Below are 72,089 nucleotides of genomic sequence, written 5' to 3' on the forward strand. Positions count from 1 at the left end.
ACACTTCAATTGGACACACAGCTTGGGGTAATTTAAAATATTGATTGGGGAACTGTTATCTGAGGAATGTGGCTGTTTTTCAGAATTGTTTGTTGTACTGTATTTTAGTTCGTTTTGATTTGTCTATGAATTGTATGTGCTGGGCTCCCTTGTGAAAGAGACCCTGGTCTCAATGGTGACTCCCTGTTTAAATACAAAAATAAATACAATTAAAATGAGAAAAAATGACATGGATGAAGAAAAAAAAATGTGGCATTCAAAACCTCTGACAAGATTGTTTTCATGCAACAAAATCTGCTTGTTTTGTAGCTACTAATACTATAACAAGTCTTCATGGACCCCGTAGAGAAACCTGACCTTGATCCTTGATATAGGCTTTATTGCATATTTGTTGAATATGACATTTTTTTAAGAATGATTTAACATATAAGAACACAAAACATTTAAAAAATAAAATAAAAAAGACAACCTTTACAAAAAAAAAAAAAGATTGTAGTCAGAGTGTAGTTATAACTGCAATATTTTTTTCGTAAGGGGAATTTATTAACAAACTATAGCCTCTTTACTCATTTAACAATTAATTTGTAAAATATTAAGGCATTTTTGTCTTTGGTTGCTTATAATAGTGTCACTTACAACATAATCAACATAAACAGGTCAGTGTGTAGTGGGCTAGGCGTTAGTCAAAGCTGCCCTTCATTAACACAGTGTTGAGAGAGAGAGAGAGATTTAAAATATGAAATGGACATACTGTACGAGTATGATTACTAGCAGAAGTCATGTTTCCCTGCTTTCCTCCATGCTGTTAGATCTTCTCTTCAAATCAACCACCCGCCCACACTACAACACTAGATCTATACTGAAATCCATAGACCATACATAGACGGACCTAAAGACATACTGAATGTAGTATCTTCTTGTATTTGATGATGATGGTCTTCCCTGTGGCTCAGTTGGTAGAGCATGGTGTTTGCAACGCCAGCATGGTGTGTGCAACGCCAGGGTTGTGGGTTCGATTCCCACGGGGGACCAGTACAAAAAATATATAAAAAAAATATAAAAATGCAATGTATGAAATGTATGTATTCACTACTGTAAGTCGCTCTGGATAAGAGCGTCTGCTAAATGACGTAAAATGTATGATGTATTGTATTAGGTACTCTATTTCTGTGAGGATTGCTCACCACTCCACCTGCAGACTGAGCCCTTTGTGTTACAGGTCGCCCACCTCTCAGGGTAGTTTTACGAGAATCTCCTTAAGACCAGCCCAGGCCCCAGCCCAACCTGAACCAGGGTCCTGTTCATCAGGCACCAAATGGAAACAAAACAGATTCAAACAGGGAGTAACTAACTATTTGTCCAATTAAAAAAAAACAAAAAAAAAACAAGCTAATTTAAATTTCCTGTTGAAAAACATTTTAAAACGTTTTCTGTTGTGTGACCTAATGAACACGACCCAAAATCAAATGAGTGGGCGGAGGGCGAGGACGGGCGCTAGAGACACTCGGACAGCACTACGTGCCGGGATATGTCGGGGTAGATCATAGGGGTGCAGCAGCAGTCATCGTTCCTCTGGCTTAGCTGGATCTTCAGCTTCTCCACCTGAGGTTAAACAAACAAAGACCCAGAAAAACACAGGGGATGAATATATCTGTTTGTTTTGAATGTGTGTGTGTGTGTGTGTGTGTGTTTTGTTTCAGTGTATAACCATTCCTCTACTACTTCCTGTGTTCTACAGGTACCGTGACTACCATTACCCAGAGTGTGTGTGTGTGTGTGTGTGTGTGTTGTATCAGCTTACCTGGCTAAATAAAGGCAAATAAATAAATGTGTTATTGTGTGCATGTTGAATGTTTTCTGCGGGGAAAATACCTCGTAGTTATGCAGGTACTCCTGGATGAGGTAGCGTTCTCGTTTAATCCTGGCCTTCACCTCGGAGGGAACGTCAGGAATCATCCACGCCACGAAGAACTTCACCATGAACGCCACATGCTGAAATAGGCGAGAGGAGGAAACCAACCAATCAGGAAAGGGAATGAGGTGAAACAGGAACGTAAAGGTCATCACAGGAAATACAGCACCGACAATGTCTTGTAGGATTAGATACAAAACCAGAAATAATCAGATCTATATAGATTCCCTGCTACAACACTGAAATCCAACTATTCCTATTTAATAAACAGACTACTAAAGTAAAAGGCCAGATCTGTTTTCTATCCACACTGGAAATACAGCAGCACAACTGTAATGCACAGTAGATTAAAGCTGGTCCTGATCGAGGATAGATGTCAACGCTGAAGGAATTGAAGTATTCCCAATGAAGTGACTAACTACCTAAAAAAAATAAAAAAGAACGAGACAAATCTGGTTGAAATGACTGGTGGTTCTATAGAAATAGAAGGTATAGATCGGACCTCCCCATATTCAAGAGTTCACCAGCCAAATTGCCAGGGTTTAGAGGTTCCAAGTTCTTTTCTATAGGTTCTATTTCTACGGCTGGTTGCAGTAGGGAAGCTAGAGGTGTCCGTTCCTACCTCCATGATAATGATGAAAGCCAGCTTGGCAGCCAGGATGTGCCAGAACTGCATGGTGTGAGAGTACTCCTTCTCATGGCCCGATGGGTAGCGGTAGTCACGGTACCTGTAGAACACAGGAAGTAGTAGAGGAATGGTTATACACTGAAACACACACACACACACACACACACACACACACACACACACACACACACACACACACACACACACACACACACACACACACACACACACACACACACACACACTGGGTAGCGGTAGTCACGGTACCTGTAGAACACAGGAAGTAGTAGAGGAATGGTTATACACTGAAACAAACACACACACACACACACACACACACACACACACACACTCTGGGTAGCAGTAGTCACGTGACGGTAACTATACATACATTTATTTTATTTATTTATTTAACCTTTATTTAACCAGGAAGGGCTCATTGAGATTTAAAATCTATTTTTTCAAGAGCGTCCTGGCCAAGATAGACAGACAACATGAAAAACTACAAGTCATCTAGTAAAAACCATAGAATTCACAAGAGTATAACAAAATCATAAAACAGCAAATTAAAAACATTGACAGGTCAGGGAATCGGCCTCCTCAGTCTCAGTCACATTAAATGTATTCAGACAGACAGACAGACAGACAGACAGACAGACAGACAGACAGACAGACAGACAGACAGACAGACAGACAGACAGACAGACAGACAGACAGACAGACAGACAGACAGACAGACAGAGACCCCCTACCTGCAGGTGGTGATGACAGAGCTGTTGAACCATTCAGGGCTCTCTCCGTCTTCAGGCCGGTTGTCCTTAGAGAACCCAGAGATGTTGAACACTGACAGGCTATTGTTGATGTAGCCCTTCATAGAGAGATCGTTGCTGTAGGCATACATGTACACCAGCCGGGGAATCATGTCTGATGTGAAGGCTACGATGAACGCCTGGGGGGGGAGAGAAAACAGGGAAATGATTTGTTTATAGATGGACATAGGAGTTGTGACCATGGGAGTTGGTAAAACAGCACCAACAGATCTGGGACCAAGCTAGCACTCCTTGATTATAGGAGTTGTGACCATTGGAGTTGGTAAAACAGCATAGTACTCCTTGATTAAGTTCAAACTTCCAGTAACTACCAGGATTCCCAGGTTTTCCAGAAATCCTGGTTGTACAATTCCAGGAATAAGGAGAGAATAAGAAGGAAATCCCTAACACTCCTCTCCTCGTCTCTCCTCGTCTCTCCTCGTCCCTCCTCGTCTCCCCTCGTCTCCCCTCGTCTCCCCTCGTCCCTCCTCGTCTCCCCTCGTCTCCCCTCGTCTCTCCTCGTCTCCCCTCGTCTGTCTCCCCTCGTCTCCCCTCGTCTCTCCTCGTCTCCCCTCGTCTGTCTCCCCTCGTCTGTCTCCCCTCATCTCTCCTCGTCTCCCCTCATCTCTCCTCGTCTCCCCTCGTCTCCCCCCGTCTCTCCTCGTCTCTCCTCGTCTCCCCTCGTCTCCCCCCGTCTCCCCTCGTCTGTCTCCCCTCGTCTCCCCTCGTCTCTCCTCGTCTCTCCTCTTCTCCCCTCGTCTCTCCTCGTCTCTCCTCGTCTCCCCTCGTCTCCCCTCGTCTCCCCTCGTCTCTCCTCGTCTGTCTCCCCTCGTCTGTCTCCCCTCGTCTCCCCCGTCTCCCCCCGTCTCTCCTCGTCTCCCCCGTCTCCCCCCGTCTCTCCTCGTCTCCCCTCGTCTCCCCCCGTCTCTCCTCGTCTCTCCTCGTCTCCCCTCGTCTCCCCCCGTCTCTCCTCGTCTCCCCTCGTCTGTCTCCCCTCGTCTCCCCTCGTCTCCCCCCGTCTCCCCTCTTCTCCCCTCGTCTCTCCTCGTCTCCCCTCGTCTCCCCTCGTCTGTCTCCCCTCGTCTGTCTCCCCTCGTCTCCCCCCGTCTCTCCTCGTCTCCCCCGTCTCCCCCGTCTCCCCCGTCTCCCCCCGTCTCTCCTCGTCTCTCCTCGTCTCCCCTCGTCTCCCCTCGTCTCCCCTCGTCTCTCCTCGTCTCTCCTCGTCTCTCCTCGTCTCCCCTCGTCTCTCCTCGTCTCCCCCGTCTCCCCCCGTCTCTCCTCGTCTCTCCTCGTCTCCCCTCGTCTCTCCTCGTCTCCCCTCTCCAACAGCCATACTCACGTTGGTGACGACCGACAGGACGGCCACCCCGTTGAGTATTTCCTGCCAGGCACCGATGCTGTGGGCCTTAGATGCTACGGGCCGACGGAACTGGGTGGTGAACTTCCAGGCGTCCACTCTAACTTCTATAATGTTGTTCAACAGCGCCAGCAGAGGGGCCAGAGGGAAGGAGGCCACGAACAGAGTGATGAAACCAAACTGGATCACTGTAGGAGGAGAGGAGAGGGGACGGGAAAGTGGAGAGGGATGGAGAGGGGTGGTGAGGGATGGAGAGGGATGGAGAGGGATGGAGAGGGATGGAGAGGGGAGTTGAGGGGTGGTGAGGGATGGAGAGGGGTGGAGAGGGGTGGAGAGGGATGGAGAGGGATGGTGAGGGATGGAGAGGGGAGGTGAGGGATGGAGAGGGGTGGAGAGGGGTGGAGAGGGGTGGAGAGGGATGGAGAGGGATGGAGAGGGATGGAGAGGGATGGAGAGGGGAGTTGAGGGGTGGTGAGGGGTGGTGAGGGATGGAGAGGGGTGGAGAGGGGTGGAGAGGGGTGGAGAGGGATGGAGAGGGATGGAGAAGGATGGAGAGGGGTGGTGAGGGATGGAGAGGGATGGAGAGGGATGGAGAGGGATGGAGAGGGATGGAGAGGGATGGAGAGGGGTGGTGAGGGATGGAGAGGGGTGGAGAGGGGTGGAGAGGGGTGGAGAGGGATGGAGAAGGATGGAGAGGGGTGGTGAGGGATGGAGAGGGGTGGTGAGGGATGGAGAGGGGTGGAGAGGGATGGAGAGGGGTGGAGAGGGGTGGAGAGGGGTGGAGAGGGATGGTGAGGGATGGAGAGGGGTGGAGAGGGATGGAGAGGGGTGGTGAGGGATGGAGAGGGGTGGTGAGGGATGGAGAGGGGTGGTGAGAGATGGAGAGGGGTGGTGAGAGATGGAGAGGGGTGGAGAGGGATGGAGAAGGATGGAGAGGGGTGGTGAGGGATGGAGAGGGATGGAGAGGGATGGAGAGGGATGGAGAGGGATGGAGAGGGATGGAGAGGGGAGTTGAGGGGTGGTGAGGGATGGAGAGGGGTGGAGAGGGGTGGAGAGGGATGGAGAAGGATGGAGAGGGGTGGTGAGGGATGGAGAGGGGTGGTGAGGGATGGAGAGGGATGGAGAGGGATGGAGAGGGGTGGAGAGGGGTGGAGAGGGGTGGAGAGGGATGGTGAAGGATGGAGAGGGGTGGAGAGGGATGGAGAGGGGTGGTGAGGGATGGAGAGGGGTGGTGAGGGATGGAGAGGGGTGGTGAGAGATGGAGAGGGGTGGTGAGAGATGGAGAGGGGTGGTGAGGGATTGAGAGGGGTGGAGAGGGGTGGTGAGGGATGGAGAGGAGAGGGATGGAGTGGGGTGGTGAGGGATGGTGAGGGATGGAGAAGGGATAGGAAAGTGGAGGGGGGTGGTGAGGGATGGAGAGGAGAGGGATGGAGTGGGGTGGTGAGGGATGGTGAGGGATGGAGAGGGGTGGTGAGGGATGGAGAGTGATGGAGAAGGGATAGGAAAGTGGAGGGGGTGGTGAGGGATGGAGAGGGGATAGGAAAGTGGAGGGGGGTGGTGAGGGATGGAGAAGGGATAGGAAAGTGGAGAGAGGAGGTGAGGGGAAAGTGCAGAGGAGAAGAGAGAGATTATGATGGTAAATTAGATGGAAACAGCACCCTCTGCAGGAGAGAGCAAGAAGTAACGCAATGTGTATTTATATGAACATCTTGTGGACAGACTACGTAACATAAATGGTATCGAGCATCTAACCAAATTAGGATTTTATTTCTGGGTTAACAGAGATTACATTACTATAGAGAGTTTGATTCTTTCTCAATTTGTCATCGCATCCTCTGTCCTCACCTCTTTCTTAAAACACATTGAAAGAATAGATCTGTGGTTCCTCCCTTCAGACTTCTTCAAATATGTTTTTTAGTGAGAGAGAGAGATTCATTGAGAAAGTGCCTATATGTAATTGGTCTGCGTGTCCCTGTCTGAAAAACTCACCCATCTCCAGGTACTCATAGAAGAGTCCCAGATGTCCAAAGTTCTGCAGGTCGTGGTCCTGTTCCCAGCGACTGTAGCGGCTCTCTGGGTGACTGCGGGCTTTACGGCTCCCCCACCGGTTCATTACCCACCTGGGGATACAGTTACAACACCGAGGGGGTCAGAGGTTTCTGCACTTCACATTTGGGACTAAATTGTCACTAAGAGAAAGTTGTAAAGGCATTCGGCGGGAATCCTAAGTTAAAATCATACGAAATTCAAGTTTTAACACAAATCTTTCATTGACATCAATGCATGATTTAAGCTAAAAGTCAGAGGGAAGTTATTTTCATTCATTTTAAAGTCAGTGCACACGCATCTTAAATTAGGCCCCGAGAAAACACCTTAGGTAATAGTGACAGAATGAACAACTTACGGAACCAGGGCCTCCTGGACGTTACCCCAGACCTGTTTCCCAGACATCACTATGACCAGCTGAGTGGTCAGCTCAATCAGACAACCACCTGGGTCACACTGGTCGGAGAAACAGAAGGCGAGGTTTTACATTTTAGTCATTTAGCAGACGCCCTTATCCAGAGCGACTTACAGTAGTGAATGCATACATTTCATTTCATGCATTTATTTTTTATTTTTTTTGTACTGGCCCCTCGTGGGAATCGAACCCACAACCCTGGCGTTGGCACACACCATGCTCTACCATCTTATTAACGTCGTTTTAGTAATGAGACATTTTTTTTTCTCCTTCTGGTTATAACCAGGACATCTGACCAGATAACATCCAAAATAGGAAGTATGTTTTTTTTATTTTTATTTTATGCCGTTTTTAAATCTGGTCATGACTGGTTGGAAGCGAGAACAGTTTGTTGTAGTCTGGTTACAGGACATCAGCCCTCTGGACTGTAATGAAACTGTAATGTCAGTAGGAAGTAGCTGAGGTAGGGGTTATACCTCCTCGTTCCTCAGCTTGCTCCAGCCGAACATGTAGATGTAGTCTCCGGGATGACCGACGAACTTCCCCTTGAAGAAGGCCACGTAGAAACAGGAAGAATAGTAATTGACGAACTGGAACAGGAACATCTTCACCGTCAGCTTGTTCTCGTACTCCAGGTGAGTCTTGGGAATCTCTGAGGAACAAAAAAAAAATCAACATTCACGACATGGAGAGTGGTGATGACAGAGATGTTGAACCATTCAGGGCTCTCGGTTGTTCTTAGAGAACCCAGAGATGCTGAACCATTCAGGGCTCTCGGTTGTTCTTAGAGAACCCAGAGATGTTGAACCATTCAGGGCTCTCGGTTGTTCTTAGAGAACCCAGAGATGTTGAACCATTCAGGGCTCTCGGTTGTTCTTAGAGAACCCAGAGATGCTGAACCATTCAGGGCTCTCGGTTGTTCTTAGAGAACCCAGAGATGCTGAACCATTCAGGGCTCTCGGTTGTTCTTAGAGAACCCAGAGATGCTGAACCATTCAGGGCTCTCGGTTGTTCTTAGAGAACCCAGAGATGTTGAACCATTCAGGGCTCTCGGTTGTTCTTAGAGAACCCAGAGATGTTGAACCATTCAGGGCTCTCGGTTGTTCTTAGAGAACCCAGAGATGCTGAACCATTCAGGGCTCTCGGTTGTTCTTAGAGAACCCAGAGATGTTGAACCATTCAGGGCTCTCGGTTGTTCTTAGAGAACCCAGAGATGTTGAACCATTCAGGGCTCTCTCCATCTTCAGGCCGGTTGTTCTTAGAGATTCCCAGAGATGTTGAACACTGACAACATAAGCAATTGATTACCTAGCTATGTTCGTAGTAGATCTGCATTGATTCACTTAAAGCAAATGCTGCAAAGACTTTTTTTAACGACGTAACTCACGGTCAGGTTACAAACTGGATGTAAAAAAATTACATTTTGTTATTGTCTCTTTAGCAACCCGGAAATAAGTCTTGATCTAGTTATAATCTGACCAAAACAATCCTCCCTGTTATCTGTCTCTCTATCTTGTCAGTGATCAGGCTGGCCACTCTATTCTTACCCATGTCAGTGATCCAGCTGGCCACTCTCTATCTTACCCATGTCAGTGATCCAGCTGGCCAGTCTCTATCTTACCCATGTCAGTGATCCAGCTGGCCACTCTCTATTCTTACCCATGTCAGTGATCCAGATGGCCACTCTCTATTCTTACCCATGTCAGTGATCCAGCTGGCCACTCTCTATCTTACCCATGTCAGTGATCCAGCTGGCCACTCTATTCTTACCCATGTCAGTGATCCAGCTGGCCACTCTCTATCTTACCCATGTCAGTGATCCAGCTGGCCAGTCTCTATCTTACCCATGTCAGTGATCCAGCTGGCCACTCTCTATTCTTACCCATGTCAGTGATCCAGCTGGCCACTCTCTATCTTACCCATGTCAGTGATCAGGCTGGCCACTCTCTATTCTTACCCATGTCAGTGATCAGGCTGGCCACTCTCTATCTTACCCATGTCAGTGATCCAGCTGGCCACTCTCTATCTTACCCATGTCAGTGATCCAGCTGGCCACTCTCTATCTTACCCATGTCAGTGATCCAGCTGGCCACTCTCTATCTTACCCATGTCAGTGATCCAGCTGGCCACTCTCTATCTTACCCATGTCAGTGATCAGGCTGGCCACTCTCTATCTTACCCATGTCAGTGATCCAGATGGCCACTCTCTCATACATCAGATTGAGGATCATGATGATGACGAAGTTGATGCAGGAAGCGGTGACAGAGGTGGCGAGCTGAGGGGTGATGAGGGAGCCCACCATGTGGATGTTGTTGGTGGGGCTGTCCTTCATGATGCTGGCAAACGCCGCGTACACCGCCAGACGGTACGCTATCACCCCGATGATACACGCTATGATCAGGGAGATCTGAGGGAGAGGAAGGGTGGAGAGAGGACAGGAATCTGTCAAGGTTGTGGGTCACTTCCGTTTCAATGCAGTCAATTCAGGACGTCAGCTGATATTTATTGACCGAATTGAATTGGAACTGACCCCAAGCTTGACTTTATATACAAATACAACAAAAAATACTAATAAATTACAAATACATATTGTTCACACTGACAAATCACCACCAACAACACACTTCAAAACACAAAAGTATGGTGCACACTCATTAAAAATCCAGACTACGATATTTTTTGCAACACAGTTTTGGATCCATATGTATTGGAAAAGTACCCTCTCAATACTATTTCCAAACATTTTCTATAATGTTCTGACGATAAAATTACAATGGGAAGGAATTGGGAAGATTTTGTTGATGATGCTGAGGAGGATAAAGAGAGATGATAGATTATATAGAAATTATAATAGTGAAGATGAGGAGAGGAAGAGATGAAGACAGGAGAGGAAGGAAAGAGGAGACAGGAGACAGGAGAATGGAGGAGAGAGGGAGGAGAAGTGAAAGGGAGGAGAAGTGAGAGGGAGGAGACAGGAGAAGTGAGAGGGAGGAGGGAGGAGAAGGGAGGAGAGGAAGAGAAGGGAGGAGAGGAAGGGAGGAGAGAGGAGACAGGAGAAGGGAGGAGACAGGAGAGGGAGGAGAGGAAGAGGATGATAAGAGGGAGGAGACAGGAGACAGGAGACAGGAGAAGGGAGGAGACAGGAGAATGGAGGAGAGAGGAGACAGGAGAAGTGAGAGGGAGGAGACAGGAGAAGGGAGAGGGAGGAGAAAGGAGAAGGGAGAGGGAGGAGACAGTAGAAGGGAGAGGGAGGAGACAGGAGAAGGGAGAGGGAGGAGACAGGAGAAGGGAGAGGGAGGAGAGAGGAGACAGGAGAAGGGAGAGGGAGGAGGGAGGAGACAGGAGAAGGGAGAGGGAGGAGGGAGGAGACAGGAGAAGGGAGAGGGAGGAGGGAGGAGACAGGAGAAGGGAGAGGGAGGAGGGAGGAGACAGGAGAAGGGAGAGGGAGGAGAGAGGAGACAGGAGAAGGGAGAGGGAGGAGAGAGGAGACAGGAGAAGGGAGAGGGAGGAGACAGTAGAAGGGAGAGGGAGGAAGGCGGAAGGGAGAGGGAGGAGAGGAGAAGGAGAGGGAGGAGAAGGAGGAGGAGGGAGACAGGAGAAGGGAGAGGGAGGAGGGAGGAGACAGGAGAAGGGAGAGGGAGGAGACAGGAGAAGGGAGAGGGAGGAGACAGGAGAAGGGAGAGGGAGGAGGGAGGAGACAGGAGAAGGGAGAGGGAGGAGGGAGGAGACAGGAGAAGGGAGAGGGAGGAGAAAGGAGACAGGAGAAGGGAGAGGGAGGAGGGAGGAGACAGGAGAAGGGAGAGGGAGGAGGGAGGAGACAGGAGAAGGGAGAGGGAGGAGGGAGGAGACAGGAGAAGGGAGAGGGAGGAGAAAGGAGACAGGAGAAGGGAGAGGGAGGAGACAGTAGAAGGGAGAGGGAGGAGACAGGAGAAGGGAGAGGGAGGAGACAGGAGAAGTGAGAGGGAGGAGACAGGAGAAGGAGTGAGAAGGAGGAGGGAGGTGGAAGGAGTTAAGATACAGAGTAGACTATCATGAATAAATGCTCACCCAGAATATGACGGTGGCTCCAGACAGGAATGTACGAGCACACTGGGATGTTACGGGTAAGTATGGCTCCATCTCCTACAACACCGTAACCAAGCAAAACAAGGACAACAACATGCACAGTCAGTCACCATGGTTACAGCTGCTAGTCTCCAGACCATCAGGGGGCAGTACCAACCAACACATTAGCAGCTTGTTGTCATCATCTCATACTACTGACCTGGGCCCAGACCAGTTTCCTGGTGAATCCAGGCTTTTATTAGCCTGGGCCCAGATCAGTTTCCTGGTGAATCCAGGCTTTTATTAGCCTGGGCCCAGATCAGTTTGTGCTCATAGTCAACATCTATGCTTCTGGATATTGTTGGTACCATGACTATAGCAATTGGCTATACAGCAGAAAAACTGATCTGGGACCAGACTATAAAACACAACCACTAAGGTTGTGTTTCTGTGTTAGCATTGTTAATTCATTACAGCAAGGTTCCATGATGCACCAGGTAAAATGCTGCAGTCAGCATCAGATAGCTTCCATCTTCCATCCAGACATGAGCAATCAACACAAGCCAGGCCTGCCAAATCCCCCACATCACTTCAAACTGGCATTCCTCTTCCCTCTGTGCCAGTCTTACCCACAGCACCACGGTGGCCCAACACAGGAGCATTTTGCCCACTTCTTCAGCTGCTGTCCTGTCAAGGACCCATTCCATCTCCTACAGTACAGTTACAGACAGGTGGTGTGAGGCGATGGAGGGGTGAGGAGGTGGAGGGGTGAGGAGGTGGAGGGTGAGGAGGTGGAGGGTGAGGAGGAGGAAGGTGAGGAGGGTGAGGAGGAGGAGGGTCAGGGCCCAGGAACAGACCCCTCTCATTAGGAGGTGGAGGGTCAGGGCCCAGGAACCGACCCCTCTCATTAGAAGGTGGAGGGTCAGGGCCCAGGAACAGACCCCTCTCATTAGGAGGTGGAGGGTCAGGGCCCAGGAACCGACCCCTCTCATTAGAAGGTGGAGGGTCAGGGCCCAGGAACAGACCCCTCTCATTAGGAGGTGGAGGTGGAGGGTCAGGGCCCAGGAACAGACCCCTCTCATTAGGAGAAGGAGGGTCAGGGCCCAGGAACAGACCCCTCTCATTAGGAGGTGGAGGGTCAGGGCCCAGGAACAGACCCCTCTTATTAGGAGGTGGAGGTGGAGGGTCAGGGCCCAGGAACAGACCCCTCTCATTAGGAGGTGGAGGGTCAGGGCCCAGGAACCGACCCCTCTCATTAGAAGGTGGAGGGTCAGGGCCCAGGAACAGACCCCTCTCATTAGGAGGTGGAGGGTCAGGGCCCAGGAACCGACCCCTCTCATTAGAAGGTGGAGGTGGAGGGTCAGGGCCCAGGAACAGACCCCTCTCATTAGGAGGTGGAGGATCAGGGCCCAGGAACAGACCCCTCTCATTAGGAGGTGGAGGGTCAGGGCCCAGGAACAGACCCCTCTCATTAGGAGGTGGAGGGTCAGGGCCCAGGAACAGACCCCTCTCATTAGGAGGTGGAGGGTCAGGGCCCAGGAACAGACCCCTCTCATTAGGAGGTGGAGGGTCAGGGCCCAGTAACAGACCCCTCTCATTAGGAGGTGGAGGGTCAGGGCCCAGGAACAGACCCCTCTCATTAGGAGGTGGAGGATCAGGGCCCAGGAACAGACCCCTCTCATTAGGAGGTGGAGGAGGGTCAGGGCCCAGTAACAGACCCCTCTCATTAGGAGGTGGAGGGTCAGGGCCCAGGAACAGACCCCTCTAATTAGGAGGTGGAGGAGGGTCAGGGCCCAGTAACAGACCCCTCTCATTAGGAGGTGGAGGGTCAGGGCCCAGTAACAGACCCCTCTCATTAGGAGGTGGAGGGACAGGGCCCAGGAACAGACCCCTCTCATTAGGAGGAGGGTCAGGGCCCAGTAACAGACCCCTCTCAATAGGAGGTGGAGGGAGGGTCAGGGCCCAGGAACAGACCCCTCTCATTAGGAGGTGGAGGGAGGGTCAGGGCCCAGGAACAGACCCCTCTCATTAGGAGGTGGAGGAGGGTCAGGGCCCAGTAACAAACCCCTCTCATTAGGAGGTGGAGGGTCAGGGCCCAGGAACAGACCCCTCTCATTAGGAGGTGGAGGGTCAGGGCCCAGGAACAGACCCCTCTCATTAGAAGGTGGAGGGTCAGGGCCCAGGAACAGACCCCTCTCATTAGGAGGTGGAGGTGGAGGGTCAGGGCTCAGGAACAGACCCCTCTCATTAGAAGGTGGAGGGTCAGGGCCCAGGAACAGACCCCTCTCATTAGGAGGTGGAGGTGGAGGGTCAGGGCCCAGGAACAGACCCCTCTCATTAGGAGGTGGAGGGTCAGGGCCCAGGAACAGACCCCTCTCATTAGGAGGAGGGGGGTCAGGGCCCAGTAACAGACCACTCTCATTAGGAGGTGGAGGGTCAGGGCCCAGGAACAGACCCCTCTCATTAGGAGGTGGAGGATCAGGGCCCAGGAACAGACCCCTCTCATTAGGAGGTGGAGGTGGAGGGTCAGGGCCCAGGAACAGACCCCTCTTGTTAGGAGGTGGAGGGTCAGGGCCCAGGAACAGACCCCTCTCATTAGGAGGAGTGGGGTCAGGGCCCAGTAACAGACCACTCTCATTAGGAGGTGGAGGATCAGGGCCCAGGAACAGACCCCTCTCATTAGGAGGTGGAGGGTCAGGGCCCATGAACCGACCCCTCTCATTAGGAGGTGGAGGATCAGGGCCCAGGAACAGACCCCTCTCATTAGGAGAAGGAGGGTCAGGGCCCAGGAACAGACCCCTCTCATTAGGAGGTGGAGGGTCAGGGCCCAGGAACAGACCCCTCTCATTAGGAGGTGGAGGGTCAGGGCCCAGGAACAGACCCCTCTCATTAGGAGGTGGAGGGAGGGTCAGGGCCCAGGAACAGACCCCTCTCATTAGGAGGTGGAGGATCAGGGCCGAGGAACAGACCCCTCTCATTAGGAGGTGGAGGGTCAGGGCCCAGGAACAGACCCCTCTCATTAGGAAGTGGAGGGTCAGGGCCCAGGAACAGACCCCTCTCATTAGGAAGTGGAGGGTCAGGGCCCAGGAACAGACCCCTCTCATTAGGAGGTGGAGGGTCAGGGCCCAGGAACAGACCCCTCTCATTAGGAGGAGGTGGAGGGTCAGGGCCCAGGAACAGACCCCTCTCATTAGGAGGTGGAGGGTCAGGGCCCAGAAACAGACCCCTCTCGTTAGGAGGGAGGGGGGTCAGGGCCCAGGAACAGACCCCTCTCATTAGGAGGTGGAGGGTCAGGGCCCAGGAACAGACCCCTCTCATTAGGAGGTGGAGGGTCAGGGCCCAGGAACAGACCCCTCTCATTAGGAGGTGGAGGATCAGGGCCCAGGAACAGACCCCTCTCATTAGGAGGTGGAGGGTCAGGGCCCAGGAACAGACCCCTCTCATTAGGAGGTGGAGGGTCAGGGCCCAGGAACAGACCCCTCTCATTAGGAGGTGAAGGGTAAGGGCCCAGTAACAGATCCATCTCATTAGGAGGTGGAGGGTCAGGGCCCAGGAACAGACCCCTCTCATTAGGAGGTGGAGGGTCAGGGCCCAGGAACAGACCCCTCTCATTAGGAGGTGGAGGGTCAGGGCCCAGGAACAGACCCCTCTCATTAGGAGGTGGAGGGTCAGGGCCCAGGAACAGACCACTCTCATTAGGAGGTGGAGGGTCAGGGCCCAGAAACAGACCCCTCTCATTAGGAGGTGGAGGATCAGGGCCCAGGAACAGACCCCTCTCATTAGGAGGTGGAGGGTCAGGGCCCAGGAACAGACCCCTCTCATTAGGAGGTGGAGGTGGAGGGTCAGGGCCCAGGAACAGACCCCTCTCATTAGGAGGTGGAGGGTCAGGGCCCAGGAACAGACCCCTCTCATTAGGAGGTGGAGGGTCAGGGCCCAGGAACAGACCCCTCTCATTAGGAGGTGAAGGGTCAGGGCCCAGTAACAGATCCCTCTCATTAGGAGGTGGAGGTGGAGGGTCAGGGCCCAGGAACAGACCCCTCTCATTAGGAGGTGGAGGGTCAGGGCCCAGGAACAGACCCCTCTCATTAGGAGGTGGAGGGTCAGGGCCCAGGAACAGACCCCTCTCATTAGGAGGTGGAGGGTCAGGGCCCAGTAACAGACCCCTCTCATTAGGAGGTGGAGGGTCAGGGCCCAGTAACAGGTTACTAGATCCAGATGTAAAGGATCAGCTGTGGAATACTTCGAATATAGGCTGGGCACCGGTAGGTGGATGATCAATATCATACAGTACGACACGATGGCACATGAACGTTACGTTGTTTAAACTATGTAAACTGGGCTACAATTTACTATGAAAATGTATAACTGAACATTATCATTATGGAACATCATGTTGCTGGCCACAACCTCGCAAAACAAATCTACAAAGACACACTTTCATTTTCTAAGCAGTGTTATGTATATATAAACCTAGAAGGCAACACAAGCACATATGTGATGCGGCTGAGTCGTTGACTGGTACACTTGTACTCCTAACCCCTAAACCCTAACCCCTAACCCTAACCCTTAACCCCTAACTCTAACCCTAACCCCTAACCCCCAACCCCCAACCCTAACCCCTAACCCTTAACCCTAACCCCTAACCCTTAACCCTAACCCCTAACTCTAACCCTTAACCCGCCAGCAGCATACCACCCTGCATCCAACTGCTGGCTTGCTTCTGAAGCTAAGCAGGGTTGGTCCTGGTCAGTCCCTGGATGGGGGACCAGATGCTGCTGGAAGTGGTATTGGAGGGCCAGTAGGAGGCACTCTTTCCTCTGGTCTAAAAAATATCCCAATGCCCCAGGGCAGTGATTGGGGACACTGCCCTGTGTAGGGTGCCGTCTTTCGGATGGGACGTTAAACGGGTGTCCTGACTCTCTGAGGTCATTAAAGATCCCATTGCACTTATCGTAAGAGTAGGGGTGTTAACCCCGGTGTCCTGGCTAAATTCCCAATCTGGCACTCATACCATCATGGCCACCTAATCATCCCCAGCTTACAATTGGCTCATTCATTCCCCTGAAACTATTCCCCAGGTCGTTGCTGTAAATGAGAACATGTTATCAGTCAACTTACCTGGTAAAATAACGGTAAAATAAAAAAAAATAAACAAAAAAACCCTAACCCTTAACCCTAAACCCTAACCCAGTGTTATAATGCAGGTAAGAGACGGAAACACACCTGTGTGACGCGGTTAAGTCTGCGGGAGGTACACTTGGTCTCGTACTCTGGTCGCAGCTGAAGCTGTTGCTGCTCTTCCTCAAAGTCCACCAGGTCCCACTCGTACTCCAGGCGGGCCTGCCGACGCTTCCAGAACTCCAGGAACAGAGTTACTATAGGAGGACAATGGAGAGTTAGGGAGATAACTCTTCATACTAAAAAGATCCATGGCATGATATACTGTAAGTGCAGACAGTAAGAACAGAGTTAAGATGTAAAGGAAGGCAGGAACAGAGTTAAGATGTAAAGGAAGGAAGGAACAGAGTTAAGATGTAAAGGAACGGAGTAAGGGAAGGAAGGAACAGGGTTAAGATGTAAAGGAAGGAAGGAACAGAGTTAAGGAGTAAGGGAAGGAAGGAACAGAGTTAAGATGTAAAGGAAGGAAGGAACAGAGTTAAGATGGAAAGGAAGGCAGGAAGGAACAGAGTTAAGATGTAAAGGAACAGAGTTAAGATGTAAAGGAAGGCAGGAACAGAGTTAAGATGTAAAGGAAGGAAGGAACAGAGTTAGGATGTAAAGGAAGGAAGGAACAGAGTTAAGATGTAAAGGAAGGAAGGAACAGAGTTAAGATGTAAAGGAAGGAAGGAACAGAGTTAAGATGTAAAGGAAGGAAGGAACAGAGTTAAGATGTAAAGGAAGGAAGGAACAGAGTTAAGATGTAAAGGAAGGAAGGAACATAGTTAAGATGTAAAGGAAGGCAGGAACAGAGTTAAGGAGTATCGTAAATTCCGGACTATAAGCCAAAACCTTTTTCCCAGGCTTTGAACCTCGCGGCTTAAACAATGACGCGGCTAATATATGGATTTTTCCCGCTTTCAATTTTTTCTCTCCAAAAAAACACATTCTGTGACGTGCTCAGTTTTTTGGCGGCATGAAGCTTTCATTAGACCAATGAAATTGCCGAACGGGTTAAGGTCAAACAACTTTTTTGTTTACTGTTTAGATTAAATCGAGCGCTCTCAAACTTCCCATCATTCTGATTACGGTAGTCATTTTGTCACCCTCATCATGGCAAAGACACGGAGAAATGCATATGATGCAGCTTTCAAGTTGAAGGCGATTGATCTGGCTGTTGGAAAAGGAAATAGAGCTGCTGCACGGGAGCTTGGTCTTAATGAGTCGATGATAAGACGTTGGAAACAGCAGCGTGAGGAATTGACTCAGTGCAAAAAGACAACTAAAGCTTACTGCTAATTTTTTATTTTTGTTACAAGCTGTGTTTCGTTAAAGCCTATTTATTTTTGTTACAAGCCGTGTTTTGTTAAAGCCTATTTATTTTTGTTACAAGCCGTATTTCGTTAAAGCCTGTGTAAAGTTAATTTGTTTCAATGTACCGGTAGGCACCTGCGGCTTATAGACATGTGCGGCTTATTTATGTTCAAAAAAAAAAAAAAAATTATTCAGTGGGTGCGGCTTATATTCAGGTGCGCTTAATAGTCCGGAAATTACGGTAGCCCTTTCCTGCAGTCAATGACCAAAAGCGCCCTCTTTGGCCTTTTTAGTAATTTCATAATTAATAACGTTGTTTTTTACGACGAAAACTCAGTGTAAAATTGGGATGCAGACTCAAAATCTAATACATTTCGACTCTATATCTGACATTATACAGGCGTCTTATTTTTTAAGCCCATAACCATGTGTGTGAGGTGTATACTTTTGTTTCAAAATAGATTGGTTTAAGACGACCAAGAATTGGCTCAGCTTATCCCATGGTCATTGGCTCAACTTCCCTCAAGGGAATATTCACTGAGACTGTCACTTAATATTCACTGAGACTGTCACTTAATATTCACTAAGACTGACACTTAATATTCACTAAGACTGTCACTTAATATTCACTAAGACTGTCACTTAATATTCACTAAGACTGTCACTTAATAGTCACTAAGACTGACACTTAATATTCACTAAGACTGTCACTTAATATTCACTGAGACTGTCACTTAATATTCACTAAGACTGTCACTTAATATTCACTGAGACTGTCACTTAATATTCACTGAGACTGTCACTTAATATTCACTGAGACTGTCACTTAATATTCACTAAGACTGTCACTTAATATTCACTGAGCCTGTCACTTAATATTCACTAAGACTGTCACTTAATATTCACTAAGACTGTCACTTAATATTCACTAGACTGTCACTTAATATTCACTAAGACTGTCACTTAATATTCACTAAGACTGTCACTTAATATTCACTAAGACTGTCACTTAATATTCACTAAGACTGTCACTTAATATTCACTAAGACTGTCACTTAATATTCACTAAGACTGTCACTTAATATTCACTAAGACTGTCACTTAATATTCACTAAGACTGTCACTTAATATTCACTGAGACTGTCACTTAATATTCACTAAGACTGTCACTTAATATTCACTAAGACTGTCACTTAATATTCACTAAGACTGTCACTTAATATTCACTGAGACTGTCACTTAATATTCACTGAGACTGTCACTTAATATTCACTGAGACTGTCACTTAATATTCACTAAGACTGTCACTTAATATTCACTAAGACTGTCACTTAATATTCACTAAGACTGTCACTTAATATTCACTAAGACTGTCACTTAATATTCACTGAGACTGTCACTTAATATTCACTGAGACTTGTCACTTAATATTCACTGAGACTGTCACTTAATATTCACTGAGACTGTCACTTAATATTCACTGAGACTGTCACTTAAATATTCACTGAGACTGTCACTTAATATTCACTAGAGACTGTCACTTAATATTCACTAAGACTGTCACTTAATATTCACTAAGACTGTCACTTAATATTCACTAAGACTGTCACTTAATATTCACTGAGACTGTCACTTAATATTCACTGAGACTGTCACTTAATATTCACTGAGACTGTCACTTAATATTCACTAAGACTGTCACTTAATATTCACTAAGACTGTCACTTAATATTCACTAAGACTGCCACTTAATATTCACTAAAACTGTCACTTAATATTCACTAAGCACTAAGACTGTCACTTAATATTCACTAAGACTGTCACTTAATATTCACTGAGACTGTCACTTAATATTCACTGAGACTTGTCACTTAATATTCACTAAGACTTGTCACTTAATATTCACTGAGCCTGTCACTTAATATTCACTAAGACTGTCACTTAATATTCACTGAGACTGTCATTAAATATTCACTAAGACTGTCACTTAATATTCACTAGACTGTCACTTAATATTCACTGAGACTGTCACTTAATATTCACTGAGACTGTCACTTAATATTCACTGAGACTCACTTAATATTCACTGAGACTGTCACTTAATATTCACTAAGACTTGTCACTTAATATTCACTGAGACTGTCACTTAATATTCACTGAGACTGTCACTTAATATTCACGGAGACTGTCACTTAATATTCACTGAGACTGTCACTTAATATTCACTGAGACTGTCACTTAATATTCACTGAGACTGTCACTTAATATTCACTAGACTGTCACTTAATATTCACGGAGACTGACACTTAATATTCACTGAGACTGTCACTTAATATTCACTAAGACTGTCACTTAATATTCACTAAGACTGACATTAAATATTCCCTAAGACTGACATTAAATATTCCCTAAGACTGACATTAAATATTCCCTAAGACTGACATTAAATATTCACTAAGAGTGACACTTAATATTCACTAAGACTGTCACTTAATATTCACTAAGACTGTCACTTAATATTCACTGAGACTGTCACTTAATATTCACTGAGACTGTCACTTAATATTCACTGAGACTGTCACTTAATATTCACTGAGACTTGTCACTTACCCCAAATCCCCATGAATATGGCAAAGAACACCGTCCCCACGTTGTCAAACATATGTGATTGCTGATAGAAGAACAAAAATAAGAGCACGTTTATTGACTTGGACCTGAAGTTCTGGTCACAAAATGATCATATCATTAACAGTGTCTTGTCTGTACACTATAACAATCTTCACAGTGCAATTTATAAAGCCTGGACTTCATACCCAGGAAGAGTTACATGTTGAGTTGAGTTTCCAGTAGCCACATTTCTTATCACACAGCGGACACATGATGATGTTGCCTCCAATCTCCTCACTACAGATTTCTTTACTGAAACAAGATTTGATTTTTATTAAAAAAAACATGATATTCTCATAACATACTGTAAAAAAAATGTTTTTCCAGGAAACATATTGAGGTTCCTGGATTCCTGAACACGGAATCCCAGACATACAGTAGATTCTCCATTCAGTATGCCTTTCATTCTAGCCAAAGTCTTAACTGTGTTTGGGAAACCGGCCTTTCAGTCCAGCCAAAATCTTAATTAACCTGCCATTTTTAGGCTGGGGGGGGGGGGGGAAATAGTGCCTAGGGGTTGAATTGGGATTCAGGGGTCCTCACCTCCAGACGTTGTCATCGAAGGTGAACAATCCATAGAGAAAACAGATCAGGCCTACCACCGCAGCGAAGAACAGCATCTCAGTGTAGAAACCCAGCCAGGCAAAGTAGATCCCAATCTTCTCCCCGTAATACTTCCTGTTATGGGAAATACAACACAACCAATCAAACATCTTCTCCCCGTAATACTTCCTGTTATGGGAAATACAACACAACCAATCAAACATCTTCTCCCCGTAATACTTCCTGTTATGGGAAATACAACACAACCAATCAAACATCTTCTCCCCGTAATACTTCCTGTTATGGGAAATACAACACAACCAATCAAACATCTTCTCCCCGTAATACTTCCTGTTATGGGAAATACAACACAACCAATCAAACATCTTCTCCCCGTAATACTTCCTGTTATGGGAAATACAACACAACCAATCAAACATCTTCTCCCCGTAATACTTCCTGTTATGGGAAATACAACACAACCAATCAAACATCTTCTCCCTGTAATACTTCCTGTTATGGGAAATACAACACAACCAATCAAACATCTTCTCCCCGTAATACTTCCTGTTATGGGAAATACAACACAACCAATCAAACAACAACAAGTCTGTTTAGTGTCTAAAAAAATATAAAAGAGGACAACGTGGAGACTTGATTCAAACAAAACGCAGATAAATGACCTGTGTTTTGCGGGTTCACTTTTAAAGAGGACTTCTGCTTTAGCTCGAAATCCGTGAAGTTAACAGGGAAATGTGAGATCCACAAATATTAGGGACATTGCCTTAAAAGTACAGTATATCAATGTGCACAGGTTGTTAATCTGAGTTGGATGGAAATCCCTGGCTTGGTGTTGTGTTCTCACCGTATCAAGTTGAGGGGCTGCTCTTTGAAGAAACTGAAGAACTGGGCCCAGTGGGTGTAGAGGTTGAATCTCTCACTCTCACTGTTGGAATCCCTGGATGGCTTCCAGTATCGAGACTTTATACATACAGAGGGAAACAGGCCATTTATCATGTCATGGTCCTACTGTTCATCCTTATCCATAACATGCCTTTCTATGATTGCAAAATTCAGCTCAGAGATTTGATCTTGCAATCTTTTGGTTACAAGTCCAACACTCTAACCACTAGTCTACCTGCCACCTCTACGCTCTAACCACTAGGCTACGCTGCCACCTCTACACTCTAACCGCTAGGCTACGCTGCCACCTCTACACTCTAACCACTAGGCTACGCTGCCACCTCTACGCTCTAACCACTAGGCTACGCTGCCACCTCTACGCTCTAACCACTAGGCTACGCTGCCACCTCTACGCTCTAACCACTAGGCTACGCTGCCACCTCTACGCTCTAACCACTAGTGGAATGTCTCATTCCAGAGGGGACGATAATAGGATCCATTTTGATAAAGATACCTTTTTTGGGGGAATTACTATATGAATTGTGCACACAAAACAATTCCTTCCCCATTTCCACCACTAGATGAATGACTTCACGGGTACTCAATGGCTGTACGTGCATATGAAACAGCCTCACAAGAGCCCAGAGGGCAAAGCTGGTTATAATGATATAACATCCAGTTATCCCTACTAGGAGGGAAGGTCACTTTCACAGTTTTTGGGGGTCAATTCCATTTCAAATCCAGTCATTTCAGAAAGGAAACCAAAATTCCAATTCCACATTTTTCTCATTGAAAAAGCATAGAATAAAATTATAATTGTAATTTCAGTGTACGTCCTAAATTAACTGGAATTTAAACGGAATTGACCCCAACCCTGGTCACTGTTGGACAGTAGCTTCTTACATCATGTAGTGGGAAGGCAGACCCGTAGGTGCCGTTGTTGAGCAGGCGCTTGATACCCTTCTTGTCCTCTCTGTCCGTCTTGTGGTAGGGACAACGTGCTAGGATGTAGTAGACCTGGGGGGAGCAGAGAGAGAGCAATACATACATAGAGATTCCCCAATTCTACAAATAGAGGACTGTCTATTCTACAAGTCACTATACTGCCATGACCACATTCCAAATTAATTTATAAAGCCATTTTTACATCAACAGTTGTCACAAAGTGCTTATACATCCAGGAAGAAACCCTGAGAGGAACGAGACTCAGAAGAGAAGCCAATTCTTCTACTTTGATTCTCTTATACAAAAAGCCCTTTTATGTTGGCCTACTTACTATCCTGTTGCGGACGGAAGGAGGGAAGAATGTCTCCTTGTCATCGATGAGGAAGAAGTCAATCTTTCCCTTGTTGAAAGGTGAGGTGAAATAGTCAGGTTCAGGATTCATAATGTGGTCCGGTAGACGGAAAGGTGTGAACAACCAGTCCATGGGAATGTCCTGGATGAAGAACATATTAAGAAAAATAATACTTTACTTTCCACAAACATGTTTCGGATGACAATGACAACAATGTAGTTGGCATGAACACAAACAGATCTGGGATCAGCCTACCTTTTCTCTTACAGTCCAAAGACTGACCAGATATTTTCTTTCAGTTCTGGTATTGGAACCGGAAAACAATCCGTTTACTTGGCCCGTCTCGCTAACCGCTAGGCTACCTGGCTGCCTACTGTACCTGGTGAACGGGGATGTCGTTTTCCTTGAAGGGAACCTTGATCTTGAGGACATCGGCGTAGGTGGCCAAAACCTCCCATGGAGCGTGGATCTTCACAAAGTATGTCTTCCTGTCATCTGACTCCTGATTGGAGGAGAGAGATGGAGAGATGGAGATATGAAGAGATAGATAGATAGATGTGGAGATGGATGGACAGACGGACAGACAGAAAGGCAGACGGACAGACGAACAGACAAAGCTTGTCAATTATTTAACCAATAGCCAAGTTTAGCTACTTAAGCTAAACTTGGCCTCCACCACCACAAAACAAACCATTTTCCTGTACTGTGGTGTAAAGTTAATAAATCTGAGTATTTCTATTGATCTATCTCCCCCCCCCTTCTCCCCTTTACAAAAACACTGCCAAGACAGTCTGTCCTTGTATACTAAATATATCTCCCCAGTGGTGAGAAAGAGTAATTGCATTCCCCTGTACAAAAACACTGCCAAGACAGTCTGTCCCTGTATACTAAATATCTCGTTTCAGACCTTTATTCATTCACTAGCCTGGTCCCAGATCTGTTTATGCTGTGTTGCTAACTCCTCTGGTCCGATGGTGTTATTCACTAGCATATATCTGTTTATGCTATGTTGCTAACTTCTCTGGTCCGATGGTGTTATTCACTAGCCTGGTCCCAGATCTGTTTATGCTGTGTTGCTAACTCCTCTGGTCAGATGGTGTTATTCACTAGCCTGGTCCCAGATCTGTTTATGCTGTGTTGCTAACTTCTCTGGTCCAATGGTGTTATTCACTAGCCTGATTCCAGATCTGTTTATGCTGTGTTGCTAACTCCTCTGGTCTGATGGTGCTAGCAACACAGACATATCTGGGACCAGGCTATTTATTCACCAGAACTTGGTTAGATGTAATCAGATAAACCTTCAGGGCAGGAATCTTACCGATTTATCCTCTGTCTCCAGCTCCAGCCCTGCTTTCTGTAGGTTGGCCTCATATTCCCTCCGCCTCTCCTGTTGACACAAAATAGAAGGAAGAAAAGAAAAGAGGAGAGAAGAGAGAGGAGCATAGAGGAGAGGAGAGAGGAGAGGAGCGAGAAGAAAGAGGAGAGGAGAGAGGAGCGAGAAGAAAGAGGAGAGGAGAGGAGCGGAGAGTTCTGTCTTGACTTTGGAGAGAGTAGTCGCTACCTGGTCTGAAATAGGTAAAGCACCCATTGGTTGCCCCCCTCCCAGAAGATACACCCATTGGTTGCCCTCCTCCCAGAAGACCCACCCATTGGTTGCCCTCCTCCCAGAAGACCCACCCATTGGCTGCTCTCTATAAACCGTCTGATCACCATGTTTACTAGTGCCAGCTACACGTTATAGAAATATTTGCAAATGTATTAAAAATAAAAAAAACAAATACATGATATACATCATTATTCAGACCCTTCGCTATGAGACTCGAAATTTAGCTCAGGTGCATCCTGTTTTCATTGATCAACATTGAGATGTTTCTACAACTTGATTGGAGTCCACCTGTGGTAAATTCAATTGATTGGACATGATTTGGAAAGGCACACACCTGTCTATATAAAGGTCACACAGTTGACAGTGCATGTCAGAGCAAAAACCAAACCATGAGGTCGAAGGAATTGTCCGTAGAGTTCTGAGACAGGATTATGTCGAGGCACAGATCTGGGGAAGGGTACCAAAATATTTCTGCAGCATTGAAGGTCCTCAAGAACACAGTGGCCTCCATCATTCTTAAATGAAGAAGTTTGGAAACCACCAAAACTCTTCCTAGAGCTGGCTGTCCGGCCAAATTGAGCAATCAAAGGAGAAGGGCCTTGGTCAGGGAGGTGACCAAGAACCCGATGGTCACTCTGACAGAGCTCTTTGCAGCACTCCACCAATTAGGCCTTTATGGTAGAGTGGACAGACAGTAGCCCCTCCTCAGTAAAAGGCACATGACAGCCTGCTTTATTTGCTAAAAAGGCACCCAAAGGACTCTCAGACCATGAGAAACAATATTGAACCCTTTGGCCTGAATGCCAAGCGTCACGTCTGGAGGAATCCTGGCAGCATCCCTACGGTGAAGCATGGTGGTGGCAGCATCATGCTCTGGGGATGTTTTTCAGTGGCAGGGACTGGGAGACTAGTCAGGATCGAGGGAAAGATGAACAAAGCAAAGTACAGAGAGATCCTTGATGAAAACCTGCTCCAGAGTGCTCAGGATCTCAGACTGGGGCGAAGGTTCACCTTCCAACAGGACAACGACCCTAAGTACACAGCCAAGACAACACAGGAGTGGCTTCGGGACAAGTCTCTGAATGTCCTTGAGTGGCCCAGCCAGAGCCCGGACTTGAACACGATCAAACATCTCTGGAGAGACCTGAAAATAACTTTGCAGCGATGCTCCCCATCCAACCTGACAGAGCTTGAGAGGATCTGCAGAAAATAATGGGAGAAACTCCCCAAATACAGGTGTGCCAAGCTTGTAGCGTTATTCCCAAGAAGAATCGAGGCTGTAATCGCTACCAAAGGTGCTTCAACAAAGCACTGAGTAAAGTGTCTGAATACTTATGTAAATGTGATATTTCTGCTGTTGTTTTTTTTATACATTTGCTAAAATTAAAAAAAAAACGTTTTTGCTTTTTCATTATGGGGCATTGTGTGTAGATTGATGAGGGAAAAAATACAATTTCATCAATTTTAGAATAAGGCTGTAATATAACAAAATGTGGAAAAAGTCAAGTCACTTTATCATATGAACTTTGTGTACAGGAAGCTTCACCTCAAAATGGCTACTTCTCCCACACAGCATGCAAACAGTACTCAAATATACTTAAATAACAAAGTTACCAAGGAAACTAAGGGTCAATTCAAGGCTAACTCAAAGCAGGATGCAGATGATAATGACATTCCATTCCGTGGGGCTCAGTCACTGGCTAGGAATGAGGAATTATAGGTACTGTACTGTAGCTTAGCTTAGCTTAAATGTTTCATCTTGTTTCAAGGTATTTGTGTCATGTAGCTTATTTCTGAAATATGAACACGATCAACAGTCAACACTTGCTATTATGAACAGCTTGGCAAGAGACGTACCTAGCTGGTACTGACAAGTGAGGTGAGTCAAGTCAAGTGAAGTGTGTGAAGTGGGTCAAGTAAAGTGAGTCAATTAAAGTCAAGTGAGTCAAGTGAGTCAAGTAAAGTCTGTCAATTAAAGTGAAGTGAGTCAAGTGAAGTGAGTCAAGTAAAGTGAGTCAATTAAAGTGTGTCAATTAAAGTCAAGTGAGTCAAGTGAGTCAAGTAAAGCGTGTCAAGTGAAGTGAAGTGAGTCAAGTGAAGTGAGTCAAGTAAAGTGAGTCAAGTGAAGGGAGAGTGCTATGTATTACAGCATCCTGAATTATTTTCATACATCTTATTTACCCTGTATTATTGTAGTATTACCAACTACAGAGTCACGTAGCCGGATTAAACCAGAACGAACTCTGAACTACCTCACAACGAAGTGGAGCATTCAGTCAGGTTTACCCAGGCTGTGTCCTGTGCTCAGAAACCAGTATTAAGTATCACTGAGAACTACAATGAAACCCCTGTGATAACTAGGCACTAGAGGAATAGTAGTTTATAGCCCAGGTGTGTTTCTGCAGGTGAATCTCACCTGTTTCCTCTCTCCGTCTCGGTCATCCACATAGGACAGGACGAAGTCAATCCTCTTCTTTCCATCCCGGAAGAACACAGAGTCCTTACTCTTTTGATGCTTGTCCACCTGGGAGGAGACAAACAACACACACACACACACACACACACACACACACACACACACACACACACACACACACACAGTCAAACACACCGTCAACACACAAACACAGTCAGCTGACATTCCCAGATATAGGACCCGTTTCCCAGACATAGATTACGCCTCTAGACCTGGAATAAAAAGCTATTTCAATGAATACTCTGTCTGTGAAAATGGTCCATGAAGTACACCACCACACAGGAAAGCCTTGGATGCCTTGAAATGCAAACAGCCTTCAGTTCACTCCCAACTTCAAGATTTGAGTAATCTACACGGGCTATTCAAGGTAGAACCATAGATGAACACATTAGTGAAAAAAGCCAGAACTCTGAACTGAGCTATCCACAGCACACTGAAAATCAATCTATATACTGTCACTGTAACAAGATACATCGAACCAAGATGTAGAATCACTCACAGTATTACTTCCCCTGCGGAGCCGGATGATGAGGACATGCGAGGAGCAGGAGAAACGCAATTCAACCACGGCTGAAATGTTCTACGTTCCATTAAGCATAGTTACATTGAGCATATCAGGAGGTCTGAATCTTGTTTTATCCACATTAGAACTGACCATTGGTCTGGTCATTATCTTAATACACTGAGTCATGGTCAGGTCATTATCTTAATACACTGAGTCATGGTCAGGTCATTATCTTAATACACTGAGTCATGGCCTGGTCATTATCTTAACACACTGAGTCATGGTCTGGTCATTATCTTAACACACTGAGTCATGGCCTGGTCATTATCTTAATACACTGAGTCATGGCCTGGTCATTATCTTAATACACTGAGTCATGGTCTGGTCATTATCTTAATACACTGAGTCATGGTCTGGTCATTATCTTAATACACTGAGTCATGGTCTGGTCATTATCTTAATACACTGAGTCATGGCCTGGTCATTATCTTAACACACTGAGTCATGGTCTGGTCATTATCTTAATACACTGAGTCATGGTCTGGTCATTATCTTAATACACTGAGTCATGGTCTGGTCATTATCTTAATACACTGAGTCATGGTCTGGTCATTATCTTAATACACTGAGTCATGGCCTGGGTCTTCAGTAATCTCGGTTAACCCAGAAATAAAATTTTACAGAATTTGTTTACGTAGTATACCCACGAGAGGTTAGGTCTTGAAAGGTCGGGTCTTAGTCTGGCTCTCAAAGACTTCTGTCTTGATTATAGATTGGGTCTGAGTCTCAAGGACTTCGGTCTTGACTCTATCTCTGGTTAGTTAGCAGATTACAGTAGCCTCTGTCCAAGACGGCACACAGAGCATTCCCACTGGGCACACCATGTCATTTCAACGTGGATAATATTTGGTTGAGATTACAAACTCTATGCACCCGCTCATAAAGAGAGACAAAAGTTAGTTGAATTTCCAATGTTTTATCACTATACTTTCAACCATGTTAAAAACAACAAAATTACAATGGGAAAAATAACATCTGATTGTTGGTTTAGTCCACCCAAATGTCTATCACTGCTAGGGGTGTGCCGAGTAGTCGGACAAAATTAGTATTGCAACGGATATGGGCTATTTTCTGGATACGCCTAAGATCCGAGTATATTTTCAAATTATCTGTGTTCGTAAAAATATTTTCGGGTGCCAGCAAGCATCTTTCTCATGTCAGTCAGTCCCAGAGTTTCTAAAGCATACTGTACAGTCCCAGAGTTTCTAAAGCATACTGTACAGTCCCAGAGTTTCTAAAGCATACTGTACAGTCCCAGAGATTCTAAAGCATACTGTACAGTCCCAGAGTTTCTAAAGCATACTGTACAGTCCCAGAGTTTCTAAAGCATACTGTACAGTCCCAGAGTTTCTAAAGCATACTGTACAGTCCCAGAGTTTCTAAAGCATACTGTACAGTCCCAGAGTTCCTAAAGCATACTGTACAGTCCCAGAGTTTCTAAAGCATACTGTACAGTCCCCAGAGTTTCTAAAGCATACTGTACAGTCCCAGAGTTTCTAAAGCATACTGTACAGTCCCAGAGTTTCTAAAGCATACTGTACAGTCCCAGAGTTCCTAAAGCATACTGTACAGTCCCAGAGTTTCTAAAGCATACTGTACAGTCCCAGAGTTTCTAAAGCATACTGTACTGTCCCAGAGTTTCTAAAGCATACTGTACAGTCCCAGAGTTTCTAAAGCATACTGTACAGTCCCCAGAGTTTCTAAAGCATACTGTACAGTCCCAGAGTTTCTAAAGCATACTGTACTGTCCCAGAGTTTCTAAAGCATACTGTACAGTCCCAGAGTTTCTAAAGCATACTGTACTGTCTTTGAGTCAGACATGCGCTCGGTCCTACGTGCTCTAGATAACTCAACTGGCTAGTTTGCCTGTCTGTAAAGAGATGGGCGGGCTGTACGTTGATCCTGCCGCTCTGATTGGATAGAGTGAAGCTGTATTTTCTCTGTCCACTCGCTTCATAATTTCAACCGATCACTTTTCCTTGCATGCTTTCAGTCTGATCGTTTAGATTGCTGCTGCCTGCTAGTATGATAAATCACAAGGTGAGGATGTTTGTTATCAAGCGATCAATGTGCATAATATCTAACAAGCGGGGCCAAGGGTAGGGGGAAAAAATATGAAACCTATGGGCATTCTGACTGAGTGACAGCAAACTTCGCTGCTCGCTGCAAATTGAGGACACACAGACACAACACTCCGCTCACTGCTCCTAATCTGCAGTATTTTCTTTTGCAGTGAGAACGTGCAACTGTCCATTTCTGGATACAATTATAAATATGAGTATGGCCATGTCGGCACACCCCCTAATCATGGTGCTTTCAACCATTTAAAAGCACAGCAAAGTTCGGGAATACAATGGAAAAAATCGTGTTTATTTATATTTAAAAAATTGCCCACTGGGCACACACTGGTTGAAGGCATTTATAGTTACAGTAACCTCAAAATGTCGCCATGGACGTTACTCATTACATAGTTCCCAAGCTCTCGTTATGTGTTGGTCTGGGTCTCAAGGACTTCTGTCTCGATTAGAGGCCATGGGTAACTGGAGAGAGATCTCAATGAAATGTCAACAAGACAAGACTGACTGCTGTAACAGTAAAAGAAAACAACAACAAAAGAGAAGTTCCATGACTGGCTGGCTTTGCTACTGACTGATTGTTTTCTGTTTCAATATCCACAGTCCAGCTAGCATATCACTCAGAACGAAGCAAGGTACTAGGAATGGTAGACCTATGCTAATGTTTATATTGGAACATATAGTCACTTTTTGTAAATCTATCCTTGTCCCAGAACTGTTAGGTGCTGTCTTGCCAGATAGACAGCACAAATAGTTCAAAGATCAGGCTGGCCTTGTCAAGCAGACCACCATAGTCCCTGTGCCCAAAAACATCAAGGTAACCTAAATGACTATCGCCCAGTAGCACTCGCATCTGTAGCCATGAAGTGCTTTGAAAGGCTGGTTATGGCTCACATCAACACCCTCATCCCAGACACCCAGGACCCACTTGTCACATCCTGACCACAGAAAGCTTTTATTTTCTATGGTAGAGTAGGTCAAGGCGTGACTGGGGGGGTTAGTCTAGTTTATTATTTCTATGTGGGGTTCTAGGTTTGTTTTTCTATGTTGGTGATTGTGTATGATTCCCAATTAGAGGCAGCTGGTAATCGTTGTCTCTAATTGGGGATCATACTTAAGTAGCATGTTTTCCACCTGGGGGTTATGGGATATTGTGTTTATGTGTAGTTTCATTGTCGTCACGTTTCGTTTATTGTTTTTGTATGTTGCTTAGTTTCAATTTATATTAAAAATGTGGAATGCTACTCACGCTGCGCCTTGGTCCGATTATTCTAACGAACGTGACACCACTCCAATTCGCATACCGCCCCAAACAGATCCACAGATGATCCAATTTCCATTGCACTCCACTCTGCTCTTTCCCACTTGGACAAAAGGAACACCTAAGTGAGAATGTTGTTTATTGACTACAGCTCAGACTTCAACACCATAGTTTCCTCCAAGCTCATCTCTAAGCTAAGGACCCTGGGACTGAACAACTCCTTCTGCAACTTGATCCTGGACTTCCTGACAGGACGCCTCAGGTGGTGAGGGTAGGCAACAACACATCCGCCGTGCTGATGTAACCGATGTGAAATGGCTAGTTAGTTAGCGGTGGTGCGCGCTAATAGCGTTTCAATCAGTGACGTCACTCGCTCTGAGACTTGAAGTAGGGTTTCCCCTTGCGTCGCAAGGGACGTGGCTCTTGTGGCGCGATGGGTAACGATGCTTCAGTGGGTGTCAGTTGTTGATGTGTGCAAGGGTCCCTGGTTTGAGCCCGCTTTGGGGCGAAGAGAGGGACGGAACCTACACTGTTACACTGACCCTCAACACGGGTGCCCCCTCAGGGGTGCGTGCTCAGTCCCCTCCTGTACTCCCTGTTCACTCATGACTCCAACACCCTCTTAAGTTTGCCAACAACACGACGGTGGTAGGCCTGATCACCGACGACGATGAGCCAGCCTATAGGGAGAAGGTCAGAGACCTGGCAGTGCTGTGCCAGGACAACAACCTCTCCCTCACCGTCAGCAAGACAAAGGAGCTGATCGTGGACTACAGGAAACAGAGCACGCCCCCATTCACATTGACGGGGCTGTAGTGGAGCGGGTTGAGAGCTTCAAGTTCCTCGGTGTCCACATCACTAAGGACCTATCATGGTCCACATACACCAACACAGTCGTGAAGGGGGCACGACAGTGCCTCTTACCCCTCAGGAGGTTGAAAAGATTTGACATGTGTCCTCAGATCTTCCTTAAAGTCCTTCAGCTGCACCATTGAGAACATCTTGACTGGCTGCATCACCGGCTTGGTATTGCAACTGCTCGGCATCCAACCACAAGGCACTACAGAGGGTAGTGCTTACCGCCCAGTACATCACTGGGGCCGAGTTCCCTGCCACCCAGGACCTCTATACCAGGCGGTGTCAGAGGAAGGCCCTAAAAATTGTCAGACATCAGCCACCCTAGTCGTAGACTGTTCTCTCTGCTACCACACGGCAAGCGGTAGCAATGTACCAAGTCTGGAACCAACAGGACCCTGAACAGCTTCTACCCCCAAGCTATAAGACTGCTAAATAGTTAACCAATATCTCTCCGGATTATCTACATTGACCCTTTTTGCACTAACTTTTTTTCGACTCATCACATACGCCGCTATTACTGTTTATTGTCTGTCTTGTTGCCTAGTTACTACTAGTGAGCTCCAAAAGTATTGGGAAGTTGACATGTTGTTGTTTTGGGTCTGTAATCCAGCACTTTGGACTTGAAATGATACATTCACCATGAGGTTAAAGTGCAGACTGTCAGCTTTAATTTGAGGGTATACCAAATAGTTACACGGATTATCTGCATTCACCCTTTTTGCACTAACCCCCTACTCATTTTTTATTTATTTATTTTATTTCACCTTTATTTAACCAGGTAGGCAAGTTGAGAACAAGTTCTCATTTACAACCCCGTGACCTGGCCAAGATAAAGCAAAGCAGTGCGACAAAAACAACAACACAGGGTTACACATAAACAAACGTACAGTCAATAACACAAAAGAAAAGAAAAGTAGAAAGATCTATGTACAGTGTGTGCAAATGTAGAAGATTAGGGAGGTAAGGCAATAAATAGGCCCTAGAGGCGAAAATAATTACAATTTAGCGTTAATACTGGAGTGATAGATGTGCAGATGATGATGATGTGCAAGTAGAGATACTGGGGGTGCAAAAGAGCAAGAGGATAACTATTAATATGGGGATGAGGTAGTCGGGTGGGCTATTTACAGATGGGCTGTTTACAGGTACAGTGATCGGTAAGCTGCTCTGATTCATCACTTACGCTGCTGCTACTGTTAAACCATCTGTCACTTTATTCCTGGTTATATGTACATCTCTACCTCCATGACCTCTGAACCCTGCCTATCCCCCCCTTATTATTTCTCTATGTTCTCTCTCTCTCTCTCTCTCTCTCTGCATTGTTGGGAAGGACCCGTGACTCAGCATTTCACTGTTAGTCCACACCCGTTGTTTACCAAGCATGTCGATGAATAACATTTTATTTAATCTCTACTGATGTATTTTCTTATTTAGAAACCGGAGCAGTTTTTTTGGAACACTGTCATGGGGCAACTGAACCACCGCAATGGCCGGCCAGTAAAGCTCTTCCAATTCATTTTAAATGCATGATTGGAATTCTTTACTTTGGGTACCCTCCCGCCCGTCCCACCACCACCATATCCTAGCTATGTTTACCAAATACTGCAGCCCCTTGTAATGCACCAGGGACTACGTACTTTCCCCTGTCTGACACACACACACACACACACACACACACACACACACACACACACACACACACACACACACACACACACACACACACACACACACACACAGGAAGCCATGTTGAGAAAGAGACCTGTTCCCTTTCATTGCTGCTACAGCTGTTCATATACCTATAAATAACCAATCTGCACCCCGCACATTCTAGAACCGGCCTTCCTGACGTTGCTACAGTAGATGTCTGGACCATAGCTGCTCTTAGAATTAACACAACATAAAACACTGGGCGAAGTAGTCCCCCCAACACACTAGGTCCAGTCCCACTCTCTGTACCCTCTACCCCTAGAAAAAACTAGACAGGACTCTAACTGCAGTAGAATGATTACAACGTAAAAACTAAACAGGATTAGTTGCAGTAGAATGATCACAACACAACAAAAACTAGACAGGATTAGGTGCAGTAGAATGATTAAAACAAAAACTAAACAGGATTCACTGCAGTAGAATGATTACAACATAACAACTAGACCGGACTCTAGCTGCAGTAGAATGATCATAACATAACAACTAGACAGGACTCTAGCTGCAGTAGAATGATCATAACATAACAACTAGACAGGATTAGCTGCAGTAGAATGATTACAACAAAAACTAGACAGGATTCACTGCAGTAGAATGATTACAACAAGCACTATAGGCATAGCAGTCTCCACACCCTAGACCTCTCACAAACACATTGTTCTGCCTGGGGGGGGGGGGGGTGAATAGAAGAGCACTTACCTCCTCTTCCATGGCACTCTCTCCGGATAGTATGTCTGCCAAACATCAGCTGTGACTCCCGCTATGTCTGCAATGAGCTGAAAGGCAGCAGGGCCTTTTACACAGCCAGAGGAGTTGCTTCTTCCCTGGGTGCACGGACGGACGAGCCCCTAACTCACTTATTTCCTCTCTCCTTTACTCCCTCTCTCCTTTACTCCCTCATTCACAGGGGGAGAGGGGCTTCGTCCAGTCTAGTTGCAGCCCAGGACAAGCACAGACTCGCTCAGGCATCCAGAGGAAAGAGGGAGGAGAGAGAGGAGGGGGAGAGAGAGAGCAGAGGAGAGAGCCAGCGAGAGATGAGAGAGAGAGAGCAGAGCAGAGCAGAGGGAGAGAGAGGGGGAGAGAGAGAGCAGAGGAGAGAGAGCGAGACAGAGAGAGCAGAGGAGGGAGAGAGAGAGAGAGAGATGAGAGAGAGAGAGCAGAGCAGAGGAGGGAGAGAGGGGGAGAGCGAGAGAGACAGAGGAGGCTCCTAGATAACGTCAGCATATCAGCAGCAGAGCCTCCTGTCTGCCAGTAACCCACTAATGTAATGGTTGAGTTCCTGACAGACTACATTGTAGACAGACACATGTCAGATCTTACAATGCCTGGATAGGTATTTAACATATCAGCTGACCACATCATATGGTGCATTCAGAAAGTATTCAGACCCCTTCACTTTTTCCACATTTTGTTACGTTACATCCTTATTCTAAAATTGACTTAAATACATGTTTTTCCTCATCAATATACGCTCAATACTCAATACCTTATTTATGTAAGTATTCAGACCCTTTGCTATGAGACTCGAAATTGAGATCAGGTGCATCCTGTTTCCATTGATCATCCTTGAGATGTTTCTACAACTTGATTGGAGTCCACCTGGGGTAAATTCAATTGATTGCACATGATTTGGAAAGGCACACACCTGTCTATATTAAGGTCCCACAGTTGACAGTGCATGTCAGAGCAAAAACCAAAGCCATGAGGTTGAAGGAATTGTCCGTAGAGCTCCGAGACAGGATTGTGTCGAGGCACAGATCTGGGGAAGGGTACCAAAACATTTCTGAAGGATTTTAGGTCCCCAAGAACATAGTGGTCTCCATCATTCTTAAATTTGCAAACACTTCTAAAAAAAACAGTTTTTGCTTTGTCATTATGTGGTATTGTGATGTCATTATGGGTTATTGTGATGTCATTATGGGGTATTGTGATGTCATTATGGGGTATTGTGATGTCATTATGGGGTATTGTGTGTAGATTGATGAGGAAAAAAACAATTTAATCAATTTTAGAATAAGGCTGTAACGTAACGAAATGTGGAAATAGATGAAGGGGTCCTATTTTCCGAATGCACTGATGCCAGACTGCACAGTCGATGACGTGGCATGCAATCACTGTCCGATGCAGTGCAACACAAGTCGACCAATAACAGCTCTTTGTTTCAACACCAGGGGAGGAAGTGACCTCATAACACTAGGAAGTGATGTCATAACAGGGGCAGAACGTAGCTAAGACGCCAGGGAGCATCTTAATGTACAGAATGAAGAGAATACAGAACTGTGAGAGTATAGAGGTATGACAAATGCATTGTGACTTCTCTGATTTCCTCAATGCATTTTGTTTTTTAATCTATACATGAAACATCCATTCACTACATTCCCCTGATGATAGAATGCAGAGGATCCCGACAGGGCATCAAAACAGAAAGCCATTTTTTTTTTCTTGGAGAAGAAAACTTGAATCAGGTTGAGCACTGCAAAAATAACCTAGAGATCCTAGAACCATGACTCGCTGACATCTCTGCCTGACAACATTCAGAGATACATGTTGCTGACAAAGCAATTCAAGGAGCCTATATCCGACACTATATTACACAATGAACACATACACTATGGCTATTCGTCGTTCAACCAAATCAATACAAACAACCTTAAGACCTGAAAACAACACCAGAGAACAAAGTACAGAGACAAGCCGTAGCATGATAACATCAGACACATGTTTCTGTAATTGACTGGGCCATGTGTCATGTAATCTACAGATGAACCCTGAGGAACGTCAACAAACCATAAACTCGTGAAGAAACCAATTCGATCCCTATATTCACTTTTTCCCTTGGCCCTAACCCTTCAACGTTTGCAGATCTGTAAGGTGGAAATCAATATGGTACAGACAAAAAGGTGCTATCCAGAACCGAAAAAGGGGTCGTCGGCTGTCCACATAAGGAGAACCTTTTGAAGAACCCCTTTCGGTTCCAGGTAGAACCCGTTCCAGGGTTTTCACAGACGGCTCTACATGGTACCCGTTCTACCTGGAACCAAAAATATATTATACTGTTCTGTAGGCTTCACCATGCCGTAAATATATTATACTGTATATAGGCTTCACCATGTTGTAAATATATTATACTGTTCTGTAGACTTCACCATGTTGTAAATATATTATACTGTATATAGGCTTCACCATGTTGTAAATATATTATACTGTATATAGGCTTCACCATGTTGTAAATATATTATACTGTATATAGGCTTCACCATGTTGTAAATATATTATACTGTATATAGGCTTCACCATGTTGTAAATATATTATACTGTATATAGGCTTCACCATGCTGTAAATATATTATACTGTATATAGGCTTCACCATGTTGTAAATATATTATACTGTATATAGGCTTCACCATGTTGTAAATATATTATACTGTATATAGGCTTCACCATGTTGTAAATATATTATACTGTATATAGGCTTCACCATGCCGTAAATATATTATACTGTACTGTATATAGGCTTCACCATGCCGTAAATATATTATACTGTATATAGGCTTCACCATGTTGTAAATATATTATACTGTATATAGGCTTCACCATGCTGTAAATATATTATACTGTACTGTATATAGGCTTCACCATGTTGTAAATATATTATACTGTAGGCTTCACCATGTTGTAAATATATTATACTGTATATAGGCTTCACCATGCTGTAAATATATTATACTGTATATAGGCTTCACCATGCTGTAAATATATTATACTGTATATAGGCTTCACCATGCTGTAAATATATTATACTGTATATAGGCTTCACCATGCTGTAAATATATTATACTGTATATAGGCTTCACCATGTTGTAAATATATTATACTGTACTGTATATAGGCTTCACCATGTTGTAAATATATTATACTGTACTGTATATAGGCTTCACCATGTTGTAAATATATTATACTGTACTGTATATAGGCTTCACCATGCTGTAAATATATTATACTGTACTGTATATAGGCTTCACCATGTTGTAAATATATTATACTGTATATAGGCTTCACCATGCTGTAAATATATTATACTGTATATAGGCTTCACCATGTTGTAAATATATTATACTGTATATAGGCTTCACCATGTTGTAAATATATTATACTGTACTGTATATAGGCTTCACCATGTTGTAAATATATTATACTGTATATAGGCTTCACCATGTTGTAAATATATTATACTGTATATAGGCTTCACCATGTTGTAAATATATTATACTGTACTGTATATAGGCTTCACCATGCTGTAAATATATTATACTGTACTGTATATAGGCTTCACCATGTTGTAAATATATTATACTGTATATAGGCTTCACCATGCTGTAAATATATTATACTGTACTGTATATAGGCTTCACCATGCTGTAAATATATTATACTGTACTGTATATAGGCTTCACCATGTTGTAAATATATTATACTGTACTGTATATAGGCTTCACCATGCTGTAAATATATTATACTGTACTGTATATAGGCTTCACCATGTTGTAAATATATTATACTGTATATAGGCTTCACCATGCTGTAAATATATTATACTGTATATAGGCTTCACCATGTTGTAAATATATTATACTGTATATAGGCTTCACCATGTTGTAAATATATTATACTGTACTGTATATAGGCTTCACCATGTTGTAAATATATTATACTGTATATAGGCTTCACCATGCTGTAAATATATTATACTGTATATAGGCTTCACCATGCCGTAAATATATTATACTGTACTGTATATAGGCTTCACCATGCCGTAAATATATTATACTGTACTGTATATAGGCTTCACCATGCCGTAAATATATTATACTGTACTGTATATAGGCTTCACCATGTTGTAAATATATTATACTGTACTGTATATAGGCTTCACCATGCTGTAAATATATTATACTTCAGTATATAGGCTTCACCATGTTGTAAATACATTATACTGTACTGTAGGCTTCACCATGCTGTAAATATATTATACTGTATATAGGCTTCACCATGCCGTAAATATATTATACTGTACTGTATATAGGCTTCACCATGTTGTAAATATATTATACTGTACTGTATATAGGCTTCACCATGCTGTAAATATATTATACTTCAGTATATAGGCTTCACCATGTTGTAAATATATTATACTGTACTGTATATAGGCTTCACCATGCTGTAAATATATTATACTTCAGTATATAGGCTTCACCATGTTGTAAATACATTATACTGTACTGTAGGCTTCACCATGCTGTACATATATCCTATTTAATTCAGATGTAGACCATGGGTCTATGCCAACACGCCCTGACTGTGGAGGGGATGGTTACAGTGTACAGAACATACATAGGGATTCCATATGTGTAATCTATAATTACAGGAAATGAGAGAGAGCTGTTGTAACTAACGACGTCTCGGTCTCAAAGACAGCAGCCTCCCAGCTTCCTCCCTGCCGTGGATAACATGGTGCCATGGATAACATAGGCTAGGCCTCCCTGTCATGGATCTCTGGGCTGTTCTAGTGGTCTAGCTCAGATAAATGCTTAGAGGAGCTAATTCAGGCACCAGGGAAGGTTAAACAGGGTTAGCGAGGAATTACGGTAAAGGGCCGTTCCTTTTCTTCTTCTAAAGTAGTAAGGATATGTAATTTTCCCTCTGATGAGATGATGAGCGGTAGGCTTAATGTTAACTCCCTGTAAAGATGAGTGAAACCACTGGATCGCACACACTCTTAGAAAAAAGACTTCCAAAAGGGTTCTACTACATAAAGGGTTGTCCCCAATAGGGTAACAATTTTGTGTTCCATGTAGAACCCTCTGTGAAAAGGGTTCTACATGGAACCCAAAATGATTCTACCTAGAACCCAAAGGGTTCTACCTGGAACTGAAAAGGGTTCTTCAAATGCATCTGCTATGGGGACAGCCAAAGAACCCTTTTAGGTTCTAGATAGCTCCTTTTGTCTCAAAGTGTAGAAGCTATTAGATAACCACACTGCTCATTGGAAGACTGAACAAAACCTATTCTGAAGTGATAGGTGTCTTAACTAGAAAAAAAATCTCACTCTGAAATATCAAATCTAAATTTATTTACAACTTTATACAAGCCTTTCTACGGTATTTTAAGACTTTATCACTTAAAGGCAGATTGTCACACCCTGATCTGTTTCACCTGTCTTTGTGATTGTCTCCACCCACCTCCAGGTGTCACTCGTTTTCCCTATTAGTCCCTGGGTATTTATTCCTGTGTTCCCTGTTCGTCTGTTGCCAGTTCGTCTCGTCAAGTCAACCAGCGTGTTTTTTCCGTGCTACCTGCTTTCCCCCCCCCCCCTTATCTCTGTTTGCTTGTCCTCCCGGGTTTTGACCCTTGCCTGCCTTGACTCTGAACCCGCCTGTCTGACCATACTGCCTGCCTGCCACTCTGTATCTCCTGGACTCTGACCTTGTTATGATCTTTTGCCTGTCCACGACCGTTCTCTTGTCTGCCCCTTGGATTATAATAAATATCAGAGACTCGAACCATCTGCTTCTCGTGTCTGCATCTGGGTCTCGCCCTATGCCCTTATAGCAGATAACAGTAAAAGCCAGAAGTGCAGTCAGAAACGTGATTTGCCTGTTTTGTGTATATATATGTCCACACTATGAGGTTGGAATAATACTGTGAAATTGTGTAAATGATGATAATGCCCTTTTAGTGTAAGAGCTGTTTGAAAAGACCCCCTGAAATGTCAGCCTGTTTTGGTGGGATGGAGTTTTGGGCTGCCTTGTGACATCCCCAGGCGGTAAATTAGTTAATAGACCAATAAGAAAGAGCGTTCCAAACCTCTCTGCCAATAACAGCTAGTTTTCAGTTTTTCCCTCCCCACTCAAATCCTTCCCAGACAGTCCCAGCAAAATTCTTGCTTGAAAAATTGCTTTATGCTAAGAAGCTATTTTTGATCATTGCAAACAATCACAGTAAGGTACTTAATTGTTAACCAGAAATGATTTGATAATGAGATGAAAAATGTCTGCATTGGAGCTTTAAGTAAAGTATGAGTTAAACACGGAAGCGTTTTAGAACGCAGTACAGTGGTCTAATAGGAAGGGTTTAGAACGCAGTACAGTGGTCTAATAGGAAGGGTTTAGAATGCAGTACAGTGGTCTAATAGGAAGGGTTTAGAACGCAGTACAGTGGTCTAATAGGAAGGGTTTAGAATGCAGTACAGTGGTCTAATAGGAAGGGTTTAGAATGCAGTACAGTGGTCTAATAGGAAGGGTTTAGAATGCAGTACAGTGGTCTAATAGGAAGGGTTTAGAACGCAGTACAGTGGTCTAATAGGAAGGGTTTAGAACGCAGTACAGTGGTCTAATAGGAAGGGTTTAGAACGCAGTACAGTGGTCTAATAGGAAGGGTTTAGAACGCAGTACAGTGGTCTAATAGGAAGGGTTTAGAACGCAGTACAGTGGTCTAATAGGAAGGGTTTAGAACGCAGTACAGTGGTCTAATAGGAAGGGTTTAGAACGCAGTACAGTGGTCTAATAGGAAGGGTTTTAGAACGCAGTACAGTGGTCTAATAGGAAGGGTTTAGAACGCAGTACAGTGGTCTAATAGGAAGGGTTTAGAATGCAGTACAGTGGTCTAATAGGAAGGGTTTAGAACGCAGTACAGTGGTCTAATAGGAAGGGTTTAGAATGCAGTACAGTGGTCTAATAGGAAGGGTTTAGAATGCAGTACAGTGGTCTAATAGGAAGGGTTTAGAACGCAGTACAGTGGTCTAATAGGAAGGGTTTAGAACGCAGTACAGTGGTCTAATAGGAAGGGTTTAGAACGCAGTACAGTGGTCTAATAGGAAGGGGTTAGAATGCAGTACAGTGGTCTAATAGGAAGGGTTTAGAACGCAGTACAGTGGTCTAATAGGAAGGGGTTAGAATGCAGTACAGTGGTCTAATAGGAAGGGTTTAGAATGCAGTACAGTGGTCTAATAGGAAGGGTTTAGAACGCAGTACAGTGGTCTAATAGGAAGGGGTTAGAATGCAGTACAGTGGTCTAATAGGAAGGGTTTAGAATGCAGTACAGTGGTCTAATAGGAAGGGTTTAGAATGCAGTACAGTGGTCTAATAGGAAGGGGTTAGAATGCAGTACAGTGGTCTAATAGGAAGGGGTTAGAATGCAGTACAGTGGTCTAATAGGAAGGGTTTAGAACGCAGTACAGTGGTCTAATAGGAAGGGTTTTAGATTTCCGATTAGATGCTGTTGAAGGGGAGAATGATTAGACATCCTCATAAAAACTGGTCACATGATGCTGAAACCTGACCACTACTTAGAGAGGCAGGCAGTGAGGGGGGATGGGCGACCTACATTACACAAGAAACAACACACTTCACTGCAGCACTGTCATGAAGATAGAACAGGGTCATGAGGATAGAACAGGGTCATGAGGATAGAACAGGGTCATGAGGATAGAACAGGGTCATGAGGATAGAACAGGGTCATAAGGATAGGGCAGGGTCATGAGGATAGGGCAGGGTCATGAGGATAAGAGGGTCATGAGGATAGAACAGGGTCATGAGGATAGAACAGGGTCATGAGGATAGAACAGGGTCATGAGGATAGAACAAGGTCATGAGGATAGAACAGGGTCATGAGGATAGGACAGGGTCATGAGGATAGGACAGGGTCATGAGGATAGGACAGGGTCATGAGGATAGGACAGGGTCATGAGGATAGGGCAGGGTCATGAGGATAGGGCAGGGTCATGAGGATAGGACAGGGTCATGAGGATAGGACAGGGTCATGAGGATAGGACAGGGTCATGAGGATAGGGCAGGGTCATGAAGATAGGACAGGGTCAAGAGGTTAAGACAGGGTCATGAGGATAAGACAGGGTCATGAGGTAGGGCTGGGTCATGCGGATAAGAGGGTCATGAAGATATGGCAGGGTCAAGAGGTTAAGACAGGGTCATGAGGATAAGACAGGGTCATGAGGATAAGAGGGTAATGAAGATAGGACAGGGTCATGAGGACAAGACAGGGTCATGAGGATAAGAGGGTCATGAGGATAAGACAGGGTCATGCGGATAAGAGGGTCATGAGGATAGGACAGGGTCATGAGGATAGAACAGGGTCATGAGGATAAGACAGGGTCATGAGGATAAGACAGGGTCATGAGGATAAGACAGGGTCATGAGGATAGGACAGGGTCATGAGGATAGGGCAGGGTCATGAGGATAGGACAGGGTCATGAGGATAAGAGGGTCATGAGGACAGGGCAGGGTCATGAGGACAGGGCAGGGTCATGAGGATAAGAGGGTCATGAGGATAGGACAGGGTCATGAGGATAAGACAGGGTCATGAGGATAGGACAGGGTCATGAGGATAAGACAGGGTCATGAGGATAGGACAGGGTCTTGAGGATAAGACAGGGTCATGAGGACAGGGCAGGGTCATGAGGATAAGACAGGGTCATGAGGATAGGACAGGGTCATGAGGACAAGACAGGGTCATGAGGACAGGGCAGGGTCATGAGGATAAGAGGGTCATGAGGATAGGACAGGGTCATGAGGATAAGACAGGGTCATGAGGACAGGGCAGGGTCATGAGGATAAGAGGGTCATGAGGATAGGACAGGGTCATGAGGATAGGACAGGGTCAAGAGGTTAAGACAGGGTCATGAGGATAGGACAGGGTCATAAGGATAGAACAGGGTCATAAGGACAGAACAGGGTCATGAGGATAGGACAGGGTCCTAAGGATAGGGCAGGGTCATGAGGATAGGACAGGGTCATGAGGATAGGACAGGGTCATGAGGATAGGACAGGGTCATGAGGATGGGACAGGGTCATGAGGATAAGACAGGGTCATGAGGATAGTTCAGGGTCATGAGGATAAGACAGGGTCATGAGGACAGGACAGGGTCATGAGGATAGGACAGGGTGATGAGGATAGGACAGGGTCATGAGGATAAGACAGGGTCATGAGGATAGGACAGGGTCATGAGGATAAGACAGGGTCATGAGGACAGGACACACACACACAAACCTGGCCCACCATACACAGGGCTGCATGGTCCACCCCATACAGACATGGTGCAGACACATACACACACACTGTTACACCCAATACAGAGGCATGGCTAGGCTGTCTGTACCCATATATTAACCCCTGGGCTGTGCTAGGACTGCCTGGCAAAATAGCCTCCTGACCTTACCAGGCACCACCCATCACATACTACTATCTACCATAGGGTATTATACTGCTACCATAGGGTATTATACTGCTACCATAGGGTATTATACTGCTACCATAGGGTATTATACTGCTACCATAGGGTATTATACTGCTACCATAGGGTATTATACTGCTACCATAGGGTATTATACTGCTACCATAGCGTATTATACTGCTACCATAGGGTATTATACTGCTACCATAGGGTAATATACTGCTACCATAGGGTATTATACTGCTACCATAGGGTAATATACTGCTACCATAGGGTATTATACTGCTACCATAGGGTATTATACTGCTACCATAGGGTATTATACTGCTACCATAGGGTATTATACTGCTACCATAGGGTAGTATATGGCTACCATTGTGTGTGTGTTTGTGTGTGTGTGTGTGTGTGTGTGTGTGTGTGTGTGTGTGTGTGTGTGTGTGTGTGTGTGTGTGTGTGTGTGTGCGTGCGCATGTGCGTGCGTGCGTGTGTTTGTGCGAGAGAGAGAGAGAGAGAGAGAGAGCTGTTATTGCGCCTAACCCTGACTGTATAATCACAGGTGAGAACAAAACAACTGTTTTTCATTTTTAATGAGGAACACATGAGTTCATATCTCCTTGTTTCCATGCCCAAGGTCCACAGCAGAAGGGTTTTAGATGCTTTGCAGAATGTGCATGTAACCGATGTGAAATGGCTAGTTAGTTAGCGGTGGTGTAACCGATGTGAAATGGCTAGCTAGTTAGCGGTGGTGTAACCGATGTGAAATGGCTAGCTAGTTAGCGGTGGTGTAACCGATGTGAAATGGCTAGCTAGTTAGCGGTGGTGTAACCGATGTGAAATGGCTAGCTAGTTAGCGGTGGTGTAACCGATGTGAAATGGCTAGCTAGTTAGCGGTGGTGTAACCGATGTGAAATGGCTAGCTAGTTAGCGGTGGTGTAACCGATGTGAAATGGCTAGCTAGTTAGCGGTGGTGTAACCGATGTGAAATGGCTAGCTAGTTAGCGGTGGTGTAACCGATGTGAAAGGGCTAGCTAGTTAGCGGTGGTGTAACCGATGTGAAATGGCTAGCTAGTTAGCGGTGGTGTAACCGATGTGAAATGGCTAGCTAGTTAGCGGTGGTGTAACCGATGTGAAATGGCTAGCTAGTTAGCGGTGGTGTAACCGATGTGAAATGGCTAGCTAGTTAGCGGTGGTGTAACCGATGTGAAATGGCTAGCTAGTTAGCGGTGGTGTAACCGATGTGAATTGGCTAGCTAGTTAGCGGTGGTGTAACCGATGTGAAATGGCTAGTTAGTTAGCGGTGGTGCGCGCTAATAGCGTTTCAATCGGGTGACGTCACTCGCTCTGAGACTTGAAGTAGGGTTTCCCCTTGCGTTGCAAGGGCCGCGGCTTTTGTGGCGCGATGGGTAATGATGCTTCGTGGGGTGTCAGTTGTTGATGTGTGCAGAGGGTCCCTGGTTCGAGCCCAGGTTGGGGCGAGGAGAGGGACGTTAGCTATACTGTTACATGCACGCAATACCTTCCACAAGTGTACTATTTCAACAGTATGTTGCAAAATAAAATCAAAATGTCCTAATTCTTCATATGATGCATGTCACTAAAAGTCCTAGTTAAAAGATCATGGAGGAGGAACGAAGTCAGGGTTGAACCGGTGTTTTACGACAGCTACGTCATTCTAACAGTTGGTGCACTATCTGACGTAAGACAATGGAGTAAAACAATGGCGTCACATATATCGTCACATATACAGTACCAGTCAAAAGTTTGGACATACCTACTCATTCAACTGTTTTTCTTAATTTTTCACTATTTTCGACATTGTAGAATAATAGTGAAGACATCAAAACTATGAAATAACACATATGGAATCACGTAGTAACCAAAAAAAGTGTTAAACAAATTCTTCAAAGTGACAGCTTTGCACACTCTTGGCATTCTCTCAACCAGCTTCATGAGGTAGTCACCTGGAATGCATTTCAATTAACAGGTGTGCCTTCTTAAAAGTTAATTTGTGGAATTTATTTCCTTCTTAATGCGTTTGAGCCAATCAGTTGTGTTGTGACAATGTAGGGGTGGTATACAGAAGATAGCCCTATTTGGTAAAAGACCAAGTCCATATTATGGCAAGAACAGCTCAAATAAGCAAAGAGAAACGACAGTCCATCATTACTTTAAGACATGAAGGTCAGTCAATACAGAATAAAAGTGTCTTCAAGTGCAGTTGCAAAACCCATCAAGTGCTATGATGAAACTGGCTCTCATGAGGACCGCTACAGGAAAGGAAGACCCAGAGTTACCTCTGCTGCAGAGGATAAGTTCATTACAGTTACCAGCCTCATGAGGACCACCACAGGAAAGGAAGACCCAGAGTTACCTCTGCTGCAGAGGATAAGTTCATTACAGTTACCAGCCTCAGAAATTGCAGCCCAAATAAATGCTTCACAGAGTTCAAGTAACAGACACATCTCAACATCAACTGTTCAGAGGAGACTGTGTGAATCAGGCCTTCGCGGTCGAATTGCTGCAAAGAAACCCGTACTAAAGGACTGTTGGAGCCGATGTGGACATATTTGTATAAAAGACAGAACAATCAGAGCTCCATGTACGTGTGTGTAAATATATTAAATATGAATGTATATGATGAAATATTAGGTACCTTTATGATTTATATTTACCTGATTGAGATATATTAATTTGTTGTTAGTTTAACTTAGTGTTTGCCCCCCCCCCCCCCAAAGCCCCCCCCCATTCATTGTACTGTGGTCAGTGTGTTTGTGATAGGATAAAGGCAGGAAGTTGGGCCTTCGGGGGGAGGGGAGACACATATATAAGTCAAGTAATCTATGATTTAAGTTGAATGAAGAATCATTTTTTTTGTTAGATATAAGAAGACACACTTTTTTGTTGCATCATATCCCTGGATCTCATTGAATGTTTTTTGCCGTTTGGAAACTTCGAATGTGGACTGTATGCGTCCGATAACAACCCCGCTTCAGGCTACAACCGCCGGGTCTTTGTGAGACGCAGAGTAGGTGAACGGATGATCTACGCATGTGTTGTTCCCACCGTGAAGCATGGAGGAGGAGGTGGTGTGATGGTGTGGGGGTGCTTTGATTTATTTAGAATTCAAGGCACACTTAACCAGCATGGCTACCACAGCATTCTGCAGCGATATGCCATCCCATCTGGTTTGAGCTTAGTGGGACTATCATTTGTTTTTCAACAGGACAAGGACCCAACACACCTCCAGGCTGTGTAAGGGCTATTTGACCAAGAAGGAGAGTGATGGAGTGCTGCATCTGATGACCTGGACCAGTCTGTGTTGAACCAGGGATGGGTTGGTGCTGTGGTCCAGCTACTGCTGCAGCACCAGTCTGTGGTGAACCAGGGATGGGTTGGGCCTGTGGTCCAGCACCAGTCTGTGGTGAACCAGGGATGGGTTGGGCCTGTGGTCCAGCACCAGTCTGTAGTGAACCAGGGATGGGTTGGGCCTGTGGTCCAGCACCAGTCTGTGGTGAACCAGGGATGGGTTGGGCCTGTGATCCAGCACCAGTCTGTGGTGAACCAGGGATGGGTTGGGCCTGTGGTCCAGCACCAGTCTGTGTTGAACCAGGGATGGGTTGGGCCTGTGATCCAGCACCAGTCTGTGGTGAACCAGGGATGGGCTGGGCCTGTGATCCAGCACCAGTCTGTGGTGAACCAGGGATGGGTTGGGCCTGTGGTCCAGCACCAGTCTGTGTTGAACCAGGGATGGGTTGGGCCTGTGATCCAGCACCAGTCTGTGGTGAACCAGGGATGGGTTGGGCCTGTGGTCCAGCACCAGTCTGTGGTGAACCAGGGATGGGTTGGGCCTGTGATCCAGCACCAGTCTGTGGTGAACCAGGGATGGGTTGGGCCTGTGGTCCAGCACCAGTCTGTGTTGAACCAGGGATGGGTTGGGCCTGTGATCCAGCACCAGTCTGTGGTGAACCAGGGATGGGTTGGGCCTGTGGTCCAGCCATCTGAAGCTCAGACTGAACACTCAGGCTCAAAACAAAAATACGGTTCAACAACCCCATCAGAGGCCCTCCATTTGTTTTCTTCATCACTCGTGAGTATTATGTCATCAAGATATATTTGTAGTTTTTATTTTTTTTTACATTGTATAACTGATGTGAAACGCTGTCTTCACAACAACAAAAAATACTTGTATCTGTGAATAAAGGGCATTACGTGCAGTTTCTACGTAGCGAACATGCTCAGTTGTTACCTATCTACACTGCCGTGCCAGTCGACTACATACAATAATGAGATGAAATAATACGCAAATGTTTTGGGTAGAAAAGTACACGTTTCTTGACTCAAAACCGATAGTACTTTGGCAAAAATAGCTAATTTAATAAAACAACCGATTTTCCACACATTGCAGATTTCTGAATCATGAATTCACTGACAACAGAGCAGAGCTAGGCTTGCGTCCAGCAATGTGATGAGTCACTTGACCTCTTTTCACAGCCGTTTCAGTACAGCACTAGAGGGACAGAAAGTAGGAGAGAGGACTAGTTTCAATGTATGAAATCACTTTTTGGGGAATTTTGGGTAAACTTCTCCTTTAACAATGGTGGAAAGTCATTTGGGTTGAACCTTTGAAATCCATGATGAGGAATATAGAGAATCAGGATAAAGCCAGCCACACAGGACCAGTAGCAGGAAGAGAACTCTCTGGCGCTGACACTCTCATTTCACATACAACAACTCCGTACTCCGACCAAGTCTGGCATCTAAAACATAGATAAGATAAGACAAGCAGCATCCAGATCTAATCTATGGCCTTCTGTCCCACCAAGGGGATAAATTAAGTAAGAACACATTATTGTACCTTCCAATATGTGACTAGCACAAAATGACCACTGGATACTCCAAATACACACTGACAACAATTACAGCAGGTAGTGATGTAGTATGTCAACACTCATACACTCATATACACACACAGAGATTATTAGGTATTTAACAGACAGCTGCAGGTTTGTGTAAAGACTGTAAAATGACACTAAACAAACACAACTTAATTAAATCTATCGAAACCGGAAAAACAAACACACACAAACACGCACACACACACACACACACACACACACACACACACACACACACACACACAAACAAACAAACACTCCTCCCGGGCAGCGAGCAGCAGTGACTCTGCCACTTCTTACCTCATTCAGCCCTGTTACAGTGGACATGTATTTAAAGCTCTGTCCAGGTTTAGGGAGAGGAGGGAAAGGGGGAGGTAGATCCCACCCCTCACACACACATGCACACAGGTGTAGGATCTTAATTTGATCATTCTTTTGTTGCAAAATTGTAGAGTATTTGAGTTTTAAAAAGGTTTCTAAAATGTGTAATTTCCCCTTTGAAATGTCCATAAAATTCTAATCCACATAATAATTCACATTTTCCTGCTGTAGCACACTGGCTCAAATTAAGATTCTACATCTGTACACGCACACACACACAGTCTTATAGACAACCTGAAGACCACTAAGGCCAAGACATCTAGCCACATCCTGGCCATAGAGGAGTGGTGGTGGGTTAAAGGGGTGGGGTGGTTAAAGGGGCGGGTTGTTTTAAGAGGTGGGGTGATTAAAGGGGCGGGGTGTTTTAAGGGGTGGGGTGGTTAAAGGGGCGGGGTGGTTAAAGGGGTGGGGTGGTTAAAGGGGCGGGGTGGTTAAAGGGGCGGGGTGGTTAAAGGGGTGGGGTGGTTAAAGGGGCGGGGTGGTTAAAGGGGTGGGGTGGTTAAAGGGGCGGGGTGGTTAAAGGGGTGGGGTGGTTAAAGGGGCGGGGTGGTTAAAGGGGGGGGGGTGGTTAAAGGGGTGGGGTGGTTAAAGGGGCGGGGTGTTTTAAGAGGTGGGGTGATTAAAGGGGTGGGGTGGTTAAAGGGGCGGGGTGGTTAAAGGGGTGGGGTGGTTAAAGGGGCGGGGTGGTTAAAGGGGCGGGGTGTTTAAAGGGGTGGGGTGGTTAAAGGGGTGGGGTGGTTAAAGGGGCGGGGTGGTTAAAGGGGTGGGGTGGTTAAAGGGGTGGGGTGGTTAAAGGGGGGGGGGTGGTTAAAGGGGCGGGGTGTTTAAAGGGGTGGGGTGATTAAAGGGGTGGGGTGGTTAAAAGGGGTGGGGTGGTTAAAGGGGCGGGGTGTTTAAAGGGGTGGGGTGGTTAAAGGGGCGGGGTGGTTAAAGGGGGGGGGGGGTTAAAAGGGGCGGGGTGATTAAAAGGGGTGGGGTGGTTAAAGGGGGGGGGGGTTAAAGGGGGGGGGGTGGTTAAAGGGGCGGGGTGGTTAAAGGGGCGGGGTGGTTAAAGGGGCGGGTGTAAGGGGGGTGGTTTAAAGGGGCTGGGGGGTTAAAAGGGGTGGGGTGGTTAAAGGGGCGGGGGTAAAGGGCGGGGTGTGTTAAAGGGGCGGGGTGTTTAAAGGGGTGGGGTGGTTAAAGGGGCGGGGTGATTAAAGGGGTGGGGTGGTTAAAGGGGTGGGGTGGTTAAAGGGGCGGGGTGTTTAAAGGGGTGGGGTGGTTAAAGGGGCGGGGTGTTTTAAGGGGCGGGGTGGTTAAAGGGGTGGGGTGGTTAAAGGGGCGGGGTGGTTAAAGGGGCGGGGTGGTTAAAGGCAGCGGGGTGGTTAAAGGGGCGGTGTGTTTTTATCCACTACTGTACACTGAAAGAGATAATCAGTGTTGCTATGACACTTCAGGAAGGGAAAGAAAGGAAGGAAGGACATTCATAAATGATGTCCCCAGAGACATCACGAAATTCACAACTTCCTGTTGCCGGGGAAGACCCAAACTAGTCAGGGAAACATGTTTTAAGTTTTATACCGTGGACTGGAAAATGTAACAAGTGAGTTGGAAAGTGTCATTAGACTATGGAAATAAACACATTTGCATGACCCAATAACATGCAAACTAGTCTAGCGCAGGAAGGAGAAGAAGAAGCTACCCAGCACTGAATGGACTTGTATTGGGGTATATGCACAATTATACACTACCCAGCACTGAATAGACTTGTATTGGGGTATATGCACAATTATACACTACCCAGCACTGAATAGACTTGTATTGGGGTATATGCACAATTATACACTACCCAGCACTGAATAGACTAGTATTGGGGTATATGCACAATTATACACTACCCAGCACTGAATAGACTTGTATTGGGGTATATGCACAATTATACACTACCCAGCACTGAATAGACTTGTATTGGGGTATATGCACAATTATACACTACCCAGCACTGAATAGACTTGTATTGGGGTATATGCACAATTATACACTACCCAGCACTGAATAGACTTGTATTGGGGTATATGCACAATTATACACTACCCAGCACTGAATAGACTTGTATTGGGGTATATGCACAATTATACACTACCCAGCACTGAATAGACTTGTATTGGGGTATATGCACAATTATACACTACCCAGCACTGAATGGACTTGTATTGGGGTATATGCACAATTATACACTACCCAGCACTGAATGGTGAACACCCCAGCAGATGTAACAGCTGTTTTAAGATCAAACTCAACCGTATTGGTCTTTTATATCATGTATTGTGTAAATCCCACTCAATCAATAATCAATCAACCAACCAACCTATCAAATAAATCCATATTCCCACTCAAGGTCCCAGTCTTGCAATTGATATTTCAATGATAGTGAAGTGTCTCCACATCCACAGTGTGATTTGAAGTGAGAACTGAACCCTTGCAGGAGAATGTGGTGTGTATGTCTGTGTGTGTGTGTGTGTGTGTGTGTGTGTGTGTGTGTGTGTGTCTGTGTGTGTATGTCTGTGTGTGTGTGTGCGTGTGCGTGCGTGTGTGTCTGTGTGTGTATGTGTCTGTGTGTGTTTACCTCTGAGGGGTCAGGCTGGGAGTGTGGATACTCGTCAAGGTCGATGTCACGGTGATGGTGGTGGTAGCCGTTGTTGTCCTCTGAAATGCATAGAGACAATCAATCAATCAATCAATCAATCAATCAATCAATTATTGTCCTAATTTGAGGGGGGGGGGGGGTTGTATTGGGGATACATTGACAGATACCTATTTAACTTGAGGTCAGTCAAGAAAATACAGACTTGCAATGGCAGATCTAACTTTTTATTTTAAGGACGAGATACTTTTTAAGGAAGAGATATTATGACATGATGGAAAATTACACCAGCCGTCGAGTAATCTCTGGGTTTTACCATCCACTGTGATAACGACAGCATTATTATATTAGAGCCACACACACACTGTGATAACGACAGCACTTCAGAGAAAGGTGACACAGACAGGTAGGTAGCAACGTTATGTACTGCATTGACCAAGGCATATGAACAGAGCAGCAGCCATAGGCTGAGAGTGTGTGTGTGTGTGTGTGTCTCTGAGCTCATAACAGCGTTGTTGACAGAGTAGAAGGCTGATGCTGTGGTCTATATATGTGTCGTAATGATGTCTGTGGTAGTGGGCCCCCCCCCCCCTCGTCTAACTGAACTATACAGTGCCCACTGACAAAGAAATGATCAGTCTATCATTTTAATGGTAGGTTTATTTGAACAGTGAGAGACAGAATAACAACAACAACAAAAAATCCAGAAAAACGCATTGGCTAGGTCTTCAGAAGCTGGACAGAAGGTGTCCGCCATTCAACTGAATTAGAGCAGAATTTTGGAGTGACAGTGTTTTTCAACCAATCACATTTTGAATTGTAATCACTACTGAGAGTTCAAAAGGAAGTAATCAGTGATGCAAGCAGTAGTTTCCCCATGCTACGTTAGTAATGCTAGCTAGTTTGTGTTGTAGTAGTGTGGCGCGGCTGCAGTAGCTGATGTCAACTTCTTCAAGATGGATGTTGTTGCTCATTTGTTAGAATCACTCTTTTTCAAGATTAACTTTCAAACTTCTTTAAAACTTCATTTACAAATGATCATTATCTACTGGCACTTTTTATTGTTGCATCTCGCTTGCTGTTAGCCATCTCCTTGAAAATAAAGACTGACACATTGTTGCATCTCGCTTGCTGTTAGCTATCTCTTAGAAAATAAAGACTGTGAAATATTGTTGCATCTCGCTTGCTGTTAGCTATCGTATACGATTTCATGGGGCCTACTGGAGGGAATGAGATGCTTATTCTTTAACATGATGTGATGCTGAGTGTGACTGCTGTCACCTGTCTATCAGCCGGTGTCTATGTGTTTGACCAAAACTGTCTCTCCTTCAGCATCATGGAGTGAGCGGGTATTAGAGTCTAAACTGTTTTTTGTTTTGTTTTTGTTTTGCTGGTCGCATTATTGAATCAAATCAAATGTATTTATGTAGCCCTTCTTACATCAGCTGATATCTCAAAGTGCTGTACAGAAACCCAGCCTAAAACCCCAAACAGCAAGCAATGCAGGTGTAGAAGCACGGTGGCTAGGAAAAACTCCCTAGAAAGGCCAAAACCAAGGAAGAAACCTAGAGAGGAACCAGGCTATGAGGGGTGGCCAGTCCTCTTCTGGCTGTGCGGGGTGGAGATTATAACAGAACATGGCCAAGATGTTCAAATGTTGTTCAATGTTCAAATTGAATGCTGTGTGTCATGTCACATGACGGGTTTCTGTCTCGGTGTGTACGGCAGCCCGAAGCGTAACAAGGCCTGTTCGATTCATTCATAATGTCATCAAAAAAGCATTGCTCCTCCTGCACTACAACTACAGTGGCCCGACTACAGACTATATCAAATGTCGGACGCATTAAGTGATGCTATGTTTTCTGTTATTTTCATGATTTTTTTTTTTAGTTTGATACAACGTATTGGAAGACTGTTTTTGGTTCCCTCTGAAAGCCTAGGTCCTAAGGTCAAGGTTCACCACTGGTGGAAACAGTTTGGATTGGATGGCTACTACTGCAGTGCTTCAGTAGTTGGTATTCTACCTGAAGATAATCTACTCAGCAACTCTTGGTAACACAACAAAAGTTTGCTTTAAAACTGTTGTTCTACTGAGCAAGCTGAGCTACAAAACACTTATTTTGCCACTGTAGGAAAGAGAAGGAATTGTGTTGTGTACTCTGACCTGTTGTTATGTCACAGTGAGTCTGGCATATCTACTTCTATGATTGCCTTTTACTCTGCAGCTGCTGGCAGACTCAGTGGAAGAGAGTGCTGAACCACTACTACAGTACTAACTCTGCTCTGCTGCACCAGATAGCTCTTTGTTCTCTATGACTGACTCTCTACTTAACAGGATGGACTTTCTATCCAGCCACTAAAACACCAGAGTACTGAGATAGAGTAGCTATCTCCTTTTTTGCCCAGAGCGGCTCAGAGCCCCAGACAGCCTCCGGACAGCCTCCCACAGAACGGTCTTTGTTCCCCACAGTGGATAGCTGATTACTGGGGGAAAAGCACAAGGACACTGGCCTCTTAAGACTCTCTGATTAACACAAGGATATGCCTGACTCCATAGAGCTTTCTATCGCTACGCATGACGCTCTACTCAACAGGCTCTTATAGACTCCTATAAAGGAGGAGGTAGTGGGTTATCTAGTATAGACTAACGATGGTAAATAGGCTCCTATAAAGGAGTGGGTAGTGGGTTATCTATAGACTAACGATGGTAAATAGGCTCCTATAAAGGAGTGGGTAGTGGGTTATCTATAGACTAACGATGGTAAATAGGCTCCTATAAAGGAGTGGGTAGTGGGTTATCTATAGACTAACGATGGTAAATAGGCTCCTATAAAGGAGGAGGTAGTGGGTTATCTATAGACTAACGATGGTAAATAGGCTCCTATAAAGGAGGAGGTAGTGGGTTATCTATAGACTAACGATGGTAAATAGGCTCCTATAAAGGAGTGGGTAGTGGGTTATCTATAGACTAACGATGGTAAATAGACTCCTATAAAGGAGTAGGAAGTGGGTTATCTAGTATAGACTAACGATGGTAAATAGACTCCTGTAAAGGAGTAGGTATCTATGGATTAGTGATGGTAAATATCAGTTCTTTATTACATGCAGAATTATCTACAGGGTAGTTATCCAACAATTCAAACGGGTTGATGAGTGGTGCTACAGGCCTCCTTTAAGACTCCATAATGTTTAATCTGTAGGTGCTACAGGCCTCCTTTAAGACTCCATAGTGTTTAATCTGTAGGTGCTACAGGCCTCCTTTAAGACTCCATAGTGTTTAATCTGTAGGTGCTACAGGTCTCCATAGTGTTTAATCTGTAGGTGCTACAGGCCTCCTTTAAGACTCCATAGTGTTTAATCTGTAGGTACTACAGGCCTCCTTTAAGACTCCATAGTGTTTAATCTGTAGGTGCTACAGGCCTCCTTTAAGACTTCATAGTGTTTAATCTGTAGGTGCTACAGGTCTCCATAGTGTTTAATCTGTAGGTGCTACAGGCCTCCTTTAAGACTCCATAGTGTTTAATCTGTAGGTGCTACAGGTCTCCATAGTGTTTAATCTGTAGGTACTACAGGCCTCCTTTAAGACTCCATAGTGTTTAATCTGTAGGTGCTACAGGCCTCCTTTAAGACTCCATAATGTTTCATCATTTGATGCTACAAAGCCAACATTGGTGTCATATGAAGCTTTACCGCTTGCTCTGTAATATGAGTAGTATTTTGATTTGAATAACATTTTATTTACATTAATTTATAATATACATTTTTCAATATATTGTTGAACATACACCGAACAAAAAATATAAAACGCAACATGCAAGTATAATGAATAGTGAACTACTTTTGACCAAAGCCCAAGCAGGGCTGGCATAATTACCGTGTAACTGATGGTTACGGATGAAGACTGTCATGAAAAACAAAATAACTGTCATAGCTGTAAAAAAAATCTATATACATTATATATATATATATAATTGTTTCTTTATTATTCGATTTTTTTTGTGGGACGAACAGCTGACTGAAGACTGGACGGCAGGGCATTGGTGTGGTTGAGTCCGACTCTGAACAACGTGATGAAACTTTGTCGCTGAAAAAAGCAAAGGAGTCTTTGGTTCCCTAGGACCTAGGCAACACCCCCCACAATGCAGCAGCAGCACACATAGAAATACCATGAATAGAATAGGCTGTGAACCTGTAACCCTGGTAATATGGCTGGTAAATATAATTAATAGAACTTCTACAGTAACTGCTACACTAGGGTTAGATCTTCTACAGTAACTACTGCACTAGGGTTAGAACTTCTACAGTAACTACTGCACTAGGGTTAGAACTTCTACAGTAACTACTGCACTACGGTTAGAACTTCTACAGTAACTACTACACTAGGGTTAGAACTTCTACAGTAACTACTGCACTAGGGTTAGATCTTCTACAGTAACTACTACACTAGGGTTAGAACTTCTACAGTAACTACTGCACTAGGGTTAGATCTTCTACAGTAACTACTACACTAGGGTTAGAACTTCTACAGTAACTACTGCACTAGGGTTAGATCTTCTACAGTAACTACTACACTAGGGTTAGATCTTCTACAGTAACTACTGCACTACGGTTAGGGTTAAGTGTTAGGTGCCATAGACCTGTCTCTGTTAGAACTTCTACAGTAACTGCTACACTAGGGTTAGATCTTCTACAGTAACTACTGCACTACGGTTAGGGTTAAGTGTTAGGTGCCATAGACCTGTCTCTCTGTTAGAACTTTTACAGTAACTGCTGCATTAGGGAACATGGTTAGAGACGGTCATCTAAAAAGAATGCTGGGGATTCGGGGGAACATTCAAAGTAATCCATCTCTTTTGATATAGAACCATAGATGGTAGACTATAAAACAGTTCTTTGCTCAGCTGTACTGCTATTTGTATTGTAGTCACACTAAGTCTAACGTAGGCAGAGTATTTCTCCCAGCTCAGAGAGAGAGCGACATTGAGGTAGGTCCCTCCCTGAATTCCCTCCTAGCAGTGACTGACCATTTCCACAAGCCGAGGCCAGCTGTCCTGACGGGAGGCTGGGGGCGGAAGGGCCTAGGCTGTGTGTCTGAGGGAGGGAGGTTAACACACAGAGAGAGAGAGAGAGAGAGAGAGAGAGAGAGAGAGAGAGAGAGAGACAGAGAGACAGAGAGACAGAGAGAGAGAGAGAGAGAGAGAGAGACAGACAGAGAGACAGAGAGAGAGAGAGAGAGAGAGAGAGAGAGAGACAGAGACAGAGAGACAGAGAGAGAGAGAGAGAGAGAGAGAGAGAGAGAGAGACAGACACACAGAGAGAGCGAGAGAGAGAGACACAGACACAGACACACAGAGAGAGAGAGAGACACAGACACAGACACAGAGAGAGAGAGAGAGAGAGACACACAGACACAGACACACAGAGAGAGAGAGAGAGAGAGAGAGAGAGACACAGACACAGAGAGAGAGAGAGAGAGACACAGACACAGACACAGAGAGAGAGAGAGAGAGAGAGACACAGACACAGAGAGAGAGAGAGAGACACAGACAGAGAGAGAGAGAGAGACACAGACAGAGAGAGAGAGAGAGAGAGAGAGAGAGAGAGAGAGAGAGAGTACTGACTAATATGTTCAATCTAAAGTGGAGTCCCAAGTCAGGCCATGAGGCAGAGACTATGAGGGTCAAAGGAGAAGTTAAATAAAGCAACACTTTACTCTCTGGACAAAAAAAAACGGATTTATCCATGACTATTGTCTTACTAAAACATAGACCTGTGGTCAATAAGGTTATTGATGGATTGAATAAACACCAGTAGGATGTGATATTGGTAGGTCACTTTAAGTATCCTGTACTGTATTTATTTTTAAATCAAATTGCTGAGATTATGAATGGGTCTACAGATCTTCAACTGATCTTCAACTATTCTTCTATAATTGTCATTTGACAAACCATATGGATTTGTGGTGACAAATGATGTTTTAGAAAATTGTTGTTGATTTTGACTAACTGAATATTGTCTGTGAGCTTATTATTTTTTCGTTAATAGCACAGCTCAATTGTTTACATGTGTAAACAAGTCATACAAACAATTCCTATTAATAATCATCCACCCGACCTCATATCTAAAGACAATTTATAGCCTATCATAATTGTATAATCCTGATGAAGTTGTAGCATAAACAAGCAACACAATCGAACATAAAGCGGTTCAAATGCGACGCATCATAAACGGTCAGACACAAGTAGCCGAATAATTTACCATCACAGGGAGAATCCGGGCTCATCTCTATCAAAGTCGCGTCTCCAATCTTTCCCGTTAGTCGACTCATGTCACTCATCTTGCCGAGCCCGTGCGGGTGGCCGGTCGGCCCGGTAAAAACAAGGAAGGTGGAACGGGTACAAGGGCACTCTGTTCGTCTCAGCCCACGCCCTTGGCTACGGACTCACTTTAAGAGGGAAATGTACCGCTACCTTCACACGACGAATATTGAAACTGTGCTCAAGATACATCACCAAGCCCACGACGTTCACTGAGGAGAAACCTCGTCATTAAAGGGGAGGGATTTGAATCCAAAACTCCTGTCGGCGAACTGCTGTTAAAGCGGATGGTTACATTATAGCCTAATGATGGGAGTATGATATTATTAGGCCGACTGTATAAAATAATCTCAATTGTCATGTTTTTTAAAGTGGCAAAAAAGTACATTTATATGACAGCATTTGCGATTTAATCTTCTTGGAAATGAATTGGAATTTACTTATTATATTCTATTCTAGACTATTCTATTCTAATGCACTGTATTCTGCAATAGGCTACTAAGGGAGGTGACATAGGCTGCGTTTACACAGGCAGCCCAATTCTGATCTTTTGCCAATTATTTGCATATGTGATACTTATCTGATCTTTCCCCTAATGAGTAAACAGCATAAAACCACTTGGAATCAGATTTTTTTAAATTCAAATCACCTCAATATGTGGATCCGAATCCTGATATCAACCCCATTTGCCATATCTGACCCCATCTGGAAGCTCAGATCCGATTTTTTTTTGGGGGGGGGGCACACGACCTGGCGTTACCATGACAACCACAACACAATTTTAATGAATAGTAACTATTTTCCAATCCACAGTTTTTAATGTGACTAAAGTCATATTTTATAAAACAAAAAAAAAAAAAAAAAACAGCTGTGATGGAAACAGGTAGTTTCGGTAAAATGTTATAAATGTCGACAGATCATTTGTTTGTTCGACATGACGGGATTTTTTTTTGTGTCTGTAAAATTAATTATGTGAGAAATGGTGGTGGAAATGCCTTTATGCGCAAATATTGAAATTACAACCATCATATCGAAGTAAACTTGAAATCACACAATGTGTGTGTTCTTCCCATTATGACTTGGGAAACAATGCAGCGTATTAGAAGCTACAGATGTGATTTACATTTTATTAATTTAGCAGACACTCTTATCCAGAGCAACTTACAGTAGTGCATGCATACATTTCATACATTGTTTTTTCCATACTGGTCCCCCATGGGAATCGAACCCACAACCCTGGCATTGCAAACACCATGCTCTACCAACTGAGCAACACGGGACCATGTAATATGATGAACTTCACAGGGTGGTGAAAGAGCACGATGACCTTGATGCTCCTTTCCAGTAAATATCGAGGGTCTTATTCTGGTTGACATGATAATCGATGTTTGACTGCCTTTTGACAAATAAAAAATATTCTCACTCTTATCCAATACTAAATGTCATCATGTAGAATAGAATACACACACTGTATCTGGGAGCTGTTGGCTAGAAAGCACGTGTCCAGACCAGAGGAGGCACATTTGCTATTCAATGCACCAGTTTTTGTGACAAAACTCTATCGGTAGAGTTGAAAATGTGATGGAAACACATTGACCTTTAGATTTTTATTCGGTACATAACTTACATTTTGTGTGCACTACGTCATCACGTACTGATTTACATTTTGTGTGCACTACGTCATCACGTACTGATTTACATTTTGTGTGCACTACGTCATCACGTACTGATTTACATTTTGTGTGCACTACGTCATCACGTACTGATTTACATTTTGTGTGCACTACGTCATCACGTACTGATTTGTATAAGTCCATTGGGTGGAAACATATCACTGGTGACAAAAATGCACATATTCCCTTTATGCAAATGTTTGAATATTTGCATGAAAAATGTGGTTGCCAATTTCATGTAAACCTAGCTAGTGAAGATTGCATCTGTGTGCTCCTTCAGAGGCTACGGAATTATCTCATTTGCATACTCCTGGTGATAGAGGAGAAAGAATGCGAGGAGTATGCAAATTGAGATTCTCCCTACATCAGCGTGAATGTGCCAATTTGATATGGGTCACATGCAAAACTCGGTGTGGACAATCAGAAAAAAAAAGATTGGATATAAAAATAAAATCAGATTTGGGTTGTTAGGGTGTAAACACAGCCTTTAAGGTTTTCTAGTGTCAAATGGTTTATTTAAGTGTGTCATGACTTCCGACGAAGTCGGTCCCTCTCCTTGTTTGTGCGGTGTTTGGCGGTCGACGTCACCGACCTTCTAGCCATCGCTGATCCATTTTTCATTTTCCATTGTTTTTGTCTTGTCTTCCTTCACACCTGGTTCCAATCTCATCAATTACATGTCGTGTATTTAACCCTCTGTTTCCCCTCATGTCCTTGTCGGTGATTGTTTGTTTGTGATGTGCAAGTTATATTCTGGTGCGTGACGGGTTTTGTACCCACTTTTATTATTTTGGTTTTTGGAGTTTTGTGAGCACTTATTATACGACTCCGTTTATACTAAGTTCGTTCTCCTGCGCCTGACATCCCTGCCACCAGCACGCACCCGTTACAGAATCACCGACAGAAACTATGGAGTCAGCAGGAGAAGGTACCCCGGCCATTGAGAGGGTGGCTGTGCAAACACAGTCTTTAAGATCTTCGAGTGTCAAATGGTTTATTTAAGGGTGGCTGTGTAAACAGATAAGTAAGAAATAGACAGGTTATACTCAAGCAGGGCATGATTTAGTCCATGAAGGTGGGAAATAAATGGAGGAAAATGAGCCCGGTTTGGAAGCTAGATGTGTATGGGCCTAGGTACTTCTTTCTGTCGCTTAGTTGACATGGACTTGACAACGGATAATACAGATCGCCTCAACAGCCTAAAATAGCCTACAGTAGTGTCTATAGCCTGCTTTATTACCTTCAGCGTACAGCACATCATTACGGCTCAGAACTACACCAACAAGTCTTCTGTTTATCTAGTGAGGTATTTACATCCAAAAGGGAAATACCACAGACTATTATGACATTGTCAAGGCAGCAGTGCCAGAATGGAAAGCAGCAACATTATGCATTCGCTGTTTATTACAACTTTTTAAAGGGCAGGGAAACTGAAATATCAGCACATGACTGAGAGAGCTCCTCCTCAAAACACACACACACACACACACACACACACACACACACACACACACACACACACACACACACACACACACACACACTGCTCTCTCCCCTTCAATCCAGAAGCATCTGTCCGTCTGCTCTCTCTCCCAGCCACATCTCTGTTCAAGACGCTCCCGTCTGGTCAAACGTAGTACCAGTTGGCCCCCAGCACCCTTCAAGTGGTCTGCCTGGTCCCTTGGACATATAATTATCCTTTCTGGCTGGGCGCGGCAACAGGCAGAAAATACATCTGCTTATTTCCTCTGACCACTTTTCCTTACAGCCTCATGCCTCTCCTCTGCCTCAGCGTTGTCATTATATTGACATTTTAGTTGTTTAGTCTTATCCAGAGCCATTTACAGTTAGTGCATTTATCTTCAGATAGCTAGGTGGACCAGTCAGTCAGTACATTCATCTCCAGATAGCTAGGTGGACCAGTCATAGTCAGTACATTCATCTCCAGATAGCTAGGTGGACCAGTCATAGTCAGTACATTCATCTCCAGATAGCTAGGTGGACCAGTCATAGTCAGTACATTCATCTCCAGATAGCTAGGTGGACCAGTCATAGTCAGTACATTCATCTGCAGATAGCTAGGTGGACCAGTCATAGTCAGTCCATTCATCTTCAGATAGCTAGGTGGGACAACCTCATTTCACAGTCATAGTCAGAACATTTTTCCTCAATAAAGATGTTATCAGCAAAGTTAGTGTTGGTAGGGAAAGAAAAGTAGAATTTTATATATATATACACAGTATCTGTATTTGTTTCTCATGCGGAGGGTGTATATATATATATATACACACAGTATCTGTATTTGTTTCTCATGCGGAGGGTGTGTATATATATATATATACACAGTATCTGTATTTGTTTCTCATGCGGAGGGTGTATATATATATATATATATATACACACAGTATCTGTATTTGTTTCTAATGCGGAGGGTATATATATATATATCTGTATTTGTTTCTCATGCGGAGGTTATATATATATATATATACACACAGTATCTGTATTTGTTTCTCATGCGGAGGGTATATATATATATATAATCTGTATTTGTTTCTCATGCGGAGGGTATATATATATATATATAATCTGTATTTGTTTCTCATGCGGAGGGTATATATATATATATAATCTGTATTTGTTTCTCATGCGGAGGGTATATATATATATATAATCTGTATTTGTTTCTCATGCGGAGGGTATATATATATATATAATCTGTATTTGTTTCTCATGCGGAGGGTATATATATATATATATATATAATCTGTATTTGTTTCTCATGCGGAGGGTATATATATATATATAATCTGTATTTGTTTCTCATGCGGAGGGTGTATATATATCTGTATTTGTTTCTCATGCGGAGGTTATATATATATATATATATACACACAGTATCTGTATTTGTTTCTCATGCGGAGGGTATATATATATAATCTGTATTTGTTTCTCATGCGGAGGGTGTATATATATAATCTGTATTTGTTTCTCATGCGGAGGGTATATATATATATATAATCTGTATTTGTTTCTCATGCGGAGGTTATATATATATATATATATATACACACAGTATCTGTATTTGTTTCTCATGCGGAGGGTATATATATATAATCTGTATTTGTTTCTCATGCGGAGGGTATATATATATATATAATCTGTATTTGTTTCTCATGCGGAGGGTATATATATATAATCTGTATTTGTTTCTCATGCGGAGGGTATATATATATAATCTGTATTTGTTTCTCATGCGGAGGGTATATATATATAATCTGTATTTGTTTCTCATGCGGAGGGTATATATATATAATCTGTATTTGTTTCTCATGCGGAGGGTATATATATATAATCTGTATTTGTTTCTCATGCGGAGGGTATATATATATAATCTGTATTTGTTTCTCATGCGGAGGGTATATATATATAATCTGTATTTGTTTCTCATGCGGAGGGTGTATATATATAATCTGTATTTGTTTCTCATGCGGAGGGTATATATATATAATCTGTATTTGTTTCTCATGCGGAGGGTATATATATATAATCTGTATTTGTTTCTCATGCGGAGGGTGTATATATATAATCTGTATTTGTTTCTCATGCGGAGGGTGTAGGGTTGGGGTGTGTGCTGCTGCTGCTGCTCCCACTACTACTTTAGACTTGGGAAGTCCAAATGAGTGGTGTCGTCTGTAATAACAGGGCATCGGGTGGTCCCACTTTGACCCAGTTTTTTGATTAAAGATGAGATGTCACTTCATCGTATAAATACACATGTATGCCTTCTGATTAGGTAGAAGTCTAAACTTCAAACGGCATCTCAGAAGGCCTAGTCCTTGAACCGTAGCGCACATGTTGTAAACTGGGCCGACGTCTGAACATGTTGTAAACTGGGCCGACGTCTGAACATGTTGTAAACTGGGCCGATGTCTGAACTGTAATGTAAATGTTATAAACTGGGCCGATGTCTGAACATGTTGTAAACTGGGCCGATGTCTGAACATGTTGTAAACTGGGCCGATGTCTGAACATGTTGTAAATTTGAGTAGTTGGCTAGCCTATATTTATGCTGTTATTCACAACCACAATCCATCCCGATGTGAAAGGTCGGCAGTAGGCCAAGAGAGAGCAATAAAACAAACAGGCCTAGTGTCAATGTGGCGTCATTGTGACGTCATTGTGGCGTCATTGTGGCAACATTGTGACGTCATTGTGTAACAGGTAACATAGGCCGATAAACTAAACACGGTGTTTGACTTCCTTGTTTTAAGGATGGCCCTAATTGTTAGCTACGCTATCCCTGATGCAGTAAAAAAATAAAATACAAATAATGAAGTAAGTTTTATATGGTACATATTTTGGAGTGCGAGCCCCATGCCCTTTCTCTCAACATGTGCTACAGTACAAGAGTACACACACACTCCCTCACATGCCTTATTCTACGATAACTGGCGGCTCGCTCTGAGGACTGTAGTAAACTCTATTCTCTGCTGATCTATTCATCTAACGACTGAGATCCTTATCTGTTATCAAAATGTGAACATCTGACAGGAATAATGGCTTTTTTAAATTTAGTTGCAGGCTTTTGCTGAAGGCTTTCAGTTGAACTGTTTTTCAAGATGCAATGTTATGAAAGCTTATGGGGCTCAACAGAAGCTCTTGTGAAGACAGATCATTTCAGAGAAACGGTTTTGTATTAGTCCAATTCTGATCTTTTTGCCAATAATTGGTCTTTTGACCAATCAGACAATAATTGGGCAAAATATCAGAATTGTGCTGCCTGTGTAAACACCAATCAAATCAAAATCAAATCAAACTTTATTTGTCACATGCGCCGAATACAACAAGTGTAGACTTTACCATGAAATGCTTACTTACAAGCCCTTAACCAACAGTGCAGTTAAGAAATAACCTAACAGTTCAAGAACAGTTAAGAAAATATTTAACAGGTAGACTAAAATAAAATATAAGAAGAAAAAGTAACAGAATAAGAATAACAATAACGCGGCTATATACAGGGTATTACGGTACAGAGTCAATGTGGAGGCTATATACAGGGTATTACGGTACAGAGTCAATGTGGAGGCTATATACAGGGGGTACCGGTACAGAGTCAATGTGGAGGCTATATACAGGGTATTACGGTACAGAGTCAGTGTGGAGGCTATATACAGGGTATTACGGTACAGAGTCAATGTGGAGGCTATATACAGGGTATTACGGTACAGAGTCAATGTGGAGGCTATATACAGGGTATTACGGTACAGAGTCAATGTGGAGGCTATATACAGGGTATTACGGTACAGAGTCAATGTGGAGGCTATATACAGGGGGTACCGGTACAGAGTCAATGTGGAGGCTATATACAGGGTATTACGGTACAGAGTCAGTGTGGAGGCTATATACAGGGTATTACGGTACAGAGTCAATGTGGAGGCTATATACAGGGTATTACGGTACAGAGTCAATGTGGAGGCTATATACAGGGTATTACGGTACAGAGTCAATGTGGAGGCTATATACAGGGGGTACTGGTACAGAGTCAATGTGGAGGCTATATACAGGGGGTACTTGTACAGAGTCAATGTGGAGGCTATATACAGGGTATTACGGTACAGAGTCAATGTGGAGGCTATATACAGGGGGTACCGGTACAGAGTCAATGTGGAGGCTATATACAGGGGGTACCGGTACAGAGTCAATATGGAGGCTATATACAGGGGGTACCGGTACAGAGTCAATGTGGAGGCTATATACAGGGGGTACCGGTACCGAGTCAATGTGGAGGCTATATACAGGGGGTACTGGTACAGAGTCAATGTGGAGGCTATATACAGGGGGTACCGGTACAGAGTCAATGTGGAGGCTATATACAGGGGGTACCGGTACAGAGTCAATGTGGAGGCTATATACAGGGGGTACCGGTACAGAGTCAATGTGGAGGCTATATACAGGGGGTACTTGTACAGAGTCAATGTGGAGGCTATATACAGGGTATTACGGTACAGAGTCAATGTGGAGGCTATATACAGGGGGTACCGGTACAGAGTCAATGTGGAGGCTATATACAGGGGGTACCGGTACAGAGTCAATATGGAGGCTATATACAGGGGGTACCGGTACAGAGTCAATGTGGAGGCTATATACAGGGGGTACCGGTACCGAGTCAATGTGGAGGCTATATACAGGGGGTACCGGTACAGAGTCAATGTGGAGGCTATATACAGGGGGTACCGGTACAGAGTCAATGTGGAGGCTATATACAGGGGGTACCGGTACAGAGTCAATGCGGAGGCTATATACAGGGGGTACCGGTACAGAGTCAATGCGGAGGCTATATACAGGGGGTACCGGTACAGAGTCAATGTGGAGGCTATATACAGGGGGTACCGGTACAGAGTCAATGTGGAGGCTATATACAGGGGGTACCGGTACAGAGTCAATGTGGAGGCTATATACAGGGGGTACCGGTACAGAGTCAATGTGGAGGCTATATACAGGGGGTACCGGTACAGAGTCAATGCGGAGGCTATATACAGGGGGTACCGGTACAGAGTCAATGCGGAGGCTATATACAGGGGGTACCGGTACAGAGTCAATGTGGAGGCTATATACAGGGGGTACCGGTACAGAGTCAATGTGGAGGCTATATACAGGGGGTACCGGTACAGAGTCAATGCGGAGGCTATATACAGGGGGTACCGGTACAGAGTCAATGTGGAGGCTATATACAGGGGGTACCGGTACAGAGTCAAGGCGGAGGCTATATACAGGAGGTACCGGTACAGAGTCAATGTGGAGGCTATATACAGGGGGTACCGGTACAGAGTCAATGTGGAGGCTATTTACAGGGGGTACCGGTACCGAGTCAATGTGGAGGCTATATACAGGGTGTTACGGTACAGAGTCAATGTGGAGGCTATATACAGGGTGTTACGGTACAGAGTCAATGTGGAGGCTATATACAGGGGGTACCGGTACAGAGTCAATGTGGAGGCTATATACAGGGGTTTACGGTACAGAGTCAATGTGGAGGCTATATACAGGGGGTACCAGTGCAGAGTCAGTGTGGAGGCTATATACAGGGTATTACGGTACAGAGTCAATGTGGAGGCTATATACAGGGGGTACCGGTACAGAGTCAATGTGGAGGCTATATACAGGGGGTACCGGTACCGAGTCAATGTGGAGGCTATATACAGGGGGTACCGGTACCAAGTCAGTGTGGAGGCTATATACAGGGGGTACCGGTACCGAGTCAATGTGGAGGCTATATATAGGGGGTACCGGTACAGAGTCAATGTGGAGGCTATATACAGGGGGTACCGGTACAGAGTCAATGTGGAGGCTATATACAGGGGGTACTGGTACAGAGTCAATGTGGAGGCTATATACAGGGGGTACCGGTACAGAGTCAATGTGGAGACTATATACAGGGGGTAACGGTACAGAGTCAATGTGGAGGCTATATACAGGGGGTACCGGTACCGAGTCAATGTGGAGGCTATATACAGGGGGTACCGGTACCAAGTCAGTGTGGAGGCTATATACAGGGGGTACCAGTGCAGAGTCAGTGTGGAGGCTATATACAGGGGGTACCAGTGCAGAGTCAGTGTGGAGGCTATATACAGGGTATTACGGTACAGAGTCAATGTGGAGGCTATATACAGGGGGTACCGGTACAGAGTCAGTGTGGAGACTATATACAGGGGGTACCGGTACAGAGTCAATGTGGAGGCTATATACAGGGGGTACCGGTACCGAGTCAATGTGGAGGCTATATACAGGGGGTACCGGTACCAAGTCAGTGTGGAGGCTATATACAGGGGGTACCAGTACCGAGTCAATGTGGAGGCTATATATAGTGGGTACCGGTACAGAGTCAATGTGGAGACTATATGTAGGGCGTACCGGTACCAAGTCAGTGTGGAGGCTATATACAGGGGGTACCAGTACAGAGTCAATGTGGAGGCTATATACAGGGGGTACCGGTACCAAGTCAGTGTTGAGGCTATATACAGGGGGTACCGGTACCGAGTCAATGTGGAGGCTATATACAGGGGGTACCGGTACAGAGTCAATGTGGAGGCTATATACAGGGGGTACCGGTACAGAGTCAATGTGGAGGCTATATACAGGGAGTACCGGTACCGAGTCAATGTGGAGGCTATATACAGGGGGTACCGGTACAGAGTCAATGTGGAGGCTATTTACAGGGGGTACCGGTACAGAGTCAATGTGGAGGCTATATACAGGGGGTACCGGTACCGAGTCAATGTGGAGGCTATATACAGGGGGTACCGGTACAGAGTCAATGTGGAGGCTATATACAGGTTGTTGCGGTACAGAGTCAATGTGGAGGCTATATACAGGGGGTACCGGTACAGAGTCAATGTGGATGCTATATACAGGGGGTACCGGTACAGAGTCAATGTGGAGGCTATATACAGGGGGTACCGGTACAGAGTCAATGTGGAGGCTATATACAGAGGGTACTGGTACCGAGTCAATGTGGAGGCTATATACAGGGGGTACCGATACAGAGTCAATGTGGAGGCTATATACAGGGTGTTACGGTACAGAGTCAATGTGGAGGCTATATGCAGGGGGTACCGGTACAGAGTCAATGTGGAGACTATATACAGGGGGTACCGGTACAGAGTCAATGTGGAGGCTATATACAGGGGGTACCGGTACCCAGTCAATGTGGAGGCTATATACAGGGGGTACCGGTACAGAGTCAATGTGGAGGCTATATACAGGGGGTACCGGTACAGAGTCAATGTGGAGGCTATATACAGGGGGTACCAGTACAGAGTCAATGTGGAGGCTATATACAGGGGGTACCGGTACAGAGTCAATGTGGAGGCTATATACAGGGGGTACCAGTACAGAGTCAATGTGGAGGCTATATACAGGGGGTACCGGTACAGAGTCAATGTGGAGGCTATATACAGGGTGTTACGGTACAGAGTCAGTGTGGAGGCTATATACAGGGGGTACCGGTACAGAGTCAATGTGGAGGCTATATACAGGGGGTACCAGTACAGAGTCAATGTGGAGGCTATATACAGGGTGTACCGGTACAGAGTCAATGTGGAGGCTATATAGAGGGTGTTACGGTACAGAGTCAGTGTGGAGGCTATATACAGGGGGTACCGGTACAGAGTCAATGTGGAGGCTATATACAGGGGGTACCAGTACAGAGTCAATGTGGAGCCTATATACAGGGGGTACTGGTACAGAGTCAATGTGGAGGCTATATACAGGGGGTACCGGTACAGAGTCAATGTGGAGGCTATATACAGGGAGTACTGGTACAGAGTCAATGTGGAGGCTATATACAGGGGGTACTGGTACAGAGTCAATGTGGAGGCTATATACAGGGGGTACCGGTACAGAGTCAATGTGGAGGCTATATACAGGGGGTACCGGTACAGAGTCAACGTGGAGGCTATATACAGGGGGTACCGGTACAGGGTCAATGTGGAGGCTATATACAGGGGGGTACCGGTACAGAGTCAATTTGGAGGCTATATACAGGGGGTACCGGTACAGAGTCAATGTGGAGGCTATATACAGGGGGTACCGGTACAGAGTCAGTGTGGAGGCTATATACAGGGTATTACAGTACAGAGTCAATGTGGAGGCTATATACAGGGGTTACCGGTACCGAGTCAATGTGGAGACTATATACAGGGGGTACAGGTACCGAGTCAATGTGGAGGCTATATACAGGGTGTTACGGTACAGAGTCAATGTGGAGGCTATATACAGGGGGTACCGGTACCGAGTCAATTTGGAGGCTATATATAGGGGGTACCGGTACAGAGTCAATGTGGAGACTATATACAGGGGGTACCGGTACAGAGTCAATGTGGAGGCTATATACAGGGGGTACCGGTACCGAGTCAATGTGGAGGCTATATACAGGGGGTACCGGTACCAAGTCAGTGTGGAGGCTATATACAGGGGGTACCGGTACCGAGTCAATGTGGAGGCTATATACAGGGGGTACCAGTACAGAGTCAATGTGGAGCCTATATACAGGGGGTACTGGTACAGAGTCAATGTGGAGGCTATATACAGGAGGTACCGGTACAGAGTCAATGTGGAGTCTATATACAGGGGGTACTGGTACAGAGTCAATGTGGAGGCTATATACAGGGGGTACCGGTACAGAGTCAATCTGGAGGCTATCTACAGGGGGTATCGGTACAGACAGAGTCAATGTGGAGGCTATATACAAGGGGTACCGGTACAGAGTCAATGTGGAGGCTATATACAGGGGGTACCGGTACAGAGTCAATGTGGAGGCTATATACAGGCGGTACTGGTACAGAGTCAGTGTGGAGGCTATATACAGGGTATTACAGTACCGAGTCAATGTGGAGGCTATATACAGGGTGTTACGGTACAGAGTCAATGTGGAGGCTATATACAGGGGGTACCGGTACCGAGTCAATGTGGAGGCTATATATAGGGGGTACCGGTACAGAGTCAATGTGGATACTATATACAGGGGGGTACCGGTACAGAGTCAATGTGGAGGCTATATACAGGGGGTACCGGTACCGAGTCAATGTGGAGGCTATATACAGGGGGTACCGGTACAGAGTCAATGTGGAGGCTATATACAGGGGGTACCGGTACAGAGTCAATGTGGAGGCTATATACAGGGGGTACCGGTACAGAGTCAATGTGGAGGCTATATACAGGGGGTACCGGTACCGAGTCAATGTGGAGGCTATATACAGGGGGTACCGGTACAGAGTCAATGTGGAGGCTATATACAGGTTGTTACGGTACAGAGTCAATGTGGAGGCTATATACAGGGGGTACCGGTACAGAGTCAATGTGGAGTCTATATACAGGGGGTACCGGTACAGAGTCAATGTGGAGGCTATATACAGGGGGTACCGGTACCGAGTCAATGTGGAGGCTATATACAGGGGGTACCGGTACAGAGTCAATGTGGAGGCTATATACAGGGGGTACCGGTACAGAGTCAATGTGGAGGCTATATACAGGGGGTACCGGTGCAGAGTCAATGTGGAGGCTATATACAGGGGGTACTGGTACAGAGTCAATGTGGAGGCTATATACAGGGGGTACCGGTACAGAGTCAATGTGGAGGCTATATACAGGGGGTACCGGTACAGAGTCAATGTGGAGTCTATATACAGGGGGTACTGGTACAGAGTCAATGTGGAGGCTATATACAGGGTGTTACGGTACAGAGTCAATGTGGAGGCTATATACAGGGGTACCGGTACAGAGTCAATGTGGAGGCTATATACAGGGGGTACCGGTACAGAGTCAATGTGGAGGCTATATACAGGTTGTTACGGTACAGAGTCAATGTGGAGGCTATATGCAGGGGGTACCAGTACAGAGTCAATGTGGAGACTATATACAGGGGGGTACCGGTACAGAGTCAATGTGGAGGCTATATACAGGGGGTACCGGTACCGAGTCAATGTGGAGGCTATATACAGGGGGTACCGGTACAGAGTCAATGTGGAGGCTATATACAGGGGGTACCGGTACAGAGTCAATGTGGAGGCTATATACAGGGGTACCGGTACAGAGTCAATGTGGAGGCTATATACAGGGGGTACCGGTACAGAGTCAACGTGGAGGCTATATACAGGGGGTACCGGTACAGGGTCAATGTGGAGGCTATATACAGGGGGTACCGGTACAGAGTCAATGTGGAGGCTATATACAGGGGGTACCGGTACAGAGTCAATGTGGAGGCTATATACAGGGGTTACCGGTACCGAGTCAGTGTGGAGGCTATATACAGGGTATTACAGTACAGAGTCAATGTGGAGGCTATATACAGGGGTTACCGGTACCGAGTCAATGTGGAGACTATATACAGGGGGTACAGGTACCGAGTCAGTGTGGAGGCTATATACAGGGTATTACAGTACAGAGTCAATGTGGAGGCTATATACAGGGGTTACCGGTACCGAGTCAATGTGGAGACTATATACAGGGGGTACAGGTACCGAGTCAATGTGGAGGCTATATACAGGGTGTTACGGTACAGAGTCAATGTGGAGGCTATATACAGGGGGTACCGGTACCGAGTGAATGTGGAGGCTATAGACAGGGTATTACGGTACAGAGTCAATGTGGAGGCTATATACAGGGGGTACCGGTACAGAGTCAATGTGCGGGGGTGAAGGTTAGTTGAGGTCACTTGTACATGTAGGTGGGGGTAAAGTGAGCAGTGTACAAAAGTAGTGGGGGGTGGGGTGGGGGGGTCATTGTAATTAGTCCGGTGGCAATTTTAGGAAT

General features: G+C 45.0%; 1 protein-coding gene across 2 annotated transcripts; it reads right to left on the reverse strand.

The window, feature by feature from the left end:
- Positions 1-1,062: 1,062 nt before the first annotated feature.
- On the reverse strand, positions 1,063-58,343 carry LOC115196573 (anoctamin-5). 2 transcript variants are annotated; one of them, XM_029757414.1, is made up of 22 exons: positions 58,046-58,343; positions 51,770-51,849; positions 27,116-27,223; positions 24,412-24,480; positions 23,473-23,595; positions 23,073-23,234; positions 22,700-22,813; positions 21,759-21,874; positions 20,894-21,028; positions 20,497-20,602; positions 20,294-20,354; positions 16,436-16,587; positions 11,216-11,290; positions 9,347-9,575; positions 7,644-7,819; positions 7,111-7,208; positions 6,696-6,826; positions 4,689-4,894; positions 3,293-3,489; positions 2,535-2,640; positions 1,873-1,992; positions 1,063-1,602 (listed from the first exon to the last, which is right to left on the reverse strand). In XM_029757414.1, the coding sequence occupies exons 1-22, from the start codon at positions 58,122-58,124 to the stop codon at positions 1,495-1,497; spliced, it is 2,751 nt and encodes a 916-aa protein (XP_029613274.1). In that variant the 5' UTR covers positions 58,125-58,343; the 3' UTR covers positions 1,063-1,494. The 2 variants fall into 2 exon arrangements, with proteins under 2 accessions (XP_029613274.1, XP_029613275.1); XM_029757415.1 differs by lacking the exons at positions 51,770-51,849; positions 58,046-58,343 and adding an exon at positions 34,341-34,616.
- Positions 58,344-72,089: the final 13,746 nt, after the last annotated feature.

This window comes from Salmo trutta, chromosome 7 (assembly GCF_901001165.1).
Source record: "Salmo trutta chromosome 7, fSalTru1.1, whole genome shotgun sequence".
Classification (NCBI taxonomy): Eukaryota; Metazoa; Chordata; class Actinopteri; order Salmoniformes; family Salmonidae; genus Salmo; species Salmo trutta.

Excerpts from the sequence above, each read along its gene's own strand:
- LOC115196573 (XM_029757414.1), bottom strand. The coding sequence starts at position 58,124 with ATGAGTGACATGAGTCGACTAACGGGAAAGATTGGAGACGCGACTTTG. Across the intron at positions 27,224-51,769 it reads CCCAGCCTGACCCCTCAGAG|GTGGACAAGCATCAAAAGAG; the intron begins GTAAACACACAC and ends GTCTCCTCCCAG. Across the intron at positions 20,355-20,496 it reads CAACATGTAACTCTTCCTGG|CAATCACATATGTTTGACAA; the intron begins GTATGAAGTCCA and ends TTCTTCTATCAG.